General features: G+C 40.5%; 1 protein-coding gene across 1 annotated transcript; it reads left to right on the top strand.

Annotated features, from left to right (window-relative positions):
* Positions 1-12,979: 12,979 nt before the first annotated feature.
* PIK3R1 (phosphoinositide-3-kinase regulatory subunit 1) lies at positions 12,980-62,761 on the top strand (the record flags this gene model as incomplete). Its single annotated transcript, XM_084278894.1, has 15 exons — positions 12,980-13,313; positions 39,891-39,983; positions 41,511-41,585; positions 44,521-44,652; positions 45,533-45,734; positions 45,926-46,005; positions 56,120-56,222; positions 56,896-56,994; positions 57,119-57,299; positions 57,771-57,896; positions 58,908-59,050; positions 59,324-59,500; positions 59,615-59,683; positions 61,988-62,158; positions 62,572-62,761. 15 exons carry the CDS (start codon positions 12,980-12,982, stop codon positions 62,759-62,761), a joined length of 2,175 nt encoding a protein of 724 aa, XP_084135020.1.
* Positions 62,762-72,089: the final 9,328 nt, after the last annotated feature.

Below are 72,089 nucleotides of genomic sequence, written 5' to 3'. Positions count from 1 at the left end.
GTTTACACTGAAATATACTAGCTCACATGCATTTGCCAAACCCTATTTTTCATTTAATTAAAAAGGTGTCCTAGTGGCATATACCAAATGAAATTACCAAATTTCCAAGTGAAAATAAAAGCAATTGAAAGTTCACAGAGTCACAGACTCAAAGAATAATTCAGGCTGAAAAGGACCTCTGATGGCCATTAAGTCCAGCCTCACCAGCTTGTTCCATGCAGAACTGGCTTCAAAGTTCGATCATGCAAACAAAAAAGGGTTCCAAACACGAACTGCTTGTATAATTGCTCAGTTTACACAGAAATTAATATAATAATTTCCTAGCATTTTTACAATAAGATGCAATTTCCATCATTGCCTTTATAAACGAAACAATCACCCAATTCAGATGACAAGCACAGTTAAGAATTAATTACATGTGCACCTGTTTAAGTGTGCACACAGAGGAGACATATCACAGAATCACAGACTGGTTTGGGTTGGAAGGCACCTCAAAGATCACCTGGTTCCAACCCTGCCATGGACAGGAACACCCTCCACCAGACCAGGGTGCCCAAAGCCCCATCCAACCTGGCCTTGAACACTGCCATGGAGGGGGCAGCCACAGCTTCTCTGGGAAACCTGTGCCAGGGCCTCACCAGCCTCACAGGGAAGAACTTCTTCCTTACATCTAATCTGAATCTACCCTCTTTTAGTTTAAAGCCATCACCTCTCATCCTATCACTCCATGCCCTTGTAAACAGTGCCTCTCAAGCTTTTCTGTTAGGCCCCCTTCAGGTACTGGGAGGTCACTTCCTGGAGCTTTCTCCTTTTCAGTCTGAACAAGCCCAACTCTCTCAGCCTGTCCTCCCAGGAAAGGTACTCCTGCTCTCTGTTCATCTTTGTGGCCCTCCTCTGGACTCACGCCAGGAGCTCCATGTCCTCCTTATGTTGGGAGCTCCAGAGCTGGATGCAGTATTCCAGGTGGGGTCTCACAATGTGGTCTTCAGGTTTGACCCACCACATAGAACACTTTACACTGATTACAACAATCTTTGCTTTCTGTAACTCACTGAATTTGAGCCTACCATCCTGCCCTATAGCTGCAAGGTGGAACCAGCACTGTTAGTTCCAGTTGCTGTTCCTACCAAGGAAGAGAAGTAGGTAGAAACAATAAAGGCAATTTGCATTTCCCCTTGAAAAAGTGAGAGGCGAATGTTCTCAGCTTTCTCAGCTGAGATTTAAGGAAGTCTGACTTTCTAAGGTGCTGCTCACAGACCCTGCATTATAATTTTGGACTTGCTAGAATGACAGCCATCATGTTTGCAACAAACAGGTAGAAGCCTTGTTGATGTGCCATTAGTAAGCAACAGAATACACTGACACAATTAATCATGTTGCAAATTTGTCTCAACGTTTATAAAAATGATAGCACTGGCCCATCAGACTAAACCGCAAAGATTCATTCATATTTTGCTGCAATAAAAAAGAACTAGTTTTCTAGCCCAGGCAGCAAAAGAAAACTAAATAAATTTTTCTTCTGGCCCTGAACTCCTACTAGCTTCACAGGATGAGCCCTAATTTTGTATTAGCTTCCTAGTACTGTAATTGTTAGAGATGTCACTCAAGATGTTTTTTATGTAGGAGCAACAGCACATGTTCCTGCCTGGCAGAATTTAGATTATTCATGCCCATATTGCAGTGAATTTCGCAGGCTCTACAAAAACACATCTAAATTGGCAAGATTTCCAAGGCTTGGTCTTGCATCTTATGCACTTTGCAAGTGAAAGGAAGCAAATCTATCAAGTACCCATACTGAGACTTACTGCGATGAGTGACTCCTATGAATAATTGACTGAAGGTCCAGGATATCTCAGACAATTGGTAATGAGATGTGACCTCTTCCATCTCAATGTTACTGGAAGAAACTAGACAACTGTTACTTTATACAAACCGATATGAAATGGCTACATTGTCTCAACCTCAAGTAAACTGCATCTTCTTCTCTGAAGATATCACTACCACAGGATGCAAATTTCCCTTCGATCAGATGTCAATACCAAAACCTACAGAAGGCATCTCTAGGGAAACAGTCTCAATAGAAAACACATCTACAGATGACCCCAGAAAATTAGACACATTATTACTCATGGGGGTCTTATCACTCCTGGTGGTCTAATGTGATGGTGCTGGTAGATGCTGGGTGCACAATTGATCACAAGAGAAAAATTTCTGTCCATGGTGAACCACTTCTCTACACAGAATACGTGAGTCTTGCATGGCTGTCAAGCCTAGACTTTTCTATCACTTAGCATACAAGCACTGAAAGAGCAGAGGAGGAATTACTCATAGATTTCATAAAAAGCAGAATCTATGTTTATGTAATTTTATATGGTTGAAAGATAAACACAGATGTTGTATTTGCAGATATGATATTTATAACATTATTTTATCAATTATGCTTGCTTCAGACATGCAAAAGCATTGTCTTTTTATTTGTCTTAATAGTTTATAGATCAAAAACAATTCTTAGAGATTTTAAAAGGATTCTTGACAAAATGTAAATTTTCATACATTTAGCTAGTCAAAATTGTGAGACTAGAGAAGAAACTTACATAAAAAGTCAATTTTCAGGTGACTAGAAATAGGTTGGGTTTTTTAAACAAAAAAGACTTTTCGTGAACACAAAGTGTTTTCTGGATGAGATTTGCACACAGAAATCTTGTTTTCCACTAGTTTCGCATTTTAGAAATGTGCTCCAAAGCAAACTGGAGAAACTCCTTGCTAACAGGTCATACTGCAGACATAAGGACCTCTGCTTTTACAGTGACAGTCATCTGGTTCTCAGATACTGGGTAGGAGCAGGGGAGCAATTTTGGTGCCACTTTGCTTCTCGTAGAAAATGCTAATTAAGGGAAAATATGGTTTCTGAGAGTTTGCGTCTTCATATATACATGCACTTACAGAACCATAAAAGGCATCCAAGGCAGGACAACCAGTATCTCTGCCAGACAGCTGTTTTGACCAGGCTTCCTAAAAACCTCCAGTGATGGAGATTCCACCACCTCCTCAGTCTCCTTGTATATTGAAGAATGGAAAAAAGCCTCAGGTAGCCACTATAGCATAAAACATACCATATACTAGAAATGTATAGTAATAAAGGGAGATTTGTCTGATGAGCTGAGATACCAAGATTTATTGATAATGTCAGGTCTTTGGACGGGTGGATGCCTTTCTATCCTTTCTACAGAACTAAATTCAAATCTAATAACAATGTGATGCCCAGCATGACTGGTACATTGCTAATCAGCTTCCTTCCAGTTTTTACGTGAAGGTTGTCAGCCTTTCTTCTCTGATTCTTAATATGACAGCAAGCTTTGAATCTTTCTTTCCTAGATTTCTGTATCTTATTTTTAGCTCATTATTTTCCTTTACACACTAAAATGCTTTTAAGCAGTGAAGGAGCTTGATTTTCACGCTACTGTTTTGTCTTCCGAAAGATACTTAAACCCATATTTTTTGGCCACAATATTTTCTTTGTCCTAGATATGACAGGAAAACATCACCATCAGAGTCTTTGATGCTTGGTCTTCTTGTGATCCATTTTATTTGTTTTGTATTTATTTCATGTCTACAATAACTATGGACAGTTTTTCCTGTTGCTTTCCTGACTCCCCACTATGGCCACTCCTTTGGGAGTTTTACATGAGTTATTTAGCAATGTCTACTAGTAGAAAAGCATAGCTAAACTGTATGAATTATTTTTTACCTTTGGGAGTAAGAAATAATCTAAGCATTGATTCTCTTTCAACTTCAGGCTTCAAATCAGCTGACTGAAACCCCACTGCTGCAGGATGGTACAACATTATGCCATGAATCACAGGACTCTGTTCTGAACTTAATAAATTACATATGCCGTTAGCATTCATGACACCTAAGGTATATTCCAATAAACCCCCCCTGCACAGCTTCCTCAAGCTTTGCCCAAGAGATCAGATTCAGCACTGATAAAATCCACTAATCTAGGTACCTTATTTTACAAAGGGATTTGCCTTGACATCTTAGAAGACAAGAGAAGGAAATCTTGCTTAAAACGTGCCAGTAAAGAAGAAAAATGGACTTTGTCAGTTGTAGTGGAAGGGCTCTGATGCTCTGGTAACTCTCTTTCCCCACAGATCCTCTGCTGAGTATGTTTTTTCCTCTCAGTTTCCATACTGTAAAATTTCCTTTCTAAGATGAAGCTGAACTTTTTTTGCCAGAGGAAAGGGAACTTCCAGGGTAGATTCTCTCCAGTGCTGCCTGACCTTTACCACAGAAAGCTTACCCGGAGGTCAGATGAAAAGGCTCAAATCACCTGACTGCTACTAGGACTGAACAAAAGACCTGCTCCCCTGTTTTTATTGCATTCCCCTCAGCAGCTTCTGGCAGAAATTCTCAAGAGATCTCCTGACAGATGGAGACTACAGTTGTCTTCCTTAGCAAGAACAAGTGTGTATGGCTTGTACCTTGATAATTCTGCCCTCTATCCATATTTCACCCTTACATCTTTTCTTCTTTCCACTTTTACCTTGACAATCCCTCCTGTTTGCATCCTTCTAAATAAATCTAGACCTAATCAAACATGTCTACATGCGTTACACCCACTGTAAGCTTTATGTGTAAAAGCTTTATGCAGTCCTTAAGACCTGAAAAGCAGCTGATTGAAGAAGGAACACAGGATTCCAACTTGTACCTCCACCTCCTCCTTATCAAGCTTTACACAAAAGTACTGCTTCACAATGTTCCTAAAGTACTGCTTCACAATGTTCCTAAAGCAAACCTTGTCACACAGCCTTCACCTACCAAGATTGGACATAGGAAATGATGGATGGCGACACTGGCATAATGCTGGGGTCTTGAGGGAAATGGAGGTGAGAGAGCTGGAGTGACCTTGAAATGTCACAGCAAACCTGACAATAAAGCCATCAAGGGGTGCAATAAAGCAATCTGCTGCTGTTGCCTGCTTTCCCTCTTTAGGGTCCCCCTTTCTCCTTGACCAACAGGGAAACCAGCAAGTGAGATGTTCAAGGTGAACTCAAAAGTTCAGGGAAGAAAACTGGTAAAGAATGCAGTGACTGAGATGCTCAGTTACTACAGAGTGGAGGCAGAAAGGAGGTCCTGGACCCTGCCCTGAAAATTTTTCCCGTCTGTGAAGAACACCATGCCAGCAGGGAGGGAGCACAGACATTGACTCTTATGCTGTATTACACCTGTGGGACAAGTCTAGCCTCATCAGTTGGGAACCATTACTCAGTAGGTTTTTAGTTCCCTTAAATACCCATTGTCAGGCCAGTGCCCAGGACTGGCATTCCAACCAGCCAGTCTGTCTAATCCCCTTCAAAATCCATGCTGTTTTTGCCCTCAGCAACAGCAAATGCCAGAGACAGCAGTCTGGACAGAAGAAATGGAACATTCTTTCTTAACTCTCCTTCTGCCTCCATTTTCAATCCCACAAAAAAAAAAAAAAAAAGGTATGAGACGAGAGCTGGCATTTCCCTCAACAATTTTACTATTTAATATTTAAATTACAGCAATGCTTTGCTTACGTACAAACACCAGTCTCTGTTCCAAAAGGAGTGTTCGTTTAAAAGCAACTTTGTGTGTTCAGATCTGCAGATAGGTTAATGAGGGGTTTTTTTAGCATTTTCTGAGGACTGGATCCTGTAACTCGAAGCTGCAGCCTCGCAGTGCTCTGTCACACCCCTGTGGGGTCAAGTCCATGTTGTCATCCCAAGAAGCCACAGGAGCTCATCTGTGGTCGTGAAGTGAAGAGTCCTAATTAATCAATGCAGAAACGGTTAACAGGTGTCAGGAAACATCCTTCTAGCATCTGTTGGAAGCTTGCAAAGTTAGGACCTCAATGAGGAAATAAAAAATTAAAATCTTCTCCAAAGCCTCAGAGGCCATGGAAAGGCATCTTTTAAAGAAATTAAGGTTGATAAGAGATTTCCACTTTCTCCCCATAATCAGTACAACCAAATTTCTTGGTTTCAAACATTTTTCAGGAAGAATATGCCAAAAAGTCTAACGACTCCAACACCATGCTCTGAGCTACTGCACTTGGCAAAAACTAATTAAAACTCGTAGTACGTCTGTTTTGCTTTTTCCCTCAGTTGTCCATGATCAAGCTCATGTTCTGTTTCAGAACGCCAAAATGCCAAATTAAAGCAAGGTGGACTCTTCCCTTTCCCCCAGACAACATGTACTCTTCTTTGGATCAAAACACTTCAGGCTGCTTTTCTTTGCCAGTCCTAGTTTCACACACAGGCAGTTACAAGGCCAGGTCTTTACGCCCAGTCCACACGAACAACTTGTCCTTGCTTTGGATGTTCTGTGTATCTCTCATTTCGCTGTTTTTAATCAGGTCAAGCCCCCGCACTTGAATTCACAACAAGGCTCTCAATGAACCTTCGGCTTGCTCCTTGCGCAGCTGCCCTCACAGCCATTCCCTGCCAGCCCAGTTGCGTTGTACCTTTGCTCAAACCACTTTCTCCTCTTTCACAGCGACACCTACAAGGACTGAGTCACGGTAACATATGTACGCATATTTAGTATCTAAAGATAAACAGAGACCTGTTCAAACACAGCAGACATACCTCAGAAGCAGGACTCTTGCTGCAACCTCATGGTGTTGTGTCACACCCTCATGTTGTCAGATTCACTGGAGATTGTGCGCTCCTTGGGGCAGGGAATATGTCATTTTACTCTGCACTGCACGGAGACTAGCAAACTCCGGCACCCTGCAACATTAATTAATGGTATCAACTTCAGATCTCTGCTCCTGCTGACAGCTACCACCTCCACCTGTTCGGCTGCGCCTGCTGCAAGGCAGCTCTGGCTAAGCTGGTGCTCAGGGGCGTTGGGTACGGCGCAGGGCTGGACGGGGCCGACCAAGGAGGACCGTGAAGACGGTGAGGGCCGCGGTTCGTGGCACCCCGCCGCAGGCAAGGCCCCGCCCGGCTGCTCCCGAGAGAGCAAGCCCGGGTCTGGTACCCCCTGCAGCCCGGCGAGGCACGGCGGGCTGTCACCGCCTGGCCGCACGGCGCTATCCTGCTCCGGACTCACCCGGACACCCACGACCCGAGTACCGGGGGGGGCGGCTGTTTTGTTCTGGGCACATTCCACCGACGTAACATATTACGTCAATTTGGGGGCTAGGGAAGGGAAAAAAGGAGAAAAATCCCCAAAGAGGAACTAGGCAGGAGCACGTGTTCCTCTCACCGCCGCTCCCCGGCCTTGCCTGGCCTGGCGCGGCCGCAGGGGCGGCCCGGGGGGCGGCCGGGCTTCGCCGGCACCGCCGAGCTTGGCGCCTGAGGGCGGCGACCCGGACCCCATGAGCCGCGCGCGGGAGCTGCGGGCAACCGGACACCTCCGTCGCCTGCCAACCCCGCGGACCGGCGTGTAGTGAGTCGCCGGCCGGGGCGGGGGGCGGGAGGACGGCAGCGGGCACCGCCCCGCGGCCGCCGTCAGTCAGCGGGCAGGGCGGGGCGGAGGCAGCGGCGGCGGCGCCGGTTGGCGGACGCGCCGGGGGGCGGGGCGGGGGCAGTGCCGGCGGCGGGCCCGGCGCTGATGAGGTTCTGGGGCGGCGAGCGCGACCGGGGGAAACGGGTCCGGTCGAGCTGCCGAGCGGACGTGAGGAGGAGAGAGGCGGTAGCTGTCCGGCGACTGGAGGGAGACGGTGGCGGCGCTGCCGCTGCTGAGGTAAAGTGATCGCCGCTGCGGCCGCCCCATCTGGCTGCTGCCCCGCGGGCAACCGCTTAGGCAGGGGAGCAGGGCGGTGCGGCGCGGCCGCTCGGGACTCGGCACCGGCGGCTCCTGCGGGGTGACAGGCCGAGCGGGAGCGCCGCCTCCCCGTGCAACTTTTTCTCCCATCCGGGGCAGGCTATGGCGCCGCGAAGCCCTCCGGCGTGGCAGGCCCGGGCTGGCCGCCCGCTGCGGCCGGCGCCGAGCCCCGGGGGCGGTGGAGCTTCTCCCCGCTGCGGCCGGGGTCGCCCCGACTCGGCGCTTCCTGGTTGGGCAGGACGGACGGCGCGTCGTGCTGGCGGCGAGGCCCGGCGACAGCGGGGCTGGCCGGGAGTCCCGTCCCCGCCGCGCGGCGTGGGGAGCCAGGCTGGTGCCCACGCCCGGCTGGCGTCCCCGGGGCGGCGGGAGGGGTGTCCGTAGGAAGCGTCGAGGCGGCCGTCGCCGGGGGGTGGAGGGGGCGCGGGCGGTGAGGCGTCGAGCCTCCCTGTCCCCGGGTCTCCGTCGAGGGCGGTCCTGGCGGCTCCGCGACAGTCTTCGGGCAGCGCTGGGAAGCGTCGTCTCTGGGCAGCGCTGCCCCGGCGGTGGGGGAGCTGTGCGCCCCCTCGAGCGGGACCGGGACGCAGGGACCGAGGTTTGGCCGCCGCAGAGCGGCTGCTTGGCGTCCGGGACCACCGTCCGGGTGCATGTCCGGGCATAGGACCTGGGGAGGGGTTAACCTGCCGGCCTCTTGGCAGGATGGGAGCTCTGCTGGTACTGCTTTCCTGGAGGTTTTTTATTATTACTATTTTCGTAATGGTATTTCCTAAGTGGTCTCAGTGCCCCCCTGTGCCTTCTTCCGTACGTTCGCAGCCTCTGTAAAGTCTTTCAGATGTTTCAGAATGGGGCACGCTTTACAGGGTACACGGTGAGGTCGATGTACTTCTTCCCTGCATGCCTATTTGAACTTGTTCGGCAGTAGGATCTCCGCAGGCTCCAGGTCACTCTTTTCAAAAACTGGAAGCGGGATAAAGCTACTCTGTATGCGTGCACCTGCTTCTTTGCCTTATGTCACGGATCTCGCTTTCTTGCAGAAAACAAGAGTAGTGGTGCGGTGCTCCGCGTGGTCATCTCCAGGTAGCGAGCAGCAGCAAGCAGCAGGTCCCTACTCCTCGTGCAGAGATAACCGCACCTCTAGTTACAGGTGTGTGGACACCTAGTGGGGAGAAGAGCCCGTCTGCAGGCGCCTTCCCCGCTTACACCTCAACTCCCCTTATTTCGATGCCCCCCCGCCCGAGCACGCTAGGCTGCTCTTCCGTTGGTGGGGCTCATAATTGGAATGGAAGGGAACTTTGTGTTAGGTGCTGCTTCCTTCCCTATGGGTTTTTGGAATAAGTATGAGGGGGAGGTGGCAGCACGAGGAGATGTGGTTATTAAGCATGTAAATAGCAAAGATTTTGTTCACCCTTATGTCTTGTATAGGGGTGCTGTATCAGCAGCACACTGGGACGTTTCTGTTTGGGCTGGTAGTAACGTAGATTTGCAGAGTAGAAGTTTTTGGTTTTGGTTACCAAAAGAATGCTAGCTAGTGTGGGAGGAAATGTTTGGGTACCAGGGGAGTCAGACATCGTTTTTAATACTCAGAGAAGTGGCAGTGGATGGGCAGCTTTTGTGTCCCATTCCTTTTCCACTTAGATTTTACAAGAATCACTTGCATCTTTGTGTTGAATTTCATTTTTTTTTTGTAGCTGTTGAAATGCCCAACATAAGCCGTTCTTCTGAGAGACCAGAGTTCTGCTTGAACTCAAGAATCTTTCATTGGGATCAAGCTCTTAGACAGTAAATAAAAAACAAATGAGTGTTTGATTGTCTTACAATACTTCTTCCTCCTTTTCCATTCCACCGGCCAAATGGAAATCCAGTAATACATCATCTCAAATATAACAATGTTTCTTGCCTGTTTGGTTTAGTGTTGTGTTTTGTTTCCCCCTGTACTACTTGAGATGGTCTCCAAGCTATTTATTTTAAGACTAACCGGCTTAAGTCAGTTTGAGTCAAAATGTTTGAGTGTAGAAGCTATGTAACTTCACTTGGAGTTAAGAGAATTTGTTTGTACTGGAACTTAGAGCAGTAAGTAAAAAACTGTTGAAGAGGGCTTTTCAGAGAAGCTGCAGTCTTATTGGGCCCCTGTGGCAAACTGGTGTCTCTCCTTGCATTAGGTTGCCTGCAAGGTTCTTGGAGCCTGAGCTTAACTCCATCGATAAACCCTTTCAGATACTGAGAATAGAAAAGGCATAAATCCAGGAAATTCAGCAAGGCTCGCCCATGGGAGTGTCTCCAGGTACACCAACCGTAGATCAGGCAGGAGATAGGATACTGGGGGCCGTGTTTGGCGAACAGTGCTGAGGAGTGAGTATGAACCGGTTAGTACCGCAGCTCTGAGCCCCAGGCAAACTGGATTTAGGGAAACCTTGCTACTTTGAGCTGTATTGTTCTAAGTGTGTAGAATGCAAGTTAATAGGACCTTTTGTCCTATCAATTCAGGTTTTCGCTTTTAAAGTGTGCTTAAGCAGTCAGCAATGTCTATGTTATTCCATTGTTTGCAGTTCTGTATTGTCAGACCAAGCATAAGAGACACCAGTACTCATTTTAAATATCTGGCCATAAAGTTGCTGTGATACATTTGACAATAAAAGATCAGAGGAGTAGGTCAAGTCAGTTAAATTATGCAGTGTTTGGGAGACTTAATTCGTTGAATGCCAAAATGCCTGTAGGCAATAGGAGTGAAATGAGTAGTTGTAGCAGAGCACTTGTTGGACCCTTCTTTAAAATAAAAAAAAAAAAGCAAAACCAAACCCAAGAATATTTAATGTAATCGAAGTGGTAATTTTCTAGCAGGTTTTGCTGTACATAGTTGATTTTGATTAGAAACTTTAGACTAGCTCCAACATTTAGATCTAAGGTGTAAGTGAATTTTTTCCCTTGTTATATGAAATGGGAGGAACCCAGGCTTTTGAAAAGGCTTCTGTACAATTTAATTGATAGTTGAGCTTTAGATTATTTTTTCTCTAGTTCTTATCCATATGCTTTCTTCTGGTGGAAGAGGCAAAATGAAATGATCAGTGAAACTCCTTACATTAATTGCAAAGTCTGTGATGTTTGGTAGTATGAGCTAAGGAGCATAGTTTGGTTTTTCAGAAGTGGCTGCAGAAATGTCTCATTAAAATTTTGGTGGGAGCTGGATGCCTAATCCATGTAGATAGGTGTGCAGGTTAATAAAATAAATGTGTGTAAGCTTTTTGAAATGAGAAGTGTAATTCAGGCTCAGATAATTCTTTCCTGCAGCAGAAGTTGGTTGCAAGGGATGATAAGGAAGTTCTTCGAGAACTTTTGAAGATTTTCTTCTGTGTTCTGTTACAAGAAGTGTTGCGCAATAAGCGGCACGGAATTATATTTAGACCCGATTGGACTGAAGAGGAGCTGTGTGCAAGTTTGGGATCAGGGTCATTCACTGGCAAAGGAAGCTGATATATATTCTTATAAATGCTTTTTAACTTGTCAATTAGTTGTGTTTCAGGGACTTGATGGCTGAGACAGTAAAGAAAGTGGCGTGGAAAAGAGCTGTCAGAGGTTCTCTGTTCCATCCCTGTATACTGGTGTCCCTTTACAATGTAAAAGGGAGGGTTTCTAAAAAAAAAAAAAAAAAGCTGTTTTCTGTACACTGAGTACACAGTATTTTACCTAGATTATTACATAGCTCCCCTACCACTCCACACTCCCCAACCTCCCCCTCCCCATCTTTCCTTCAGGTGTAGTTTAGGAGTCTCAGTGCAACTTTGAGTAGTTAGCACTTTCTGGTTCTCAGTGTAGCGTTTCAAATGATGATCTGGCTTGTCTTTTGAGTAGATGAAAATGAGTAACAGTTGAAGCAACGTTTAGAAGACTTTCACTGTTCTATATGTCTTTGAGCTACTGTTGTTTATATTGATTTTTTTAGTCATATTTTTCTTTTTACTTAATGGTCGGGCAACCTTGAATCAAGTGCTCAGGCCTGTATTCTCTTGCCTTTAGTGTAATTTAAGCATACACCCTGATACTTTTCTCCTGCTAGTGCTGCTTAGGTGGTCTGGGTGTGCCTGTTTCAGTTGCTGATTGTTTTTACTAATATTATACCGTAAACACATCAAAAATCATTTTGGAAGATGGCAGAATGAGGAAGCCATTCTTCTTAAGAAAACAGAAATTGGATGCTGGTCAAGTAAAAGCATTTCAGATACTTTGGTACTCCAGTCCCCTCTCTCCAGCAGGATTTTGGAATTATAGGCTTTGGGCTGGTGACTGTTGTCCATCCTCACCCTTTGCATAGACAGCAGGAGATTGAATATCCCAGTGGTGAGTGTCATAGGTGCTAATTACAGTAGGCTCCTCCCCTTCTTGTGGGGAAGGGCTGTGGCTGTGTGTCTTCAGGGAGATAACATGTAAAATCTTGCTGCCAGGATAGATACGGCACTACGGGGATAGCTCCAGGGCTTAGCCATCTCTGACACTTCAGTAGCCATAAGCCACAGAGAAGGAAGCATGCCTCATACTGCAGGGGTACAAATTTGGTTCAAGTAATTAGATGCACATTCTTTATAAAAATGTAAGCATTATCTGGCAGATTTTTTTTTTGTGAGGTATTTAATACTGTTTCGGGCTCTTTTCTGCACCCTTCTGCCAGGGTTGTAGAAACTGTAAGACGTATATGGAATCACAAGTTCACAATTGCCAAGAGAATTTGAAATTATTTCACCAGTTTTCTCCTCTCTTTCCAGGAGGAGCATGTGTGCAGAGTTCAGTGGCAGAATATTTAAGGTACGTGGGCAATCTGTGGCAAGTATAACTGAAGAACGTGTACTTCTTGCCTACAAGAATCAGCTGAGCTTGAGTATGGAGACCCAGAAGTGCCAGCAAGCCCAGAAAAAGAACTAATTGGAAGAATATTGCTGGACGTAGAAGGAACCCATACTTCTGCAACAATCACTGACTCAGAATAAATGCATCAGTAAAAACGTCAGCAGTGAAGTGACAGACCCTGGTGCTTTTTGATTCTCTGGTGGATTGTATTACTTAGACATTGCTATTGACATTTTCATTATCCCATTTAATGCATCTTGAATCTCTCTGTACATAAAGCTATAACTGGACAATAGCATTTTGATACTGTTTAATAACACTTTTGAATGTTAAATTGTTTGCCAAGATGAGTGCTGAAGGATATCAATACAGAGCTTTATATGACTACAAAAAAGAGCGAGAAGAAGACATTGACTTGCACTTAGATGATATATTAACTGTGAATAAAGGTACCTTACTAGCACTTGGATTCAGTGAAGGGGAAGAAGCAAAGCCTGAGGAGATTGGTTGGTTAAATGGCTTTAATGAAACCACAGGGGAGAGGGGGGATTTCCCAGGAACTTACGTTGAGTACATTGGAAGAAAAAAGATATCCCCCCCAACTCCGAAGCCTCGTCCTCCTCGACCCCTTCCTGTAGCACCAAGTTCTGCAAAAGTTGAAGCAGAGAGTGAGCAACAAGGTCAGTACAGAAGGCGCGTGTTTCCCCTGTTTTTCTGATATTTACGTTTCATAGACTTGTCTGATTTCATTTATGTGTGTAACACCTGCTGGTCAGCTTTTTTAGCACATGGCTCCGTTCAGTCAATTGAGAAGTGTTTCTGGTTCATCATATTTAGCTCACACGCTTTGTAACATAATGTGCTTTGTCTCAGGCACCAAAGAGACCAATAACTTAGTGAGACACATCTCACAGGTTGGAAAGTATGCTTATAATTCACAACTGTGAAGACTTAAATGGAGAATAAGCAGGGTAGCATTTATTTTAGGTATCTTAAGAAGCTGGTAGAAGTGTTTCCCTCTGTGGTTCATCAAACTCACTGTTGGGAAACTTCTTGGTGAATCTGACAGAACGATTTCCAAATAAACACTGTGTTCCTATCATTAATCTCCTGCTAGCAGCAAAAAATAAGTACTTTGTCATGCAGGTTTACCTGTGACATTAAAAGTAAAAGCAGGTATTTAGAAGAGAGCAGTGGAATGATGATAAAGAGAAATCAAAATTTAATGTTTTTTTGGGGTAGACCATGCAGTAGAACAAACAGAACTCGTATGTTTAAGCAAAGTAAATGTCTTCCTTTGTTTGTAAGTTGCTTTCTAACCCACATTTGCAACAGCATGTTGGGCAGAACTCAGAATTTGATCAGAACTGTTAAGGGAAGAAAGCACCTTCTCTTTCTTTAATTGGAAAAATGTTGAGGTAAAAAAACCCAGTAACTTCCATATCTAGCATTCAGATATTTAGGCTATTTGAAAAATTTTAAGATAGATTTTTGCAGTGCTCTTTCACTTACCAAAAGTCCCGAATGGCTTATATTGTTTCAGCTTCTCAATTTTTTTTTTAGCTGTAGGAAATAAAAGTTTCAGCATGTGATCCTGATTCTGACAGTGACACCATAGGCCTGTATAGTATCATTGCCTCTGCCTCCATAGAAATATTTGCAGCATCATGCAAAGTGCAAGCATCAGTTCATCAGCTTCCATCATACTGTGGCTGTTAGGAGTTTATATCCACTTGTGTTAATAATCATCAAAGATAAGAACAGAAATACGAAAAACCATATGGGGCACCCAAGTGGAAACTTAGCAGAATCATTTCTAGGTTGATGGGGTCTTAATAAAGAGTGAATCTGAACTGGTTTGTATATCAGTGTCCTTAAGCTCTCTAGAATTGCATGTAAGTGTGTAATGCCTAGATATATACCTCACTGTTAGAGTGAAAGTAGGGGCAGATAGGAATGTAGTGGCACTTTAGTTTATGCTATCCCTATTAAGTCCTTGAATTCTCAGCTTCTAGTCATTAAGAGCATCAATTTTTCTCATTAAGTTGATTCTGAAAATAGGGTATTGGCTTTTGAAAGAAACCACTGTTACTTCTTATATCATTCCATGTATTGGTTATTAATAAGTGTTGAACAGGTAACATATGGACTTTTTCCATAATCACCTGCAGAGATGGTTATCTCCATCATATGTAACTGCAGAATAAACATCGTTCTTTGGTTTGACACCTCAAAGCTGACAGATCATTGTGAGAGATGGAGGGTGGAAAGAAAATTTCATTCTTTACATGTGAATACTGTGGTGAAGTAACTGGCATCCCAGGCTATAGTGTATTTATTGCTTTAAACTTAAAGTAGCACTTTGTAACTTGCTTGGTCACTGTACTGGTGCTTGCTTGATGCTGCTGTTCACAGTTCTGTATTGCATGTGGGCTACAGCACGGTGCTGGGAAGTCCTGGTGTTAATCTTGCAGTTTCCAAGCTTGGCCTTGGACTGCGTTTGTGACAGACATTTACAGGAGTTTTGGCTTCTGGGAGTCACTCTGGGAAATTCTGCTGCTGATTTGAGGAGGGCTCTGCTTAAATGTAGGTTTTCCCATCTTCCTTGCGATGAGACAGTGCCCCAAGCCTCTGTGACTAGATCTATCATAAACTGAAGTTTATTGCCCCTAGAGACCATACTATTTACATACAATATGGCTATTTTTAATAGCTTGGGACTGTGGGGATGTGAAACAAGGAAATGTGCTAATTTAACTGGGAATCTTAATCTCAAAGGTCTGCACATAGTATCCTGCCATACTCTCCAGAATGTTTAAGAATCATCTTGCAATCCAGCCTTGTGTTTTTATGATTAAAAAAAAAAATAAGGCAGGCTTCCTTAACTGCTTTTGAGTTAGAGGTTTTAAGCTTCATGTAATAGGCTGGGCACCTTTAGTAATGAGAATTAGACAGCACCTTCAGCAGAATTATAGGAAACATCGAAATTTGGACTCCAGAGAGTTCAAGACTTAGATTTAATTACGTTTAAGATAACATATGCTTACTTTAAAAGAAACTGAGAAAAGTAGTAAGTGATCATTTTATTGTAAAGAACTAAGGCAGAGAATGCTTTAAATCTTAGGAAACAAGTTTGAGAAATGTCGCAGTGAAAGAGTATTATAAAAATAAAACCCACCAATGTTTAAATTTTTAAGCAGAATGATACCTATGGTGAAACCAGGGGTGCAGGCAGTTCAGGTAAAAAATAATGCAGTTCAGGTGACTTCACTATTTTTGTGTATGGGATTTGGTGCAGGGAGCAGCACAGTTAATACTGTCCTGCAGCCGGTGTAATGGGCAGTGGGCCAGAAGATTCTTCCCAGGATGATACTTTTCTCCACACCCCTAAAGAGCGTTTGAAATAAATTAATCCATAGCATGAAACTTGCTTGACCAAATACAGTCAAGTTTACAGATGATTTGAAACTGCTGTGGATCAAAATGACAAACTAATTGGGAACTGGAAGCAGGCTTCTAAAATGAACCTCAGTTATTTGTAATCCATATTCTTTTTCCGTTCTGTAGAGTGAATCCAGTATGTACCCCCGTTGTGTATGTGTTGAATAAGAGTATCAGAAACTTAATTGGTGCTTTTAAAGAATATAAGTATAATCATAGGAGCTCTTTTAATTTTACCACATATATATATATTTTAATTTTTAAAAAAGAAAATACATTTCAATAATTTTGATATTCTTTAATACTTAATTATGTACTCTGAAGGTGGTTTTTTTCAGGCCTGATACAGGTCAGACCTATGGCAAGGCAGATTTAATGCCTGTTGCTTGTGTGAGGCTCTCACTATCCCAACCTGCCTTTTCTCCAGGTTTCCTCTCCTGTCAGACAAGGATGAGTGGCTGGTGCTGGGAGGTATCAAGGCACTTGGAACAGTAGACACCCAGCATAGGGTTTTACATGAAGCAGTAAAGATTCAACTTTTTTTTTTTTTCTTGAAATGCTTTCTTTTTATACTTGGGTCTACATAGGGCTCATTTCTTTCACTTAGCCCTGTCTTACCCATGTCTTTGAAAATTAAAAATACCTAAGCTCTACTGAGTGTAGCTGAGTTTTCTGAACTTGAATTCACATGGTACAGCTGCCTACATTTACAGTTGGTTCGTACAGTATTATTTCTCCATTTTTGTGAAGGCTGATTTTAAGTAGACTTTGGAGCATGACACTTTGATTGATGGACAGAAATACTTTAAAATTTAACTAGGAATGCAAAATTACCACTTCAAAATGAAGATCAGATTTCAGAAGGGCAGACCATTTTATATGAATATTTAGTCTGTTTTGTTGTTTTAGTGCTTCCTGCAGCTTCCTCTGTAACTTAAAAGGGTTGTGTTTGTTGACACTTTGTACCATTTCAGCTGGTCTACAGCCTAAAAATAATCCTAAACTCTTCCTTCTTGTGATGAAACTATAACACAGACCTCGTTTTTTTTTTATTTTTTTTTTTTCTTTTTAAAACCCCACCTTTCTTTATGCTCTTCTAGAACAGATACAGATCAGCAAATTACACAAAGATAGTGGCATGGAACATTTGGAAACTCTTTCCTTTCAGAAACCAGGTTATGCAATGTCTGACAAAGATCCGAACTGACAGAGAGCATAAAACCGTTCGTGCATACTTGAATTGAATATGCTGTAGGATTTACTTCTCTAATTTTGCTGTAAAGCTGATAGAGCCATTGCATTACTGAGAATTATTTACATTTGTAAATTAGGGGGCATAAGGGTGAGTGGAATGCACTCCATTGGGAAGAAAACAATCATCATCTCTCCTGATTTAGGCATATAGAAAAAGGAAATTACGGGGTGAAGTGATGAGTCACTATCTCATTTGGTAAATGTCTTTACTGTTTGAGCTGGAACCCTTGGTTCATTCTAAAAAGCTCCGTTTGAGGAAAAACCTTTGTCCTGCTGCAGTTGTCAGAACTGTCCTGCAGTCATGAACTTCACAAGTCGGTTGCTTGAGAAATGGTGCAGGTTTCTGCCAGAAAGCCTCCCCAGCTACTTGTGGTCATGTTTCTCAGTGTACAATTCAAATTTCCAGCTGCCGGATGAGTTAAGGCATCTGAAAACAAAGTTCTTGCCACCTGCTTTATCACTAAAGAAAACAAAGATTTTGCAAGCTGCGTTGAAGTGTGGCAGAGCGTTGTTGTTTGGTTTGGGTTGGGTTTTTTCACAATGATAAAATCAGGATGATAGTAACTAAAAAAAGTCTGTAAGCACCATAAGAGAGCACAGGGACACAGGCTTGCCAAGTAGTAGTACAAATCGCACATCAACAGCCGACCTGGGCAAGTTCATGGTTGATGCGTGGCCCCACCTGCTGGTAGAGAAGGAAGGTAGCAAGGCAGAGAAAGGAGCTTTAAAGCCAGCATCTTCCATGTCGCGTTGTGACCATCACGGGAAAAGAGTGAGAGACTGGGAAAAATATGTTACTTAGGGCACACAACCCCCCCTTTTGATCCACAAAGATGACTCCAGATGCAGAAAGGCATGTCTCTTTTTCTTGAGCTGTGTCAGCCAGTGTAAGGTAAATACTACCTTTTGTTACGCATTTTGCTCTCAGAAACTGAAAGAATAAGAGACAATGATTTTGATGCTGTAAGAAATAATTGTCAAGTTTGTGTTGCACTGATTTTAGTATGCCTGTCTATAGTTACAGCAGTGACATTATGTTCAGTGGCACTGCTTGCCTTTCTTTGGCATTCTGCGATACTGATGCACTCTGTTAATAAGTCCTGCTGGTGTGAATGCTGCTGGGGCAGATTTAAACCAAGGCAAAGGTGAAGTAACCAGCTCCTCTCCCTTGGAATCACTTTGATCTGTTGCTGTAGCTATGATCCAGGAACATCTGAAAAAAAGCACTGTTAGTGAATAGTTTTTCCTTAGGCTTGCATATGATAAGATCAGTTTGTGGGGTTCAGCAACATATGGTACTATTTGCCAAGAATGGATCATTCTGCACCCGGAGCAAATAACCATGCCCACTTAAATAGTTCTGCGATGCCATATACACATCCAGATTTTCTTGTGTGAAAGAACACAGGTGTTGTAACTGCAGCTGGCTGTGCACTCTTTCACATCTGCGTCTTGCTCCAAAGCTGCTTTCCATGATGAACATCCGTGAAATCAATCTGAAGGCTAGAATACAAAGAACTGCTTTATTTTCATAGCTAAGAATGACAAGGGGAATTACAGGATTTAAAAGAAATATTTATTTTAACTGGAGAAGGATTTTAAGCCCTGAGAATATTTTGCTTTAAAAAAACCAAAAAATCCCGTCTCTCCCCCCCCAAAAAAAAAGAAAAAAACAACCCTGTGGGTAATACTTGCTAACTTCTGAAAATGCTTTCAGCAAAATATATGTCTAAAATATAATCCTATTTTGTGGTTCCACTAATGGAAGAATTTTTTTTCCATTTTTGTTATATATTGCATTTTTTGTTCTTTGTTATAAAAAAGTCTGCATCCTTGGAGCTTAGCTGAGGTCTTTTGGTAAAAGTGTTAGCAAGTGTAACATTTTATACTAATTTGACTACTTTCTGTTCAGTCTATTATGAATACTGTATGCAGCAGTCCATAACAATAGCGCCCAAATACTATTCTTTTTTTATATATATATTGAACCACTTTATAAAAGAGTTTACGTGTTAGAAAGCATTTAAAAATAATATTTAAGCTGATGCCTTTTGAGGTAATAAGGATCTATAATCAAAACCCTCAGGACAGAATTTCAGAAAACACATTACTGCCCTAAGTGAGGGAAAGATGCAATTGCATATGGCTTCTACACTTAAAAAATACTTTTTAAGACTAACTTGTACTTCAAAAATACTATGTAAGCTGTGGCATGAATGATGAAAAAGGTCTTCAACAGTTCAGTTAGCTGTCAGACAATTTGCTTGTATAATCCACTGGATCTGTTTGTATATGCTTGGCATCATTTGCTGCGTTAGAGCATTTCCCAGAGGTTAATGTCTGAGATAATTTCTTCACTAGAGATTGTGGATGTTGAGGGCAAGATGTGAGATCTACCCTTGGCAGGTCTGGACATGCCAGTCTGCACCCATGCTGGCAGATCACTCAGTGGTGTCTGGGATGGGAAGATACACTGCAGAAGGCAGATTTGCTGCAGGACAAGTAGTTATTTCTGGTCCACTCAACTTCCCGAAGCTCTTGAGCAGCTATTGCATTTTTCAGTAAACAGGCAAACAGGCAAGGTGTAGACCACACTGATTTTTTTTCCCCTCTTCTTTGTGGTTTCTTTGTGATTTTGTTTTGGGTTTGAGTTTCTATATATTGGAAAACCAGACAAAATTTTCCTATAAATTTTGATGCTTCCTTTTAAAAAAATGCACGCTTAAAAATGTAATGATATTGGACAAAAGCTAAAGTCCTCCACTTCAGCACATCAGATTGGTATAATTCAATGGGTCTTTTCCTTGTTCTTTGTCCCCTGTGCGACTGAATTTGTTGGATGCAGCATGTGTGTGCACTCCTGTGCTGTAGCCTCCTGCTCACCATCTGGGAAGGGAGAAGAGCACAACCTGAGATCTGTAGTCTGGTGAGGGAATGCACCTCCCAGGAGGCATGACTACATCAGTTTTGCATGTACTGTTTACAGCTACAACAATGGAATTTATTTGTTGGGGTTAGGAGAGAAAACTGTAGTGCTGTCATTGATATCTCCCTAGATCTTTTTATCCCACTGGGACAAGATTGGTAGGTAGCAGGTAAGCATGAAAGATTATTCTTGGTGAATAAATTTTTAAATGGTATCAGACACTACAGACCCATGTTTGAAAGCATGTTACAGCTTCTGCAGCAGTGTGTCACAAAGGAGAGACTTTTAGTTTGTGATGTTACTTTCAATTCCTCAGCCCCTTCCTAAGCTGTTTTTGGTTGGAAGTAGACCAAGGCACTTAAATTAGGAATTAATGAAAGAAACCACTAATTGTGCACAATGGTAGATAAGGCTCAAGAGCTGTGTCTGGTTTCATTATCTTTCTGTCCAGGAACATTCCAGAAATGAGCAGTTAAAGGCAACAATTTGCAGTCCTTTTCCTATATACACGTGGCATTCAACCCTGTGACCACACATTCCAGCCCTCTATTGCTAAGTTTTCATGTGCTGTGCTGGGATGGAGATGTGAAAGTGTCTGTTGTGTTTATGAACTTTGCCTTGAATTGTCTCCTCAGCAAGACACAGCTGCTTGTCACAGATGAGGAGCAACAGAGACAATGGCAGAGCCCTCCATCATTTCATAGTTGACTGGTGCACACTTTAAGGGGCGTCTGCCCTGCTGTGGTCTGCAAAGGGCTGTGAGGCTCCAGGGCACCATGGGGTGCAGCGTGGCATGTTCTGCTTCAGTGACCTCCCCATCTCCACTGATACATGGATCTTCTGTGAGGGGTCAGCACCCTTTGAGAGTTCCTCTGGAAGAGGATGCTCTTGGCTAACCGGGCTTTGTGCTTCTTACTGTAGTGCAGTCTTAAATTCTTCATTTGGTGTGTATTGCACCGTTTGCAATACAGTCATTGCCTTGGGAGAAACGTCAGAAAATGTCATCCCTTGACATTTTGAAGAAAGTTATTTTGGGTACTTTGGAGTTGAGTCTGTACAGTATAGTGTAGAAGATATTTTTCCCAGTCCAAATGTACTCCATTGTTCTGAGGCCAGAATAGTGTAGCTAGTAGTTAGCCTACATAAGCAATTTTTTTAGGGAGAGAAAGATTTAGGGAGGCCTTTTGTTCCAATGTAAGTTCTGAGAATAAAGAGGGTTTTTTTAGTGGTCCTTGCAATCTGGCCTGCCAATAAAGAAAGTGTTAAGGAACACATATTCCAAACAGCAAGTAGCAGAAACTTCATCTCAAATATCTGGAAATAAAAGACCTCTGTTCACTCAGTGAGGGGTCCTCAAGGGCACAGTGGAATGAATGTTTGAATTCTCTTTGCTCTGCTGTATTTAGAATTTATTACTGTTGGTTGAATGATTAGCATGCATTCCCCACTGCTTTCATGTTTTTCAGACTTTCTCTGGGTCAAACGTAGTGCTGACAACTCCAAGACCCTTCTGGTAGTCTGTGAAATCTGCAGCCCTGTACATGGAACAAGAAATTTTCACAGTCACGTTATTATCAGGACACTTTTTGGGGGTTATACTAAATCAGTGATTTAACAATGTTTACTCCAGAGCTAGTAGCACAAAGTCTCACTTCTTTTGAGCTTCTTTCTTGCTTTGGGGAGAATTTTGATGGTCTACTAGAGGAACATTTGGTGCTTGACTGTTTGTAATACCAATCATTGCATTGAACTAGTCTTGTAGTCTCTTCAATCTTTGTTATTAAACCTTGCACTGAAAGGACAGTGGGCTGTGGGTGCATTCCCCAGTGATTGAAGATGCAGGACTTTTGAGCTGCATGTACAGTTTAGCAGAAAAGGGGAAGAGAGTTACCAACTGTTACACTTTGTCTCCAGATGTTTCCTCTAAGACAAATATCTAGGGTTTTATTATGTCACAGTAAGAACACAGCAATAAGATGAGAACGATTGAGTTGGTGTTTTGTTTTGGTTTTTTTGCATTTCATTGTCTGATCTAAATAGACAATCAAATGCTGTGGTAAGTTGTCTGGTAGTTCAGATGGAACATGCCCGTGCTTGTTAATGTGAACTGCTCTTTTCTAAACAGACTATTAAAATGCTTCATTCAGAATCCCTTTGGATGCAAAGTAAAAGCATGATTATTTTAAAACACTGATGTTCTTGAAAATATACATGATTGGGGTTTGGTTGATTTTTTAAAAGACTTGTTCATGCAAGAAGTAGCAGCCTCCTATTCTACTTTCCCTTATATTGGTGGCAAACCCCATTTTGACGTCAAAGGAATGGGATCAGACCTATAGTCAAAGTTTGGCAGCACTGGGACTGCCTATGATGTGGATGTGCATGAAATACTGCATGATGAACACTGATGTAAAGGACAGTGTCTGACACTTCTTCCATTGATTTTGAAGACACAGAAAAGAAACGCTGTTAGGATCATCTCTTCTGAAGTCGAGGGCTAATGCAGGGCATGCGGTTTCACTTAGTATTCCTGTATTGAGCTCATAACTTCTAGACACATTTAAAGCATGTCCCTAATTAGTCTAAACTCTTCCCCTTAGTATATACGTAAAGGCTTTTTAACCATTTGTATGTCCATTGTATAGTAAAATTGCAAGTTTAGTAGTAAAAATGGCTTCATCTGGGTGGGGGGGGGGGGGGGGGGGAGGCACACTACAACATTTAACTGTAGTTCGTGATGACAGTATAGAGATTACTTACTTTCACCAAGTTCTTGTCTTCCATTGTATTCAGTCCTCTTCACTAACACGTATGAAAAATTAGTTCCATGCTTCTAGATATACTGGCAAGACTGGGGTTTTTTTGTTTTGGTTTGTTGGTTTGGGTTTTTTTTAGGGCTGCCTGTTTGAGTAACTAGTGTGGCAGTGACAAGAGTTTCTTAAAGTGGAGGAAATGAGATGGTGACAGTTTTTAATTGTACATTCCGTTATTGTAACAAATTATTACACATACTGTAAATACAGAGTTTAATTACCTTGATGCGTGTGCATATATACAATGAATTACACAGGGTAGTAGGAGACCATTATTAAGATTGCAAAACTACGTGTCTAAAACTTGTGTTTGTACATGTAATTACACCTTGTTGTAGTGTATGCCATCTGATAGAGTATTTTAATTACATAGTTGCCTGACCCCTTTTCCTGCTCATCCTTGCTTTGTTCATTGTCAAGGTCTTCCCTGAATGAGAATTAGTTCATTCTAGTTGTTTATTTTATGGTCTTAAGCCACCTTTCCAGCCTCAAGGCTCCTCTCTGGAAACAGGTTTCTTTTTTGCCTCTTCTGCTCTTTCCAGTGACATGGCCAATAGCAGCTTGATAGAGCTTTACCTTCACAAATATTAAGTCATCTTTAGGACACTGTTGTGAGCAGAGATGCTATCATGATTCCTGTGAGGCATGAGGTAGAACAAAAAGACAATTTTAAAAATTACTGGCTTAAGACCGTTGAAGGTTACTTTTTAATGGGAACATCACATGGAGAAAAACACTTCAAAAAGTTGAATCTGGTGACAGAACTCTTAACGTAGATAGCTTAACTCTAACACTTAAATGTTCATTGAGATAACTGAAACCCGGAACCAGAACTGCATTAAGTTTGACAGTGTAAGGCTTTACCTGTCACGAGGAGCGAGAACAATCTGCTCGCTCTGCAGCTGGCTTCAGTTACTGAGGACTGGGTGTCTGAGATGGTTTCTTGCAGAACAGATCTTCCTGGCATACCTCTGCCTGCATCATCCAGCTTCACCAGCTGAAATCCAAATATAAGCGGCAAAAGCAAAAGAATTTTTAGAATGTTCAGTGCACAGATTCAGCAGGTACTGTAACATACCCTTGCGAGTTCTCAGTACTTTGTTGTAGATGTAAAATATGTCTTACAATACCAATATGCACTTCAGGAACATTGCATGTTTTAAATAACCTTGCTTTATGTTATTATGGTGCATCTCTAGGAGTTTTGCTTTCTTTTCACTGTATTGTAGTTGTGATTCACAATGCAGGCATTCTTGTCAATTATTAGTAAATTACAATCCTTTAAAGTTGATTTTAGTTTTCTAATATCAATCAGTAACTTGCTTACTTTTGCTTCAAAGATGCTTTTTTTTTTTTTACCATCTTTATTGTGCCATGTTGGAAACGGCAACATTATTTAGTCAAGAGGTGTGGCAGTACACCTTCATCTCAGTATGACAGACAATGTTTTTTTTTCCTGGATGACTGTTACTAGCATCAGAGATTAGATTTCTCTTTTGGGAAATAGTAGTTTAGAAAGCGGAAATCAAGGCAGCTCCAGTGTGGATGATAGATGAGTAATGTGGGAGGTATGAAAAATACTCTTGACACCTGGAATAGTTACTCATTAACTTTACAGACACACTAGAAACATGGGAAGAGTTTTCTGACATGGAGGAATCTCTGCTGTCTCACACCAGACCTTTACACCAAGGTTGAGAATCTGAAGGATATGCTTACTTCATATGAAGTTGTCTACACAACCTTTGTGTTTTGGGGTTTTTAATATTCCATGTATTCTAGACACTGATATGGAAATTACAGGATCATTGCATTTCTAAGAACAAGCAAGACACCAGACTCTGAAGAACCATGGCATTTGATCTTTGAAAACTGAGAGTGCATGAATGCATGCTCCTATGAAAACCCCAAATTGTAAGAATCGTTTGTAGTGGGCTAGAGAGGCATTTGACAGATTACGTGCAAGTACATACATGTGTGTTTCATTATTTGATTGCCTTAAGAGACTGGTGTTTAAGTTGGCAGATCTGCTTATTAAAAGCAAAGCACTTTGGCTGGCAAAATTACAGAATGCCAGAAGGAGAAAGAGACCAAATGCTGAGAGAGAGAACGTGTAATTTGCAAAAGCTTGGGGAAGCTATAGAGCCAGCAGGAAAAAGTAGACTTAAATGTGCTTCCAATTTGTTCTGTTGGGCTCAAGCTGATAGCCATGCAGCAGTAAAAGCATGAAGTTCCCTTACTTCAGTATGAATTTCATGGTTTGGAAAATGCAGAGTTTTCTGTCAAGTTAAGTATGATTTGGTCACCTGTTTGCAGCCTGTCAGAAATTCTTATATTGTGCTTGTTTTCCTGATTGAAATTTTAAAAAAAGAAAAAGCTTGCTTTGAAGCTGTACAAAGCACCATCAGGCCATGGCACGCATGGATGCTCCCTAAGAGGCTCTGAAACTTTGTTCTTGGTCTGGATTAGCTTGTTGCAAGGCTACATACAGTATTGACTCCCAGTGCATGTTAAATTTCTGTATGTAATTTGCTGAGACGTAATTTGTAGCTATTTGGGGGCAAAAAAACCCACTCAACAAACAAAAAAACCCAAGCCAGTCTTTATACATAGTAGTTTAGAACTAAACAATCCTGAAAGGTTTTGGAAGCAGCTGCCAAACAATTTGAGTGTGTCTAAGGAGTTCTATACCTGTGGCCTCACGCTTCCTCACTTTGCAATGCCAGGCAGCACAGATTAGAACATTCTCTTGATCCTTTACATTATTTATTCCTAGCTGAATGCCATTAGAATTACCAGCTGCCTTCCTCTTGTCTCCTAAGATTTCTCAGTTTGAGAGCAAGGTTTGAAATGTGGGAAGCTGACTGGTGCAAAGTTGACTGATGCAGTGAAACACAAGAGAAGCAGAAGGGCTGTGTCCCCTGAGAGATCAAGAAATAGGCCTTAAAAAAACCCAAACAAAACCGAACAAACAAACAAAAAAGAGCAATCAAAAACCTGTTTCTCTTAAAACAAGAGCAAGATTTACATGATTGCTCGTGATCTCTCTAAAAGAGGGTATTAGTGGTACATTTTTCCATGAAGTATTAGAACTGTTTGGGAGGTGGCAAGTTCCTGTTCAGCAGTTCTGAGTACTGCAAGAATCAGGAACCTGGTGGTAGCATAACAGAAGCTTACATGAGTTACAGCAGCTGTCTGCTGCATCAGCCACTTTTGAGGAGTTTTATCTTGTAAAAACCCCAGTAAAGTGCTCTGAAGATGCCACGACTGAGCTAATTAGGATACAGGCTTTTCCAGCTTCACGCACAAGTTTGGAAGGCTAAATGAGAAGCAGAGTTAGGTAGAAAGATGCTTGTTCTGATGTAGCAGGCAGTTCATGCGAACTATGCTTAAAAACAGGGAGTCTTAAGCCTGTTTAGAAAAAATCAGGTCAGTTTAATGCATTCCTCTTCCTTCTGTTCTCGACAGGGAACTGGTTTTCTGGAAAGATTCTCCATCTGGGAGTCAAGTGAGACATCCTTTCCCTTCTTGGCATGGCCCACATTAAAATAAATAAATAAAATGTTTTAAGAAAGTAAAATGAAACAAGTAAGAGGTGTTCTCTTCTGCTAGGGTCAAATAAAGGTAACTAGTTCTTTCTTTTGGCAAAATGATCAAGGGATTCCTCTGCAGCACAATAGCAAAACCAGACATATAAGACTTCCTTTTTTTTATTTTTTTCCTTTTTTCAAATTCCCCCCACTCCTGGTAGATTAGCAGGAAAACAATGAGGATATACCCGGACTTTTAACAGAATAGCTGCCAATTCATAGTCCTTACTGGCCAGTGTGGAAGAAGGCTTACTCCTTCCAGGCAGCAGCCTTTCAGCCTCACAAACCTCCACTCATTTCTTAGTGTGTCATAGCTTTAAGATCTTTTCACATGTCTGATCATATTTTGTGCAAGTCAGGGACATATTTTCACTCCTTTATTGCATCCTATAATCAACATTCTGAAAAAACTGAGTTATTGTAGCTTTAAGCTCTCTTTGTACACATCTGGAAATAGACATAAATAGATAATACCCATTACATTTTCAGATGGAGGTGGGTTAGTTAGACTAACTAGCTTTCTTGGCAGGAACAGGGTGGTAGAGAAACTGGGGCTTTTTGTGTGTGTATGACCTGCAGAAGCACCATACAGTTGTAGCACAGGGCTGCTTGTTTCTCTAATTATGTTAATACTAATTGTAAATAGTTGCAGCCATTTTAGAGCCTAATATTAAGCAGACTAGTGTTCCTTGGTGTACTCATTTGTACAACCAGTATTCCTCTTAAGTTCAGAGGCAGTCACTTGAGGATTGTTTTGCTCTCTGTGAATTTTCTACAGGGAATTCAAAGAACATCCACAGCATGTTCTCCTGTGCTAGAATAGGCCAGTGTAGGGCAGCTTCCCAGTGGTAGAGGCAAGGAAGTGAAGCAGCAGGTCAGAGTGCTTCTTGCTTACTTGTTGAGTCTTTGTACACGACATCAAATGAGCTGTTCCCGGCTTCTTCCCTGGAAGAGCAGTTTTCATTTGATCCACATGAATTAACAATCAGGGAACATGTTGTCAGTTCTTAACCAGATGAGTATCTTTTTGTAGTTTGCACAACCCCTCTGCAGTTTAAGCTTTCCAAGACCACTTACAGAAATACTTTTTTCAGTTACTTCAGCCTCTTCTGCTCAGCCTCACTGCTTCACAATACACTACTTGAAATCGAGGGGTGTATTTTTCATTGTTTTAGATCTCAAGAAACTCTTTACTACTGTAGGGTTACATGGAGGTTGCAAAAAGATTTCTCTGAGTTGAAGTGCTTAGAATTGTGCTTGGGATTTCTTGAGGAGAGGCTTTGCCTCTTGCTTCTAGTCTCTTTCCAAATGAATATTCCCAATGTAGACTGAAGTCCTCTGCCATACCTCATTACCCTTACTTCATTTAATCTTTGGCTTGCAGATGGTGATGTAAAACCAGCCGTTTTTTCATGCTACCTTTTAATTAGCACCATGTTTGTTATTATTTTCAATTCTTATTTTACACTTCCTCTAAAAAGATTTTGCAGTGTATGAATTTCTGCAACAGAGTGTGATAGTACCGAAGTAAAGGTTTCTCTCCAGCTGCAGTTAACCAGACTGTTGAGATTGCTTAGTAAAGGTCTGTGAAAATCATTCACTACTTTACGTCTTAAGGTCTGAATTAAAGTTGCTTCAACAGTGGAGTGAGAACAAACGGAGGTTTATGGAAGAGAGGTCTTCAGATTCATGCATTAAGTACATGTGCTTCATATTCCATGATGATACAGTATCTCAATAGTGTGAAATACATTGGAATGAGGAATCAACCCTGACACTGCTATGCAGAGAAATCTTGACAGGTGTATGATACGGGTCAAAAAATCATATTCATAGGGACTTAAGAGTTTTCTTCTTCTGAAATTAAAGACGATGGTGAGATTAAGTCTGTATAGATCCAATTCAGGAATTTCCTAGCAATGTTTTTGTTTCTGTATCTATGTCATATCAGCCCATGGTTTAGTGGCTGTGAAGATTAACCTAGTTTTACTTTCGTGTAAGATTCCCTTTCAGCAGTGCTGTATTTTTGTGTAGTTAGAACTAAAGCCCTAAGCTTTTGGGCTTTTTGTTGGTTTTAGTTTTGGGTGTTGGGGGTTTTTTGTATTAGAGGAGGAAAAAGTCTTGCTTTGAAATACTTTAGTTTCTGGAACAAATAAAGCCCTTCTGATGCTGTATTGCTATTGCCATTGTTGAATTTTTTTTTCTGTGTGACTGCTATACAGTGATTATTTTTAACTTTCTGTGTACTTAAAAATGTTTCCCCAAAAGATGAAGGAGCTGTTTTGGCTTTTATCTGTCAGCAGCTTTTGCTAGTACTTTTTATGTAAATCTTCCAGATCTAAACAACTTGACTTCTCAAGCACAGTAATCACACTTTTTCTTGCAGTACTGAAGAGCTTATTCTTTTCCTGTAGATTGCTTGCCTATGGATAGTTTGAGGAGGATTTGTTCTTGTTTCTTCCCCCCATTAATTTCTCCACAGCAAAAAGGTAGCAAAATGAAGTATTCTTTCAAAGCAAAACAACATATTGTCCTGAATTTTCATGTATTATAATTATTGAATAAAAGCAGAATGTTTTAAAATATGCTTCTCAAGCAGATAGATTATCACAAACTAGTCATGGCCTTGCATAAGAAACAGTATCATGGTACAAAGAAAAAGGAAACAGCAGGATGGAACAGGGATCCTGTACAGATAGGACAGATCATTCTGGAGGAAGTTCCAGTATCCCAAGCATCTCACAGTGCATGTCCCTCCAGCAGTCCTACCCTGGTTGCAAAGAGCAGACAGGTGCTGCAGGAGCACCCTTACTAGTCATCACCATAGTTATGTGGAAAGGGAATTGAGGTTGGTTGGTGCCAAACTGATCAGAAGAAACTACATGTCACTGCTTTTTAGGTAAAGTAGTTCCAGCACGGGAACTAACTCTACCTGTGAAGTGTTACCTGACGAATGTCATTCAAATCAGCTCACCATGAGCCCACACTGGCTGGCCTCAACCAAAATCTTGAGATGCACTTCATCATTCCTTCCCTTAAAAGACAGGCAGCTGTCTCTCTCTTGTGACAGAGGTTTCCAGAACAACTGAGTATGTACTTCCTTCCCCAGTTGCTCTTGCTTGAGAACAAGTTATGAAGCAAAGTAGTCTTGCATGGGAAGCTGAGTCGAGATAGTAGAAAATTCAGGCTTGAAGAGAAGAGTAAATGGGAGAATAGGAACCTGCTGCACAACCATATGTTGTTGTCCAGCACAATCTGGATGATGCTCCAGGTAGTAGATACCCCAGCTTTTCATCTGGGTTCTGCTCCTTGGAAGCTCTAGACTTGTTGTCCTGAAATTTAACAGGAAAAATGTGATGTCGTTATGTGGAAAGAGGCAAAAGGAAGAACTGAAATTGCTCATGCAGCTTTAGTTCTTTCCTGTCTTAAGTTTTGAGTGCTTGACCTTGTGATCTTGATGCTCTTTTAATGTAGTTTTATGTATGTACTATAGCAGGCATCAGACAGAGGGGCCTTTGCTGCAAATTTCTTGTACAGTGACTGCAGTAAAACACTATGTAAACGTATTAACTTACGTATAGCCTCTTTAAAACAAATCATGCTTTTACTAGTTTCACTGTTCCTTTTAAAACAAAAGTCTAGAGTGCAGAAGTTAATAGAATATCACAGCCTGGGAAAGATGGGATACAGTTTGTGGGAAGGCATCAATTCTAGGAGACTTCTTAATCATAAGACCAGTAAGGGAGGTTTTATTTGTAGAGAACTACCACGAGTTTGTTCCGATTTGGTAAGGTCTTCGAGGTACTATTACTGCAATCTGGATGTTTGATGACAACAATAACCCTGAAGGGAACCTGAGAAGTAGGTCACAAGATGCAGCCAGTGGAACATGCTGCTTTGTCCTTAGACCTGCACTATCCACACACTACCTTTGAATATTCAGTGTCATATATTTTCCTTCTTGATACCATGTATGGTTTGATGTCAAACCACTGCTGGAAGCTGGAATGATGTTCAGTTGTTCTGTTTAGGGACATTAACCTGCTCTTACATTTAAAGCGATGCTCCTTGGGACTGTGAGAACACTGCTATCAGCTGTGCTCCTGCACATCACACAGGACTTGGGGTCATCCCTGAGAATGAGGGGTGCGAGGGAACTACACATCAGTCTGCTACCCCTGACAAAAGCATGAGAAACCACTTGCTGGGCTCCAGGCCATGGGAAGGAGGTGAGATGCACCTCTCCCCAAGACCAGCCATAACAAAGCCTCCATAGGAGCCTTCTTGGGAGTTAGCTCCAGCGGTGACTGTCCTGTGCCCTCCTCAGCTTATTCAGTGCCCTTCTCTACTTAGGAGCAGAAAGGCATATTTTAATACATTCTTGCTTATTTATCATTCTACTATTTCTGCTTATCTCCATCTCTTTGAAAGAAAAGTTGAATAAGCAGGTGTTTTTTCCCTTGGTCTTTTTGGCGAGATTTCTTTTGAAAAACATTTTGTGTGTTATGTATAGCATTGTAATGCAGGGGGCTGTATGCCAGAATATTCCAATTAGTTAATGTATTTTTCATATTCCTCGCAATTTTTCCTCAGAACGGGGCTGCTCGTTTTTCTGTTAATTCTAATAGTAAATAGTTGCATCCATTTCGAATCGTAAATTCAGTTCTAGTTTGAAAAGGAGTTTTTCGAAAGTTCACCCATAGAGGGAAGCATAATACTGTCTTTACAATAGTCCTAAACTGGCTTTAACTACTGGCTGCTTTTAAAAACTTAACTGTGCTTCAGTTGAAGCCAGCAAAGAACATCTGTTGTCTTATTTATAGCTCCTGTTTCTAAGAAGTATATTCTGTAGCAGATGATAAAAGTACCTGACAGCTCATAATTCATATGGTTACAGAGGTTTAATCTGATAGAATATTATGAACAGAATTCCTTCCTAGTACAGGCAGTATCACTTCCCTTTCAACAGATGATAGAAACAGGGCTTTATGAAACATTAAATTAATAAGTGTGAAACATGATTAGCAGCCACTATTAGAAGGATTAAACCATTATAAAGGAATATAGTACTTTACACTATGTTGATTGGTGGGTTTATTTTTCCACTTTCTTGTGCAGCTGAACTTTCCCCGAGCCAGACACTGCCTTCTTTCTTTTTTCTTTCTTTCTTTGAGGAATTATTTGTTGATTAAGACAGCAGTTCTGTGAAAAGTGTTCTTTTTTTGTGTCGGGGAAAGGTAAAGAGAGCTCAGATTTTTGGGGGGGCAATCAATGCATTGTATAGTACAACTTTCTGTATTAAATCAAAGGCTTATTCTGTCTAGTTCTGTCATCGATTGTTTGTAGATGATTTTCTTGCATTAATCTGTATTTGCCTGGACTTCCCTTTCCGTTCCCATAGTTGCCCCTTATTCTCTGTAAACCTGAGAGTTGCTGATGCAATATAAATTGAGATGAAGAGGAATTAGTTTTCCTGCCCCCCCAAATGTCCTGCATAATCACCATGCACACGATATTTTATCAGTCAGATCATTGCTAGTATATATGTGCTGATAACCCTGGAAAATATCTCGGCAAAGGATTTGACTTGTCTCAGTTACAGCATTGATTTATACAGGTGACTGCGTCTTTCTTGACATGTTAAATGCAGCCAGGGTAAAATGAACTAATGTTCAGTTTTTATTCCAATCCTCCTAGACTCAGTGGGTTGGACTATAAATGGACTGATTATAATATACATATATTTGTCCTCCTGGAAAAATGACTGCTGGACCATACTCTTTTAAATGCCACATACATTATAACAAGTTGTGTACATTTTTCTACAGAAGTCAATTTGAAATGCCCTTTTGAAGCTTATAGGCAATGTTGCTAGTACCTACCTCTCACAGATGATTCTGGAGTTGCTGACTTTGCCTTTTGGGCAGTACACTGGGACTGACTGCACTTCAGAAGGTCCCGCTGGTTAAGAACTCTTGCAGTCATCATCCTTTGGAATAAGGTCCTTGGAAAAGTTCTTGTTACTCTGTATTACTGATGTAGGATCACAGCAGAAATACGGATGCTTTAAAAAGCTGTTTGAAGTCCGGAACCATATTATTCATGTTTATTCATGGGGGTTAAATGTTGTCATTGAGATGCCCTACCGTTCTGCTTTATTCAGGTGTTTTTCCGTTGAAGATGAAGGAAAAAGAGAAGTGCAGTTGAGGTGATAAACCATTATTTCAGCACAGATCTGTATTTCCTTCTGTGTCTAAAATCTTCAGCATACCATTAGCAGAGAACATCTGAAGTCGTCACCTCATCCCCTAGTTTATACCCAACACCTACTGAACGATGGAAGAAGTAGACTTGCTGGCCACACAGTATTGAAGGAGTTTTAGTGTTTCCGTCCAGCTTCATGGTTGTACTTCAGTCACGTAAGGTCACCAGCAAACATCATTTCCCTGTTCCTTTTCATAGCCCTGGGGTCATTCATATTGCAATAAATCTTGACTCACAGGCATTTTTCTGCCTCCATAAAAATGGGCTTCTTGTAAGCCTGACGGCTGATAGTGTTGGTGGGCCAGACCATTTCTTTTTCTAGTGCTGGGATAGTCTACACCTCTTAATTTCTCCTGGATCTAGTCTCCTTTGGCTGCCAAGGCTTCTGTGGTATTCTGAGTCCTGTTTGACGACATCTGATAAAAATAAATGACAAGTAATAGTAGACAGACTTATTAAGCCACTTGTAATGATGTGTCAAATTCACTGATGCTTAAATCACTTTAATATTTTTCCATGAATAGCGTTGCCTTTTAAAATCTTTCTAGTGAAACCAGTACTGGAGAAGGTGGTTGAACAGCTTCTGCCGTTTTCAGTGATGTTTTCAGATTCTAGGAGAATTTAACTACGGCCAACAAAATAATCTCAGGTTAGGTAGGCCCTAAGGAGTGATATTTTTCTCTTCCAACAGTTGCAACTTAGTACCTATTGCAGTCTTCAATTTATCTGAAGAATAAACTTCTTCATCCTAGCTCTGGTCTGTCTTTCCTCCTGGTTCAGTGAAAACCATTTGCTAATAGAAGATGGACAGTGTTGAACGCTCTATTTTCCTGTTCTTTTGGTAAATGCAATTACGCTCTGAAATTACAAATGCCAAGGCTAGGTTACAGTCCTCAAACCTCAGAGTGAATTTCTCTTTAATACTTATTCGTAATACCAGGGTCAGCTTTTTCTGGGTTGGTCTGGCATTGAACCCAAAGCACAGATCTCAATGGAGAGTTCTTCATAGGGTTTAGGTTTTTTTAATCTTTCATAGCGCTCTGCTGAGAGGTTCTGCAGGTCCTCACTGCTTCTTAAGACTATAAAGAAATGGACCATAAAATGGCCTCTCACTTAAAGTTTGAGGGTTTGTGTCTGTAAAAGTCATTTCACTCTCTTAACAGGTTGTGTGGCTTTTCTCCCCAGCTGAGGAAAGCAGGTGCTGACAGGGCCGCAATGGCTGGGGCTCTGCATCTGGACCAGCTGCCACCACCAGGCCGTGGGAGGCATCAGGCCGTGCTGTCACCCGTGCGGTCGTACCTCCTGGTCCTTTGCAGCGTTACAGGATCTGAACTGGTGTTCAGATCATTGCTGCAGGCGTGGCTCTGGGTGTACTCTCAGTGCAGCCTCCTGGGATCTTCTGTGGGGATCGTGAGCTCTCAGCACACAGGAGTCCACGGCACTGCCGTGGTTCATACCGCTGCCTGAAAGGCTGGGCAGGAATGCCAAACTGCCCTCCTTTGCAATGCATCTTTGCTTGCATTTGACAAGTGATTAAATTCAGACATTATGGGTCCTGATTGAAATTCAGATTCTGTTTCAAGGAAGATGGGTAATAATAGTGAAACTTTTTTGAATTCTGTAATGGAGTACATAACTACTGAATAGCAGCATTTCAATCAAGAAAGCAAGCTCGCACATTTCCCAGAATTTTTCAGTAGCAGGGTGGGTGTTGGATTTTGTAGAAAACCCTATCTTGTCCACTACTTGTCATGCATTATGCCACCTGTGGTGCCAGTGGCAGAACTTGTTTCAAGTGCTCAATCAACCATTGTTTCTTCATAGTTTGATGACTAATCTTGCTGGAAGCATTATCACAACATACTTACCAATGATCCTTACTTTTTCTTTTCTTATTCTGCATTAATTAATATGCTTATATTTATTACAGGTAATTTCAGTGCTGCCCAAACCATTCATACTTGGACATACTGCATGACTTTCAAACAAGGATATGTGTAAATCTATGAATGCATAATTCACAATGTTATTAAATACAGTTGCATGCATAAACAGCATTTATGCTTGCACATAAGCTAGTTCTGATTATCTTAAAGACCTGACCTCTCAAAAATTACTTCTATGTAGAGCAGTGTTGTCATCAAATGCAATATGTATGCACAAACTTAAATGCCATTTCTGAAAAAGGAACAACATGTATGGAGTAATTTTGACTCAAAGCTAAATTCAAGTAATGTTAGTATATAGATCCTGTAAAATATTTAGAAATTAAACTACTTTCCATGGTGTGCACTGGTACATTTTAAGTCATATTCTTCTCTTTTTTTTTTTTTTTTATATTAATTTTCATTCTCCTTCTAGCAGTAATGAAAGACTTGGCTCAGAAGCGTTTGAAGTCAAATTCTAGCTTTAAATTTCCACTTGTCCTTGCCAGGTACTAACTCTGAAGTATCTCTTTTTATGGAGAACCTTTCCAAAAGGTGCAGCTGTGTGCTGGTTTCATCTTGCACTTTGTAGCAGTGTTGGCAACCCTTGAACGTAAGGTATGCTCTCATCTCCCACACGTTGCCATTGCCTTAGAGCTGTTCAGGCCTGTCTGTATCAGGGAGAGGGAAGAGTTTGCAGATTGGAGTGAACCCTGGCTTGTGGTTCATCTCATTGGTTCTCACTCTCTGGCAAGGTAAAAATAGAGCTAGTGGAAAATCCAGGTTTTATCATGTGTCATCAGAAGCTTCCTTACTATCTGGAGACCCACTACCAGACTTGTGACTAGAAAGAAGACACGAAAACTGTATGACAGCTTTTCAGAACCTTAATATTTTGGAGACTGTGGAATTTCAAAAAAATTACAGGAATTTGTGGGGAAAATGATTGCTTTAAGTGAAAAAATGATACTGGATTGTAGCAAAGGGATCTACAAAGTTGCTCAGATTCTTAAGAGTGGATTTGGTTCTCCAAACCTCTGTTCTGTGCTGCAGCATGCTTCAAAGCAAAGGAAACTTTTGAAATCAGGTACTAAATGAAAGTTGCATGTGGGCTTTTGTTTTTTTCCCTTTTACTAAAACTCTGGCATCTGAAAAGTTTTCCTTTCCCTCTGTAGATCTTAAAGTGGATGCTGAGTTTTCTTGTAGAACACCTAATCTAGAATCTGCATTTATTCAAGGGTATCTTGTATTCTGGCTCTGGGAGTCAATTTGTTTTCTTCCAAAAGTAGGTGTAGTTTTCTTCACTTTAGCCACTGTCATTTCCTCTCAGCACTTTGAAGCTGAAAAGCACTGTTCCCAAATTCCTCTGTCTTCTGTGTAAACGTTACAAACTGGATTCAGTTCTATAAGTACTGTTAAGTTGGTTTGGGTTTTTTTTTTTTTTTCGGACAGATGGATGTTTCGAAGCTTTTTCACTTTTAAATGCCCATAAATTTATATTCTGTGCAAAAGCTGGGGATTAAAAGTCAGTATGATGCTATAAATTAATTATCTTGGAGATGGCAGAGTGAGTAGGAAACCCCAGAACTGTTGCCATATCCTACATGCTGATGAATGCTGCTGAGCACTGTAAACTCTGTGACTAAGATGTATTCTTCAGTCAGTGCTGAGTTGAAGGTTACTGCAGGTTTTGTGCCTGCCGTTGTGTGTTGTTTTGTATTTTTGTTGTAGAGCTAATACTCACCCATGAGTGCATAATACTAAAAAAAAGGTGAATATCTTGAGGTTTTGGTCAAATATACAAGTATTTCACAGTTTATATGGAACAGATTGTCATGATTTGAAAGGTTCTCTTCATATCTAAAAATTTCAATACTGTCTGCAGTAGATAGAAGTTTCCAGTTTAGGGGAAAAGGAATAGAGTATAAGGAGGAAAATATATCAGAAATCCTCTCAACTCCTGAAATTTTAATATTTTTCCAGTGGCATATTTTAGGGTAGCAGAGGAGGGTTGGAAATCTTTCCTTTTAACCAGCGTGATATTTACTTTACATATATGTGTTCTATAGACATATTATGGATTTTGCGTAAAGATAAATATGTACTTCTTAAAAGCCTTTCTTGGATATTATTGATCCAAGAATACTGTACAGCAAAGATACTCAGTAACAGACTACAACAGTTTATGAGATAAGATCCTGCTCAAAGTATATAGGAAAAGTGTGGAGAATGAGGTGGCTTGCAGAAAGAGGCGTTTTTTTTGTTTAGGTAATCTTGATAAGGTCTATATTCACCCCATTCTTTATGTCCCATGGATACAAGCTGTTTTCTGCAGTGTCTTTCTTCACCCCGCAAAGGCTTCTTCCCATGAACTGAAGTCTTCCTCTGACACTTAGTTCTCTCTTTTGCTTTGCCTGAACCCCATCCCTAGATGTAAATCTAGTGAGAAATTGAATTATTTTTCTAAATACACCTTGGTTTTAGGTACTTAGAGTGTATCTCTTGCCATTATTTCAAGGCACACTTTGGTTAATCCAAGAAAGCATCATTCTCTTTGCTGCTCAGTAGCCTGGATGGACCATCCCTGAACTGCTGAGCTGTCAACTGAAATGTCTCAAATGTCTGCCAGGTTTGACTTCTGTCCTCTGTCTCTATTTGGCCTTCTTCGCCTCTCTGTTTTTTTCCTCAGTTTCAGTTTAGACTCTTTTGCTGAATGCTGCCTCCAGCTGGAATTGTGAGGTGAAAATTTTGTTCAGAGATGATGCAATTTCATTGCTGCAGTGCAAGAGGGAGAAAAGTACTTAATTTAACTAGCTACCTAAGGGAGTGGAAAGTTACTCTCATAAGTGAAAATCATGTAAACTGTGTTCTTAGAACCTGTTCTTCCTCTGCTGCTACATAAAAGGATGCATTTTAAGCCCTCTGCATTTTGTGAGCCTGTTAGCATCTCAGAGTTCGAGTATTTCTATAACATATCCTTTGATATCACACTGATCAGACCTTTCATTTATTCTTTCAATGGATTTGCCCTCATCATGGCATAACTTCATAGTTTAGGGTCAAAAGGAACTGTTTGAACTGAGTATTACAAATCAAATGGTATGTATTTCAGCATGCCTCGGGAGAGGCTGCTTGGAGCGCAGCATCCTCCATCTGAGCTCAACTTGTGTTTGATAAAGCAGATATGATGTTAAGCTGACAAAACTTCAGAGTTTACTATGTCCACTTACTGGCATTTTTCAGCTAACTATGGAATGAAGTAGAGTGGTTTTCAACAGAGGAAAAAAAAGGTATGCTTTTTCTCCTCTAAAAAGCTATGCTGACAATCCTTAGTTACAGTGGTGTCTTTTATTGCTTTATCCTATGAGTCTAGTATCAGGTTTTCCTTTATTTTGCCCAGAAGTGGTAATCTGTAACTAGTTTGTAGTCATCTTCTTTCAGAGTGCAGATTGGGCATTGGAAGTCTTTTGATCCCCAGGAATTGCTCTGATTTTCCATAAGTCATTAAGAAGTAATATCAGCAGGCCAGAGATCTGCTTAGGCAACTCTTTTGGGATTCCCAAATGCTCATTTTCTGGGCCTCCTAAGTTAAAATGTTATGACTAACAGATGTTTTTCTAATGTCCTTCTCAGTTATGAATGGACTGGAAAGTATTCCATCATTATCATATGAGCATTCTGCTTCTTTTTGCAAGCGACAACTCTCAGTGTCCCAGTATTCTCCACTTCTGTTACTAGTTCGTAAACAGTTATTATCTTTAATTTCTCCTCAGTTTTCTGCACTGCCGAACTTCTTCTGTACCGTCCATGCTAAAGTTATATAATTGTTGCTCCCAAAATAGGGTGAATTCTCATCAAAAATTACGTTCTCTCTGTTTCTCCGTTGTGGTCTATTTAATTTTTTTACTATTTCAAAGCTTTTTATTAAAAATTCTCTATTTATATTTTAATGTTGCAGGTTATTTTCTCTTTCTCCTACTACTTAGTTATCCCCATAATTCTGTTCAGTTTCAGTCTTCTTGAAATAAGGTATGTGCATGTACATGCGTGTATGTATACCTATGCAAGCAAGCACATATGTGCATATGCGTTTCAGAATTGCTGCCTATTTGTCTGTGTTGAGTTTAATCAGGCAGAGATCATCACCATCACTTAGGCAACTGGCAACTTTTACTTGAGTGATTAAGTTTTGTTTATCAATCATAATCCATCAAACTATGCCAGATGTTTCTGGCAGTAGTTTAATAATATCTCTATGTAAACATTCTTGCTTTCCAAGAGTTAAACAGGACCACTCTAAAACTTTTGAATTACTCTTTTGGCAAAAATAGTGCGTTTAGAGATAGATCATGCCTCACATCACAGAGCCAGAACATTCTTTTATACAGTATGTTCTCTCGATGAAGAAACTGGATTGCCTGAAAACTGACTCTGTATAAAATCAGGTTTGTTTGAATCTGCAAAATGTCTCTCTCTGCTTATACCACTATCTATTCTCAACCAGTTGTTGTAGAAAAGAAAATCCTTCTTTCAAGAAAACTACACACTTAATAGCTTGAAAATTGAAAGTAAACAGAAGTTATTGAACTTCAGTTCAAGTGTGAAATACTTGTTTCTACTGCTCCTTCAGGCCTTTGTAAGTCTGTTTTACCCAGGGGATCAGCAATTCCCAGATGGTGATGTGCTGAGCTACCTCATCTGGTGCACACTGGATGCAAAATATTTTTTTTTCTTGTCTTCCTTGCATTGTATTTCTGCCCATCCATAGACTGCAAACTTTTATTGTGTTTTATTTTCCTAGGCATCGTGGAAAGTGATTCTAGGACTGACAGAGGTCCCTAAAAGAAAATGCTATAAAAATTCAACTATCATAATTTTTGTTCAGCTTTCTGAGTACTTACGGCGTGTCCTCGTTTAGGCCTGACAAGTGAGGTGTTTGTTCCATACTTAAAAATGAACTGGTCACATTATATGTAATGACTTTCATAAACAGAAACTGCATTCAGCTGGAGCCTGGCTTATCTTCCTTCTTTTTCTTTTACAGCTTTTTCACTCCCAGACCTTATGGAGCAGTTTGCACCTCCTGATATTGCTCCACCAATTCTTATCAAGATAGTGGAGGCAATTGAAAAGAAAGGTAAGCTGAAGATGCATTGGCTTCTGCTCAGTAGAGGCTACTTGGACTGTAGGAGCAAAACCAAAGCACACCTCAAATGACATTTAATAACTCAACTAATATAAGTATTATTGAGAGATAAGGAAGGACAGTTTGGTACTGATTTGTGTTTTCTAACCAATAAGCACCCTAAGTTGGTTGAAATGACATTGTAAGACTGAGTTGGATACATAGCTGAATAAGTTACATTTAGCACCAAAGCAGGAGAAAATAAAATATGAAAATTTAAAAGAACTGTTTTCAAGCTTGATGAGCCACTTCTTTATTGGTGCTGTCTGCTGAGCCAGCCAGGGTTATTTTTATGATATTTTGCTCTCCCACTTTCCCATGTTGATGTCTTTACATCCTTTTGAGGTTTTCCCCTTTCTTCTATGTCCTGCCTCTTTTGCCCTATTTCTGTCCTCCTGGCTTTTCCTCTGTCCCCTTCATAGTCTCGATGAGGTAAGGAGTAGCTCACTGGGTCCTCTTTGTTCACTTGCCCTACAGCCAGGGAGTGAGAGGAAGAGTGGTACCTTCATCAGTCAGGCTGCTGTATTTGAGGATGTAGGTTCTCCCATACTGTCCTGAGACTTTAAGACAGCATAAGCCTGAGTAGGAACTTGCTAATACCAATGAGAAGGGCCAGTGTTTAGCAACAGTTTGCATAAGGAACCACTGCTTCCAGGAGACGCCGCTGATATTATTAACTGTTGGTGCACTGCATCCCTGGGTAATGTCTCTTTCCTTATTCCCTATCTTCTCTGAAATAGGGAGTTGTAAACAGTATCTTTTACATGAAAACGCTCTAAGAATGTCTTTTATTCAGACCTTCAAACATTTTTGTCACATCAGTGATGTAGCACTCACCCAGCATACACTGTGAGGTTATGGGTTCTGGATAGTTGAAGGTGACCTAAGGGGTTACCAGCCCTGTAGAAGGGGTTCTCTGTCTCTGTTGACTGCATACCGTACCAAAGGTTGGGCACACTTGTAACTTAAAAGTCTCAGTTAAATCATTACAGCTAGTTAGGTTGTGTCAGAGCTTTTGTCATGTCCCTGTTCCATTCCTGTGGGGTGGCCAGACTCAGATTGCTCACTTATCTTCCTGGAACACCCGGCATTTTCAGGTGGCATAGAGAGGGTAAAGGAAGATCTGGCTCTCTTGTTGCTCCAGCAAGCTGTTTTCTTCCCTGGGATGTGTGAATCCATTTCCTAGTGCTGGCTGCCTACAGCCAGCCCATGGAGACTGTACAGAATAGGTGTTAAGACTGCTGTCAGGTCTGATCTTCCCTGGCCAGCTGCTTCCACAGACCCAGGAGTTTGCAGGTACAAAGACATGTCTTACAGCCGTAAGAAGCAATCGCATTCCACAGTGTGGTAGGTGGGTGGTGGTGGGAGAACGTTGCTAATTTGTACTGTAAGTACTTATTTGAAGGAAACAGAACTATGCTTGTGTCATGTCAGCAGTCACTGGAATATCAATGTATCCCATCGATTTTTGTTTTGAAGGTCTGGAGTGCTCAACTTTGTATGGAACACAAGGCTCAAGTAGCTCAGCAGAATTAAGACAAATTCTTGAGTGTGGTAAGTAGAGTTTTCTTCCTTAAAGCACTAGACTGATTTTGTGGTCAAGAGTGTTCCTCTTTTCTTTGTTCCTCTCACCAGCTTACGTATGTATGCTAGTTCCGAACAATATGACATAAAAAAGACAAAATTTAAAATACTTCTAACTTTTGCGCTTAATGTGAAAGGTGTTTTTCACTGTTAGAGTTTGTCTTTTTCTCTTGGCTCCAGAGCACGTTTTTTCCCCAAGAATAATTATTTTTAATGTATCTTGGTCACTTGCTTGTTCTGGGGTCACTTGCTTTTTCAAGGACCTACAAGCTATCTGTGCGCACCAAAACAAGATGTTTTGTTCAGAAGCAACATAAAGATACACTATTCTTGTAAGGCTGCAGGTTCTTATTTTGTAAACAAATGGCTGTTAGTTTCGATACAGTTCCATGCGTCTCCAGTAGGTGGAGGGGGGATAGTTGCACATTCCCTGCCTGCTACAGAGGTGATGCCTGAAAGACAGAATTAAGTTAATGTTGCTGCAGGAGGCTGGATTCTCAGGTTTCAGACAGTAAAATGCAGCTACACCACTAACATCACATAGCTGTTCGAGTTTCCTGAAATATATTTCCATCTCTTTTTGGTACTTGTTATTTCTACTTCAGGCCCAATTATACTGGCATGGCATCACTCAGTTGCACTGTGAGAGATCAGGAGCTACTGTAAGAAGAGTGCTTGGCCACGCCTTGGCATGATGGAGCACAGTGCGGGGTGTGAGCTTCCACTTGCACAAAAGAGCACAAAAATAAATGGGTTAGAAAGTGAAACTGGTTACACACCATGTTGCCAAAGCGACAAAGGAAAGCAAACTCAAACTGTGAATTTAGGTCTCTTCATTTTTTAGCAATTGCAAGTGTTACAAAAGTGAACAAGAGATGATACTATGAGTTGTCTGTTCCTTCAAATCGAAAGAGCATCCTGTCCTCTGCTGATTTTGATGGGAGTGAAGAAGTATACAAGTGCAGCAAGCAGGGAGAGGAGATAAGCATATGATGCTAGCAGCCTAAGGGATATTTATAGTATTGTAATTATATTTTTTAGTTCAGCTAAATCCAGATTTTCTATAGCACCAATATAACTGTATCTCTTGATTTATCTGAACCTCTTTTTAAGTATCTGAACAGAGGTGTACCTTTATGAAAGTTCATCTATCTCCTGAGATCAAGAACTTGTGGTTTTTATATATTCTGATTTAAAATGTAGTTAGGTTTGAGAAAAGAAAAACAGTACTAGATTTTAGTAACAGTGTATCTTTCCAAGTTCTCTTTAAGATAGGATCAGAAATTTTTCAGGACAGAGCAGATGCCCTGGGTGTCCAGATACATGGATACAGACAGATCTCTTCTGCTCCGCCTACTGTCTTTGAATTCATTAGGTGCTAATTTAGAAAACAATGTTGGCTTTGGTCTCAAAGTTGTGAACCGCAGTAGTGTGCTGTTCTGCTTATGGTTAAAATGCACTCCATATTAATTGGATAACTGCCTGTTAGCTTCAACACAGTGCTATCTCACTCCAAAATCAAAGCTGAGTTACATCTGGCCAGTTCAGCAGATGGAAGAGTTCAAGTCTGTTTATGATATTACACCCAAAGAGTTGCAGGGTACCACAAGTTCATTCTTAGTCATGTATTCATTGTAATAATTGGGGATATACTTCAGAGAATGGATCAACACTGAAAGAACCAGGATTTAACTTGATCTATGAAACAAAAAGCATCCTACAAACAAAAAAACCAATGAAAACTATTTCTCCTGAATTTGTGGTTGGATTTTCTGACACATAAGTGATGTTGCACAATTCATGCCCATACTGTAAGATTTTTATCATCTGATAAAATTTATACCGTCTTTTTTCTGATGTAAATTCTTTGGTGTCTGATAAGAATTGAGCTCATACTGCAAGCTGTCCTTTTTGGGAAAACAGAAAGGACCTGGAGGAGCGCTAAGGTTCTCACTATCCCACCTGACTGCCTTCTTTCACAGTACATGTAGACACACCACATGTCTGATTTCTCTATCTGTTAAATTGGGGTTAAACTGGCTGAAGTAGGTTCAGGAATCATTTTAGAGGGGGTCTGGCTAGCCTAGGATGTTGGTCAGCATTCATACATCTAAATTTTTGTAAACATGGATATTTGTAAACATTGATGACCTCACTGCATCAGTGTTTCGTGTTTTACGATGACCCCTAATCTCTCATTTACTAAGTAAGCATTTCTGCACCTTCCTATTCTTAGGAAAAATATTCCTATTTTTACCGTTCCAATGATAACAAGTAGTCCTTTATGTGATACCCCCAAACCTTATCCCAAGTCATAACTATCCTGGATGGATATCAGATTTTACAAGACAAATCCTAACAGCTACATAAAACAGCAAGCACTCAGTTCTGCACATGTATGTTTGTTTTGACTTGCTCACATAAATATTTACAGTCTCGGAGACCCAGGTTGTTAACCAAACTTAGAGACATACTAGAAGTAGCTACCAGTTGAGAAGCTGCATTTGCCCAAACCCCTGATTAATATTTACCTCTTACACAAAATATTTACAGGTAAAACAGAGACCTGTTAAAAATATTCTGATGTTCCATAACACTGCCAACATGCAGCAAGTCACTACCGTTATTCTGAGTTCAGGCTTGACTCTGTATGACAGAAAACCACTCACAGACATGCAAGCCATTTGTTTTTCACATGCCAAAGGCTTAGGCAAGGTGTGGAGCACTGTATGTTCTTCATCTCCAAGAAAATTTCTTGCTGTCTTTCATTCTTTCTTACAAGTTGTTCCCCCTTAAACCAGATAAAAGTCAGGAGGTTTCGATTCACATGAAGCCCTGATATCATGAGCCTGTATATGTTTTCCAGTTTCTAACATATAAAAAGTATGTTGCTTTTTCCTCTCAGATGCCTCTTCATTGGATTTAGAGACATTTGATGTCCACACTTTATCAGATGCCCTCAAGAGGTATCTCCTGGACCTGCCAAATCCCATCATTCCAGCAGCTGTTTATAGTGACATGATTTCTGTAGCTCAAGGTATGATTATCACATTATTTCAAATATCAAACAAAAAAGCGTTTTATTAGGATTCTGTGCATCCAGTGGTCCAGCTGTCACCCACAGAACAGACTCCACACAACCTAGCAGCATCTCAGAAAACATACGTACCTCCACCACTTTTAATGAAAGCTGTTTCAATTCAGGTCTAGACATGTATTATTTATTTACCTATTTTGGTAAACATGATGGGAAATATAAGGGATAAAACAGTTTTCTTCATTTTAATAAGTAGAATGACTATAGAAAAACTGAGGGGGGATATCAAGGACTTATCTGTATGCAGAAAGCTAATTTTTAACTTTTTATCAGTGCTGACAAAGTAAATGTATTAGAGGTCATGGTGTTCTGTGGTACATTGGAAGTTGCAGATTATGAAGTGAGAAATCCATGCATGCAAGATTCAGCATCTACAGTGGTCATTTCAAAAAAATACAGCTTATATGCTCTTAGCACATGGGCCAAGTATTCTGTTATATATCTCAGGACAGGATATTGTTACTGGTAACCTTCAAACTTAGAACAGCACCTGTGAGACTTATCTAGTGCATCTCAGAATTACCCAATCATGTGTGACGCTAAACACAAGACAGACTTCTGCCAGTACACTCTGAACACATTGTGGTTTTCACCAAAATGCATATCTGTTTCCATTTGACTTTTAAATAGTCGTTCTTTACTCTTCCCTGAGCATTTTGCTTTTTTCAAGATGAGAGAAGTCTTACAGGACTAATGATGGACAGAATTTTTATTTTTTTCCCGTAAAACCGATGCTTCCAAAGGAGTCATATGTAGTTTCATTTTACTTATTGAATGTTCCCATGCTGATATCAAGAGCCTTTTATCTCTTTGCTTGCAGAAGTGCAGAGCTCTGAGGAGTATGCTCAGTTGCTGAAGAAACTCATCAGATCTCCAAATATACCGCCTCAGTATTGGCTCACACTCCAGTATTTGCTCAAACATTTCCTCAGAGTTTGTCAAGCCTCCAGCAAAAATCTCTTGAATGCGAGGTCTCTGGCTGAAATTTTCAGCCCTCTGCTTTTCAAATTCCAGATAGCAAGGTACGTGGGTCATCTTTATTATATTTTGTGCTATAATTGTGGGTTAGTTATATACAAAAGTAAGTGTAATGAACTAAATTTCTGACCTTACTTCTAATGTGGAGGGCACTACTGTAAAGTTATCCAATGTTTTTTTAATTGTAAAGTTTTACATTTTTCCTTGTTCTTACTGCCTAATCCATCTCTTCCAGCTCTGATAATACTGAATACCACATAAAAATCCTAGAGGTTTTAATCACAAGTGAATGGAATGAGAGACAGCCTGTACCAGGTAAAAAAATGTTTTTCATTTTAAAAAAAATATACCATTGTTTTCTTAACTATTCAACTTCAGGACAGTAAATTCTTGTTTTTCCTTTTTAATCAAGCTTAATGAAAAATTGCAGAGTTACAGAATACATAGAAGTTGTTCATATATGCTATACTGGTATGAAAGATTTGTTTTACAAGAAATTGTATTCTTTATTAAAATTATTTTAGTACCCATACTTCGTACAACCTTGGGACTTTAATTTCTCTCCCAATAAACAGTAAATAGGAATTTGTGAATTTTTAAGACCAGTAAACCAATGGAATGCACGTCATACAGAGGTGGCGTTGCAAATTCTGGAGATTGTATTTAAGTCTCAGTCTACTCTCAGGCAGTGCTTAGAATTACAATTGGATGAAAGTAAGGTTTCCCCCTTATAAGCATTTTTTTAACCCAGAGACTCCAAAAATTGATTCAAAACCAATACACCAAAAGTATTAAAACTCTATTCAGGAGAGTTACATTATACTTGTAGTGATTCTGTCAGCATCTGATTTTCTCACTAAACAGTAAACCCCATCTCTTAACGTATGCAAAAATCCCCATTTTTAAATTGCATATTTGGTAGGAGCAAGGCAGGAGTAGCTATGTGCAGAGGAAATTACTAACACAGGGGAACTTCAGATGTTAGCTTAAAGTAATTCCTTTTACAGTTTATTAACAGGGTATCTGAACAAAGGATAGGGTGATGGTGAACAGAACATTGGGCAGCTTTAGTTCTCCCACTTCTCTATTTAAAGTATAAATTAAGAGTTCATGGCAATAGGATTTGTAGGGCTGCGTAAGACTTGAGCTGGAACACAGCAGCAGAAAAATGCCTTATTTCTCATATTTCAGGTAGGCATATTGTATCATCAACTAATGAAGATTCATTTAAAATGCTAAGATTTTTTATTTCTGCTGCTTTGATTGGAAGGCTTTACCAACTTTGCCGGCTCTATTAGTTAGGGACCTTTCCCTAACATTTAAGTGTACATCTGTTTTCAGTTGGTTTATACCTGTTTGGTTTTGTTCAATTTTCTCAAAAAAACTTAGGCAGGCATTTCCAGAAACACTGTGTATTTTTTTTTTTCCTAATGGTTCACCAAAACAATGAGAGTCCAAAATTCTAAACACTATTTGTCCCTTTTTACTAGGAATTAGCAAATAACTACTAATTGTTAAAAAAAATATTTTTCTGCCACCTGTTATAAACCTCAAAAACACATTATTGAATCCTCTAAGATTCTGAGGTGTTTGCTAACAGCATTTTTTAAGATGATATGTTTGCAAATGCTTTCGAGTATGTAAATTTGTATGGCTAGAGGCATTCTTTAGGAGGTTACAAAGGTAGGGTCAACAGTGAGAGTTTCTTCAGTTGCACATAAGATTGCTTGGTTGTACATCATCCTGAGTTACTCTGTATGAGGGAAGTATAAAAGTGAAATGTGGTGATGTTAGAAGTGCTAATGAGGACAAGAAGTTTAGTCATCTTGAGAGTATCATTAGAGCATTTGAAGAAATGTGGCTGCATCCACCAGATCTATAGTGTTAGACACTACATTACTTGCACTACATTAATAATTATAATCTAAAATCTGCTTGTTTTTAATATTGCTTCTGTATTGATTAATATTGTGTAATGCAATAGTTTATTTTCATGATCCTCCTGGGATTTTTCATATGATCTCTTACAAAAATAGAATTCCTCCCTTGGCATTTCAAAGTCCATCCTGGACAGTGGAATGTTTTCTAGTAGAACATCTGCGCATTTATTAATATGCTGAAAAAAACCCCCCAGACCTCAGATACAAATTTTCAAGCTGTGTAGTCTATGGTTAGCTAGCCTCTGATTTTAGGACTGTAAAGCGCTTGAGTAATTTTCAAAAGTTGATTTTTAGTAGAATATTATGTACATTTACAGACTTAGAACACCAAAATCACTTAGTAACCTGATCATCTGAAGTGCTCTGTTTTTATACTGCTCATAGAAGACTTGATGATGTATTTTTCAGAATTAACCATCTTCAAGATTATTGTTTGCAATGGCTTGCGTTTCCATAAAAATTGTATGCAGACATTGTAATAAAAGAAAAATTCATAGAAAAGATAATGTATTTGTCATTTAAGTGTTCTGAGAATGACAATCTACAATAGAATTGCAAAAAGGCAGGAGAGGTTTTAAGCAGAAAGAGTCTTACTTGTTGAAAATAACACAAGAAGTCCTAACAAGGAAGCCCATGCTGCCAGTTTACTTCACTTTTTCACAGGCTGGAATGATAGCTTCCTCCTTTCTCTTTTCTTTCTGTTATTCTTAAGCTTGTGTGGAAACATTGTGTCTAAAACAAGCTGTACATAAAGTTGTAATGGTATCTCAAGCAGTACGTAGATACATTAAATGTAGTGTTGGAGGTAATGGATTTAGATAGGGAGGAGATCTTTGCACAACTATGGGGTTTTTTTTCTTATCGCATCACCCACTAATTAGCCTTCTTGCCTCAAAGCAATAGAAAGTATGCAATTGGACATTATATCTTAATATATCTTAAATTAGGCATCTTTAATTGGACATCTTATAGCTAGAGTGATATTTTGCACACTGCAAAGCAAAACCAGGGTATTATTTGATTATTTTTTTTACCACATAACCATTCTGGACTGTTTTGGTTTTGTGGGGTTTTTTCTCTGTCACAGTATTCAACAGCAAACTATGTGTTTCATTTTGTGAATTAGAATAGTGTTTAGCCCCCCCCCCCCAAAAGCTAAAATACTGAAGTTAAAGTAACCTGTTGTGCCTATGTGTGTAGTAGATGGAAGACAAAGTGATGTTGCTGGAGAAGTAAGACTGGAGAAATAGTTGTTGTTTTGAATAATTTGTAACCAGATCCATTTTCTGATGCCTATCTTGTTCTTTAAGTTTATCAGTAGGAGAGGCAAAAGATGGTGTTAGTGGGTAGGTGATTTAGCACCCCATTTTAGCACTCCAACTTGGAAGGACAGCAACACATTCTTTAATAAAAAAGAGTAATGCTGATTTTACAGTCAGAAACAAAGTTCATATCTCAAAATATGCTATTCAAACCAGTAATATTAGAAAATACCTTCATTGTAGCAGATCATAGCTGCTTATGTCTCATGGGAACTCACACATCATACAGAGGTGTGGAGGCACATGTGCCTTTACGTGTAAATATTAAAAAAAGCCAGTATTTGTAGGTCTAGAAGACTGGATGTTTTTCAGGGATCATAAAGGCTCTTGGCTTTCCCACCAGGAGGAGGCCTGCTGTGGATGCAGGCCCCAAAACTGTTCATGGGGCCCAGTGGGTGGTCAGAGCAGGTGGTTGGAGCTTGTAGCTGGGAAGACAGGTTTTTACAGAGGAAGGTAGGGTGGCAGGAGAGTTTGGGGCAGGGGGCGGGGTGTGCATTTTCAGGGGAAACTGAGGGGGAAGGGTTTCATCTTGTGGTCAGTAGGTGTTCAGGAGTGGGTGTGTGAGATTCAGAGGAGTGTGTCTCATTGCAGGAGGGTGAACAGTAAGTGGGACATGGCGGGAGACCGAGGGGCTGTGGGGAACTGGCGGCATTGCAAGCAGACGGGCTGGTGAGGGTGAAGAGGAAGAGCTACTGCAGCAGCAGGAAGGAGCTGCCATCCTGTACGGATGAGCTGATGCCTCTCGAGGCCTGTGCACTAACTGGAGCATAGCTGCTTCATCTAGACTTTCTATCCCAGTTTATTTCTGTTTCCCAAGCTTGTAAATAGCATCATAAATAATGGCTCGAGCCATGAAATACTGCAGTTTTAAGCGTGAAGAGGTGGGGTTTTACTACTCATGGTGTCGTAGCTAAAAGTGAATGAGGTAATGAAACGGCCCCGCATGTAACTGCTTACTTGCTGGGGATGAGGTGATAGCCCTGGCAGTATCACCAAGCTGCAGACACTTCACTTGGAGCTGCACAGAATACTAGTAAGCCTGGCGGCCTAACAGCCAGAGCAGGGCAGCATGAAAGGGAATTGGACTCCGAGCTCCTCGGCACGGCTGCGGCGGTCAGCTTCATCCCGCAGCCGTGTCCTTGGTTTCTTGCGGACAGAAATGTGTAGGAACGCCGTCCCCTATCAGGACTTTTCCTGCGCCGCGAAGGCCAGCGGGGAAGGCGGCCGGGAAGGCAGCCGGTGCCCCGGGGAGGGATGCGGCGCGGCCCTGCCTCGCCCAGCAGAGGGCTCCCCTTCTAAGCTAATAGGAGCTCTCCTTCCCGCCAGCCTGATGTAGCGGGGAGCGAGCGGCTTTGTTCATCAGCGTGCCGAGGGACGGTGCGTGCTGGGGTTAGATTCTTACACCAGTCTCTTCTCTGTGTTTCTGAATAGCTAATCGGAGGTGTTCGCTAAAACGGAAGCAACGTGTATGATGTTACAGGAATGTTTTACAGATGGATATGTGCGTGTGTGTGTGCATGCAGTTATGTGTAGGACACGCGGAAGCCTGTCGGACCTAATCAGTTCTCAGCCTGCTTCATACATAATCTTTTAGAAAAAACTATTGCTTTCCTCTATAGAAGAACATTGTGAGTATTACTGCAGAAAAACAGCAGGGTGCTGACTTTCTGCAAATAGAAATCTGTAAATTCATTGGGCACTACTCAAGGTTTTGAAATTTAAATTTAAGAGTTAAGATAGGGCAATTGTGTGAAAATGCAGGTGTACCCATGCCAGTGTCTTTTTTTGGACAAGACACTAGATTCCCTTCTGCAGGATGATTATTTTTTGTACAACGCTCTGGAATAAAAAAAAATTACTTTGGAGCAAAGCTGTAATTTTATCTCTGTGCTTTATAAAATGCTAAACAAAAAAACAGATTTTAATTTTTTCCTTTCAGAATATGTTTCTATATTGTGGCCCTATAAAACAAGTGTTGTCAACCTCTTCTGTAATTCTAACAGTAAAGAGGAGACATATCAGTTACTGTCTGAAGTTGGATTAGTTCAGAAACACATTACCATCTCAATTTGAAGTAGGCTGTACCCTTATTACTATGCTGCTTTAAATTATGCAGAGAAATGACACTTGTTCAAGTAGGCAAAGGCTAAAACTAGAAAAGCAAGGGGCTGTTATAGGTGAAGCTAATCAATCATCTGTAAAAAAATCAAAAATGTACTGCAGATATTTGTGACTTCATTATGAGGTACAAGTGGGTTTGGTGTTCTGTAGCATAGGAGGATTTTGGTAGGTGGAGTGTTTGGGAGGTGAAAACTTTTCAGGGCCATTCGACTCCCATGAGGAGCACAAGCTGATCTCAAGGAACACAGCTACTAGAAGTTCTCACTCTTTCCAACAAGTGGGAGGAAAATACTAATCCACTTCTTTCTCTGAATCAAATCTTGTGGTCTGCTTCTCCTTTCACTTTGAATTTATTTCCTTGTAGAAGTATAGCTGGCAAGGAAGTTAACCCGGCAGGCAAAGGAGAGCAGGCTCTATAGTTGCTGCTCTCTTCTTTTAGCATGTCTGATCTCCAACAAGCACTAAGGCAGCAAAAATAAACTTGACCAAAACTGGTCCCTTTCTGTATGGTCCCTTTTCCCATCTGCCTGCCCACCCAAGAAATAAACAATCCTGTACTGGAAAACACCATGGATACGGACAGGCGTTTTTCCTACAGTTTCCAATTTATAGGAAATTGATGAAATACCTTGCAGTGTCATGCTGGGGCGGGGGGGGGTCGTCAAGCAGCACCTATATCTCTGATCCAGCGTGAGTGTGTAGGAGGTGATGCTGTGCTTGCAAGTAGGCTATCTGGCTTGCACAGGGCTGCTCTGAGAGATGTTGCTCTTTTCAAGGAAGATTTTGATTCTGTTTTGGGTTTTTTTTGTGCAGTAAGTTAGTTAGCCACTTCCTGCATTTGGCTGCTCATGATATTTTCTCAACTTTTAATGCTGCACTCAGCAGCAAGTGACAGAGACTATTTTAAGGAGTCTTACAATGGTCTTCTCATTTACTTAGCTAAAATGAGAAAGTTAGTCCTGCATTGGCCACTTGTTAGCTGATGACAACTTTTACTTTGAATCTGGCTCCCCCTCCCCCACCTGAAATCCCTGGCTCAGCAAATATTTGAACCTGCCCAAGTTAATCATGAAACTGAGATCTTTATCTGCCAGAGACGTGCAAGCTACTGAGGGTGGTGGTTTCTTTTTCTTTTCTTTTTTTTTTTTTTTTTTTTTTTTACAGTACTAAAGTCAGGTTCACTTTTTAATGATGAACCAGAGTAAGTGGATACCTTCTGCAGACCACAGAGCTTTAAGCAGTTAAGAAGAGAGAGAAAGCTTGGATTTTTTCACTGCATGTTCCAGCTTTTCTAGGGATTTTTATGGAACATTGGTTGGAAATCAGAGCAATCTCTTTTTTCAGAATTTTTTCTTTTCTTCTTTGCTTCAGAGAAGCTCCCTATTCAGAGGAGTTTTTTGGGGTTTTTTAAAGCAAGATTTTTATAAGAGGAAACCAATTATTTTTTCAAGTTATTGGATTCTATTTACAGGCTGTGATACAAGGGCAAGCATTGTGATGCATAATTTACAAAGTAAGTGATTTTGAATTTCTGTATGTGTTTTCTTCATCACTTGGAAGTATGTTACTGTAACTGATTACTGAGTAGATTACTGAGTGGTCTGAAGTGAATGAAAGTTGAGTACTTCGGTTATAGGAGGAGTGGAGAATTGCCTATCTGCCTCCTGTCTTTTCTTGCCTGCAAGCTAGACTAGTCTAAGATGAGCACTAACCTGATTGTACAAGTGTGGGTAGTCCAGAATTTGGCCACTAGTAAAACCCCAGAGAAGTATTTTTTCCTGAAAGCCTTTATTCAACAGAATAAATAATAACCTCTTACTGATCCGACATGAGACCTAAATGCAGCGATGTTGTCTTTACAGGATGTCTTTATAACCTGATTTAAATAATTACCTTGGCAACTCAACTGTTTGGGTAGCAAGTGGGCTAAACCTCCAAGTTTAGTGTTTGGACTTGTGTCTGGGATGATTTTAAGTATCCTATTTCATTTTGGAAATGGAAGGAATCTTTGGAGCATGTTTACCTGAACAGGGAGGGGGTAGTCAACTTCAGAATGAATTTAAGCTTATTAATGTATAAAGCATACTAGCACACATATTTTTGTATCTGTTGGTACTCCAGAGAGGTTCTTGTATGTGAATGCTTGTCTAAATGAGGTAAGCTGCTGAAGGGCACAGGGTGGGAGTAGACACATTTGAAATATTTAGGAAGGATGTAAATTTTGTTAATTTTTTTTTGAGTACTTGTAAGATAGAGCACATTACAGATGCACCAGGATTTCTTATGATGTAGTCACAGATAGTTGCTACAGCTACTCTTTTCTGTGGTTGTTTTTGGTATCTGGATTTCTGCCCCTGTAGATTATAGCAAGAATAAAACACTCAAATTGCTTTACATAGCATTCAGCTCTGGAATTAATAGTGTGTTCTGTGCATGTTTCTTTCAAGAGGTCTGAGAGAGTTACTGTCAGCGGTGGGGGCAGGGGGTGCGGGGTGGGGGAGAGCGGGGAGAAGTGGAGGATTGGGGGAGTTTAAGAAAGAATATTTTTAAATGGTAGGAGGATACTGATGACTTAAAGTCAAGTGAGGAAGGAGACACTGACAAGGGAGTCTTGCTTTTAAAAACAATTAACTTGATAAATATCTCAATGAGAACAGGGTAGAGAAACAATGTGAAAAGGCAGACTAAATCTTCTTGTATCCTGACAGATTGGCTTTTTTATGTTCAGCAAAGTAATTTTTCAAGGTCTTGCTCAGTTTTGACTTTATTTAGTGGTTTAGGAACGTCTGCGGAGTATAAATGTATAACATGTGGGGTTTAGATTTCAGGGGAAGACACCTCTGCAGTAAGCACGTTTTAAATTAATAATACCAAGTATATCAGACCTGTGTGTCTATTAAAATATCAGAAATCTGCACAGTTTAAAAACATGATCTGTATTTCATTATGTGGAGATACGTAGGTCTGTGTGTGCATCTATGTGTAAAATGGGTGTGTAACAGACACGCAGAGTCATGCTCTTTTCCCTTCTGCATCTGTAGTACGTACCGTAGGTCCAGAAGGCTTTTAAAACTTTTCTGAATCGTAAACTTCAGGCATCCGAGCGGTCGAGTGCAACTGAGATGTGAGTGACCGACTTCTAAAGGGAGCTGCCCTGTGTGTGAGAGTGCGTGCTGTGTGCGCCTGTGTGTAAGAGCTACGTGCTGCAGCATATCAGCCTTTTGTCATCCTGCCAGGATTGGACTGTACCATGCTGCAAAGTCAGGAAGAGGAGCTGGGAGTGCGGGCGAGGAGAGCCCGCTCGCTCTTTTTGTTTGTAATACCAGGTTTATATTGCAGTTTTGCTAAATGTAGGTTCTTTCTGAAACTGAAATTGTTTTAAGATTAATGTAGAACAAAATGATGAAACAGGAGTGGTCTGGTGACATTATTTTGACATGATTGGCTGAGGATTATGATGTAATAGGTTACAGTGCAGCCCCTTATAGGTTTTAAAATGAATTCCAAGACACCATTACAAAGAAAGCCTGACTCTTTTCTTGTATCTGAGCTTACTCAGTGAAACTCATACAAATGTACAATACTGTCTGGAATATGGAAGAACTGGATATAGAATATCCTAAGACAGATATAAATTGTGGCACAGACTTGATGTTTTACATAGAAATGGATCCACCAGGTAAAACTGCAGTCTTATTACGGAAGAGTTAATTCATTTTGGTCTTTACAGTAGCTGCTGAAAAATTTATAGTGGATATGTAGGCTTTCTTTACTTTGTCATTGATACGAATAGTTTTTCCTTTTTCTCATAAATTATAATTAAATTGTGGTTTAGTGCATGGTTATAGTAATTAGAATCATAACCTGTAGAAATACATGTCTGCTTACTTAATTGAATTTTTACTGTTTTGACCTGTTTCTGATTTTATTCTGTCAGATGTAATTCTAGTTCTGCTATTCTATCATAAAAAAAAAATTGTATTTCTTTAATTATTATTTTTGCTATCTCTGGTCCACACTGTGGAGATGCTGTAATAGCTGTAATAGCACTTTTATTTCCTGAAACAGTCATTATAAATCCCTGCTTGGATTGCTTGAGGAAGAACAGATTTTAAAATCTAGCAATATTAATTGAGTACCTGATATTGCATTATTTTTTCACATCATATAAATATTATGCTGTCTTGATATTCATTGTGACTTTATAAGCATCATCTTTTGTAGCAAGTTATAATATACGGGACAGGGACATTCATAATGAGTGTTCTACTTACTGGAGAACTAAAAGAGCTGGGTTGGTTTTTAATCCTGATTCCGTTGTAGTCCCCCTTGCTACTAAGTCAGGAGTGCTGCAGTATCTTCTCTGGCACTCACTGGTGTACGTATGCAGCTTTGACATTGAGAAAAGGGGGATGTGGTTTTTAATCAGTCCTGGCATTTGGAACACAATTTATTCTGTAGAACACTAAGATTAACACAAGGGATATTTGGGTCACAGATGGGTTTCTTAAAGTGGTTTTTTGGCAGATCATTGCACAGAATGCTGAGGATCACAAAAAGCCAATTCTTCTTAAAATACACAGTATTGGTGTGGGTTTGCATCTTCTGTTACTCAGCTTCTAGGTGAGGAAGCAGCAACATTCCTCTAAGATCATTACACAGTAGTGTTGGGGGGGAGGGAGATATTTTACATGTTTTATTATATATATTCACTTTAAGGCAGTGGAAGAAGGTAAAAGCAAACTTCTGATTTTTTTTTTCTTCACAGGGGAGGAAATGAGTATTGTTATATTTTGCTTAAAATGTATTATTGCAAAAGTAAAGTACTTTTTTGAAACAGTATATCTTTCTTGTTGAATTACTACTTTTTCAGTAAAATATCCTTATTTCTCTAATACCTTTTGACGACCGTTCGTGATGGAAATCTCTATTTTGTAACTATTTTCTTTTTTTCCCCTCATTCATGTAATAATGTGTCATTTCAAGGAATATATAGTCACGTTTTCAGCGAGTTACAATAAACTTTTTTCCCCCTTTCATCTGCAGCACTGCCTCCTAAGCCACCGAAACCTAATACTGTAACTAACAACGGCATGAATAACAACATGTCACTGCAAGATGCTGAATGGTACTGGGGAGATATCTCAAGGTAAGTCAGCTCAAGATGGGTATTTCTTACGTTTGGCTTTATGTTCTTGTGATGCTGTTCTGTGTGTATGTGTTATGCTTAAGTGTAGAAAAATTAGCATTCTAAGAGCCATTTTTAGGGTATTTTCCAACACAAACATATTGGTTTAATTCCAAACGTGGAATAAAAAGTTATTGGCAGTCAGTTAGAACGTAGTATGTGAAATGATTGTTGTTACTTTGAGACAACTGCAAGAAATGCTAGCATGAAAAGACAACACAACAAAATAAGCATTTTCTTCCTGCCTTTCATCCAGACCTTCAACTGTAGGCACAATAGTTAACAAGCCAGACTAACAAGTGCCATATATTAGCAACATTTGTAACTGCACTATATATAGGTACACTAGACCAGCACTGGCTGCTCCAATTGTGCAGGCTTGTATGAACAAGCAGAAAGACCTTTGCATTAATATAATTTTGTCCAGCAGCGTGAGGACATAGGATATACCATTTTTGTATCCCAGTTGTTCTTCAGCAATGTTAAATAAGTTATTAAATAACTGTATTTATTAATATGGAGATCAAGAAGGCTTATAAAAGCTACTTATTGTGAAACAGAAGAATTTAGAGCACAGTGAGAGGATACATGAAGAAGTAGCCGAAATGATGGGTTACTTTTGCTTTCATTTTAGAGAAGAAGTCAATGAGAAGCTTCGAGACACTGCTGATGGTACCTTTTTGGTACGAGATGCTTCAACCAAAATGCATGGGGACTACACACTGACGCTAAGGTAAGAGCAGTTGCACTAGGTCTGTATTACTTGGCAGTAAAATGCAATACAGCATTTAAAACACAGTGGTCTTTAGGAAGTGGTACTTGAAGTATGCTTAACTTTTCAACAACTTTATTTGCAGGAAAGGAGGAAATAACAAATTAATCAAAATATTTCATCGAGATGGAAAATACGGCTTTTCTGACCCATTAACTTTCAACTCTGTGGTCGAGCTAATAAACCACTACCGGAATGAATCTCTAGCCCAGTATAATCCTAAACTGGATGTAAAATTGCTGTATCCAGTCTCTAAGTACCAGCAGGTAATTTGGTCTGTTTTTTGTGTTTCACTTAAATACAGAAAAAGTACTGCAGACCGGGGAGCCATTTGTCATGAAGCACTTCAGCTCTGTTAATATCTGAAAAAACAAAGTGGGTTTAAAAATACATATTTTTGTTTAAAACAAACTCCACAGTTTATGTATAAATAATTAAAACCTTAAGTACTGCAGATATATGATTAAGAAATAAACTTACATTAATAAACATCCCACTCATTAATGATTAAATATAGTTTTCAGTATAAAGCTGAACTTGCAATGCAAAGTTGCATTTTGTCTTTAAATTCTCATTTGCATATTATGCATATAGTCTATTATATCTCCATATTGATGAAAGAGCTGTCACATTTGTCATGTGACTATCTAGGCATTTTTTAAGCAGTTTTATCCTGAAAAACAGTGCAATGGAATAATTTCTTTATGGAATATCTTTCCTTCGCGTCATTTTTCCAGGATCAAGTTGTGAAAGAGGACAGCATTGAAGCAGTGGGAAAGAAACTACATGAATATAATACCCAGTTCCAAGAAAAAAGCCGAGAGTATGACAGACTCTATGAAGACTATACAAGAACATCTCAGGTGAGCGAGTTTTGAAACCAAAGGGAGAGTGGAAGACTTCAGTAGATTCAGAAGAAAATTACTGTAAATTCATCCAGCCGTCTTCCTCCATCCCCTTCTGCTACCACTACCACTGCCCAGAAAGAGGAAAAATACCTGATGTGCTTGCTCAGTATAGTAGAATTGCTTACTCATGTTTGAAGAGTCACCACCTGTAACCTAACCCACCCTTGGCCCAAGTCTGACACCTGCATCCAAAGCAATCACAGAACTATCTTGATTTACCAACACTTCTGCATACTGACTTCATCAAACCAAGTTACAGTCTTCAAGACACATTTGCAGGAAAGCATTATGTTTTATGACTAGTGTTTGAAGGGTCTGGTTTCATCTGTACAGGGTAGAGAGGTGATAAGTGAAGATACAGTGCAGGAATGAAAAGCTGCCTCTATCCTTCTTTCAACTTAATTACTAGCTAAGTCTTGAAGTGCCAGTGAATTAGTACTGTTGAACAGACCCAGAATCAACACTGCTTCTTAAAATACACCTAAAAATAATTGAAGACAGGTGCAGGCAGCTTGAACTAATGACTTAAAAGACTTAGCTAGCGACTAGCTATGTCGGGGCAGGAGGACAGACTAGATGACCTCTTGAGGCCAGTACCTCACACTTGCATTCCAAAAAGCTAGATGTGCCTCTAAGGTCACTAGTTGATACGAAGTGCAAATAATGCATTGCCATTCGGCATTAGTCATCACGAATGAAACATAGTTATAGAAATCAAAGATTGTAGCTAGCTCTTTGTCTAGCAGGGCTTTCTTCCTGGAAAACTTTATCATGTAACACCTCATCATGGTAGCCTTTTACACAGGCCTGTTCTCTCTGTGTTACAAGGCTCTGCAGACAGAACGGGTTCTGGTAAAGGGATATTGAAGTCTTCTGTTACAATATACTGAAGTGTTTATGTGATACAAGTCAATAAATCATCCCCTCTGTGATAACAACTGTAATAACAATTTATTTCTTTTTCAGGAAATTCAAATGAAAAGAACTGCTATCGAAGCATTTAATGAAACAATAAAAATATTTGAAGAGCAGTGCCAAACACAAGAAAGATACAGTAAGGAATACATTGAAAAATTTAAAAGAGAAGGGAATGAGAAAGAGATACAAAGGTGGGTATTTCTATTTGCATTTCAAATTGTGTGATTTTTTCTTAAGAAAGAAACAATGCCAAGTATAGATCTTCTGAAAACTAAAGCAAGATGACAAGTTAAAGTTGTTCACTTGTAAGCAAAGCAAGCTTCGCATGCAGTAGAATCGAACTGACAAAATGTGTAGCTACATCAATTATCTGTCCTCTTAAGTGTGTGCACTGCTAAATAGCAGATTATAAAGTTATGAATAAGACATCATCTGAGTGTAACCTACCACATTATTCCATGCAGAATTATGCACAACTACGAAAAACTGAAATCTCGAATAAGTGAAATTGTGGACAGCAGACGTAGATTGGAAGAGGATTTAAAGAAGCAAGCAGCTGAATATAGAGAGATAGACAAGCGTATGAACAGCATTAAGCCAGACCTCATACAGCTGAGGAAGACAAGAGATCAGTACTTGATGTGAGTATCAGCGTGACTTAACAAATTTGTTTAATGTTTTTCTAAAGTTTTGTTTGTTTGTTTTGTGGTATCCAACTTCTGTGACTAATAATTTTATTTGCAATTATTATCCAGGTGGCTGACTCAAAAAGGTGTTCGGCAAAAGAAGCTAAATGAATGGCTTGGAAATGAAAATACAGAAGAGTGAGTATTAAAAGATTTAAATCTTTCTGGCATTTCAAATCATCTCACACAGAAGTGAGATAAAGCATATTTAATTGCTGGTTCAATACACAGAGGTAATCCAGGTCTCCAGTAACAACACACACTGTTAACACATGGCAGCCTACATCATGCAAGTATCAGAAACGACTGTCACACACCCTTTTCTCCATTATTCAGGGAAGTGCCTCACCAAGTTAGAGTAGCAAAATGCTGGAATTTAACCCGTGTCTTTGTTCTTACCAGCAAAACGTAGATCTTACAGAAATGCCACATGGATGGATAAGTTGTTCAGGTCCCAGGCATGGGCAGGCTTTTTCCAAATTTCGGGTGTTTGTACTATGGTAGTATGTAATATAGTGGTACGCACATCAGTATATCCTGCTGCTGTTGAAGATGGTAAAATGCTGAAGAGTAGTCCTTCTCTGTTTTTGTGGTCTGGTTAATGTTTCTGGGAAATGGCGGGATAGTATTCTGTCATTTCAGCAGTTCAGCTTACTAAATTCTGACAGGGGCTTGGCTATTGAGCATGTTTCACTTCATTCCTGGGAAAATAAGCAAAAAAGCACCTGAGTGCTGTGAATGTAGGCCAAATTTAGACAAGAGCAAGCCACAAAATAATATCAGAAGTGTAGTAACAGTGAAGAATGAACAAACAGAAAAGCAAAATTGTCTAAATAATACTCATATCAACATTTCGTGACTATGTAGTTTCCTGTGTGTGCCTTTTACACTGCCTGGGCTTAACACAGAACAAAAGCAGCAGATTGACAACAACTGTTCCGTGGACTTAGATTCTAGCCTTGCCCACATCTATTTTAATTTGTCTTGGTTCATTGAGTTTCCTACCGTTACCCTGGAAATTGTGCATCTCTGCTGTGGCTGCACTGGTAGAAGCAGGGGATAAAAATGGCATACACATTTTAAAGCTGTATTGTTCACTCAGTGTTAACACAGCTCAAAGTAGACAGGATGGAGAGAGAGTATGTAGGCATCTGTTTCCAGTAGTACTCCGATCAGTTAAACAGTAGACAAAGAACAGTGCCAGGCCATAGTTTTAACAAAGCATCCAAATAGCAAGTGAAACTGTTTTAAAGAAAATCTTGCTTTTCTCTCACTCTGTGACTCTTGGCCACTCTTAGGTCTGATAAGAGCTCGGGTTTCTGATGAAAAATTAAACTTTCAGAATGTTACTTGAGGAAAAAAGTTGTAATGAAAAAAAAAAAGGTAATATAATGAGCTGCAGGAAAAACAGGAATTGCTTTCTGTAGGTGCAAAGTTGAAAATAGAGCCACTGCTGAATGCATTTGAATAACATGCAGGACTACAATGGAATAAGGGTCCTAGAGACAGTGTCGTCTGAAAGAAAAGATCACTTCCTTCTGAAAAATTGAATTCTGCATGAGATTGCTAGTTCTGCAAAGTAATCTGAGAATCTTCAGAAAGACAGAACTGTGGATGAGTGATGTCATGTCTTAGACCAAGGAAAAATGATTAAAAACCTATTACAGAAAGAATAAATACATTAGTCAAACACGGAGTGTCTGCAAGCTGAGCAGGAGAGATGGGGACCACCAGTGCAGGTGATGGGGGAAGCAGGGAGTTCTGCAACTCAGATTATCAAAGTGATGTCCACACCGCTGAACCACCTTCTTTCACGGTGGACTTCAGCTCAGAGGGTCTCTCCAAGTCTGCATCAGCTTTATTGTTGGTGACTGACTGGTAGAGAACACCCTGTATTTCATGCTCCTCATAACCTGGTTATAAAGAGATAGCAGCACTCCTACTCTTCCACCCTTTCCACAAAGCCATCACCCCTATAAATAATTAATCTGTCTACCTGTACAACAGCTCATAGCTTTCCCAAGCAGCAGCTGTCGTTGATACATTGCATGATTTTTCATTGCTGACCAAGTGTTCTGATCTTCGGAAATGAAGCTGACTCAGAAGGCATTGATTTCATTGGCCTTACTATTTACCAAAACACTGAGCAACGGTAGAAGTACTGAAGCACTCACAGCAGATTCTGAAAGATAAGACAGCACCCTTTTCTATCCATCTTCAGATTTACATGAGCGTTTTTAAAAGAAGCAAAAACAGAACTTCTATTTTTATTTAGAAGTTTAAACAGTGCAGTTTTACATAGTCTACATCCCAAGTTTTATCAAGGAGGCATCCTATTAACCACTGACTGACTTTTTTCAGGTAATATGAGAGGGAACTACTTCATTAATGTATTTTGCTTTGCTGTGTGTTTCACAAACACATTTTGTCCTATTTCAACAGCCAATACTCTATGGTTGAAGATGATGAGGACTTGCCCCATCATGATGAGAGAACGTGGAATGTGGGAAATATCAATAGAAGCCAAGCTGAGAATCTGCTGCGGGGAAAGCGAGATGGAACATTCCTTGTTCGAGAGAGCAGCAAACAAGGCTGCTATGCCTGCTCTGTGGTGTACGTACCCTGATTTGTGAATGATGTAACCAACTTTCGAGGCATCTCCTTTGAGCTAGGCACAGACAGATGCTTGCATGTGCCTGGAGCCTTTTGGGTCCTGAGGCCATCCTTCCTGCTCTTGCATTTCCTACACAGCTCAAACCTGTGCTGGTCCCACAGATGAGTCTCATGCAACAGAAGAGAAATCAAAACATGGATGCAATCCTTTATGTGTAGCCACTAAGTTCTGCCTATCTCCTGCCTCCCTAAGCTAGGAATTTGGGTTAAACCTGGGCTTTTGTCATTATCCCACCAGAAGACAGTGGTTCTGTGTAGTGACTAGCACCTTCAGATTTACTGCCTATACCTCATTTTCTAGCTTAACTTCACTGAACTGACAAACTAAAAACTGTTCTTTTTTTCCTCTTTAGGGTGGATGGAGAAGTAAAGCACTGTGTGATAAACAAAACACCTACTGGGTACGGATTTGCAGAGCCATATAACTTGTACAACTCGCTCAAAGAACTGGTGCTACATTATCAACACACATCACTCGTGCAGCACAATGACTCTCTCAACGTCACACTAGCCTACCCAGTATATGCACAGCAGAGGCGATGAAGATTTTCATACTCTGGGTTGTTTGTTTTTTTTCTAAAGAAAAGATATGACAACATTGAGGCCTCTGGAGAGAGAAGGTTCCTTTCAGTCTTACTCAAGAATTTGAGCTGCAGTATCAAAGCTGTCTGTCTTCAGATGGGACTAGAGCTTTTCTTCAGAACTGCAGTGGGAGACATCACAGTATTAAGCTGTGAACCTATATGTCTAATCTGAAATGCTTTTTTTTCTAATTAAGAAAAGAAAAACACAAGAGAGAGAAATCCTAACCTGATCTCCATGCAGGGACATAGAGGCCTTTAACCATGGTGCTTGTTTACGACCACTTCTGAAGCTTTACCAGCTAGAACATTGGGTTCTCCGGACACAAGATGTAAGAGGTCTTTGCCATTTGGTTATTGGAATTTCATGGTCACGACCAGGCTTGGATTTGGTGTTGCTGCACTCAGTGGATTCAGACACACAGCATCGTGGATTTTTTGGTTTCTGGTGAATGATATGTAGCAGAATGGCACTTTCATTTCTAGGGGACACTTTAAAAGGACTTCAGTTACAGTACGTTGTTCAGAGTAATTGTAATAGCAAAGTGCCAGGAAGTGTTTTGTTTAGATGTTTAAAAGTCCTGTTTTAAGAATATATTTAAGACTGATGAAAACAGGACTTTTAATGCTATACAGTATATAATAATGTACATAGTATGGGATGACTAACTATCACTGATAGAAACTATCAATACCAAACTGCTTCTCTTTTTCCTTTTCTGTTTGCTGAAAGCTGAATTCTTAGACTGTCTTATCCAATACTGTATTTTCTTTAGGCTGTAGTATTCTCTCCAGCATATCTACAGGTTAAGCTTGTTTTCCTTCCTTGTTTCTTTGTCTTCTTTTTTCTTTTTTTTGCCTGCAGATATTTTTTCTGATGATTTTTTTTTTTGTTACTAATTTTCTTGTTTGGTTAGTTGTTGTGGGTTTTTTTTTAATGTATAGGAGGCCAGCAAGATTTGGCTTCAGAATTAAAACTATGAAATATTTCACAATTTTCTTTGTATAGAACATTGAGCTTCTGGCTCAAAGTTTAAAAAGTTCGTAATTTTTTTTTGACTAAATACTTTGTTGGGCAGTGCCTGATAAGCTTCAAAGCTGCTTTATTCAGTAAAAAAATGTATGAATAGACAAAATATCACTGAGTCCAACAATATTGTTTCAGAGATAACTTCAGAATACGGTACCATGCTATGTTTGCTTCTTGAAGCATTTCAAACTTATATCATGATTGTCTTTGTATTCAGAAGACAAAAAATTGTGTATCCTTCTCTGATAGTGATTGCAGAAAAAATGGGGAACTTGTCTACTGGAGTAGATGGCTTGGATTTCAGAATGACTTAACTCTTCACAGTAAATAAATGACTTCTTGACCTACTGTGGCAGAAATTTCGTCAGCATGTAAAGGTATTTTCATTTCATATGAAGGAAGTTTCTCTAATCTGTTGTTTAGGTTCTTTTTTTGTATTAGTATTGTGAAAAAAAAATCTCCCACCTTTACTGAGAATGTTTGGATACAATGTAGAGCTAATTAAGACTGGAAAAATATCTGTTTTGAAAATTATTAGGCTATCATGTTTGGATTTTATTTTTGTAAGAGTGTAGGCTGAGGCAGTATTGAAAAAGCTTCTATAACTTCATGCACCACAGACTTACAAAATTATGGTTTAGTTAAAATCCTACTAGACCAAATTTACTAGGCATTCTGGGACAAATCACTTGGGTGGTTTGCAATGGTTATTTATTATCCTGACCACTGAGGAAATTCACACTTTGCAAACCGATAACATAATGAAGTTCTGAGAAATCTTGAAGAAGTTTTCACTGAGTGAACATGAGAATTTATTCTTCCTCCAAGATGCTATGGCAAGACCCATTACTATTAAAGGGAGTTGCACACACAATCAAAAGAGTAACACCCATGGAGTTCTCTCATAAGAGCTCTGTTTTAGAAATACATGCATTTTAATTGAAAGTACGCAGTGCTTATTACGTTGTTGGAAATAGTGAGAAGAAATTAGCCAGTCTCCAGTAGTTCTTATATTAACTTTTAATCTTTGCATTATTCCTTCATTCCTGAGGCTGTAAGGCTTTTGAATTTATTTTGATTTTATTTTCTTTTTTTGGTGAATTGTCTTTGCTTTCCTATAGATGTATTTTCTTACTAGAATTTATATCAGGAAACAAGATTCAACCAACATTAGTGTTTCAGGATAGTCACCACTTATAAAATTATAGAATAGAATTTTAGTCTTCATCCCTTCCCTTCCTCATTCCACACTTTTTTCAGGCCTGTAGGACCATGTAAATTTTGTTTATGGATAACTGGTTTGTACTATGAAAAGCACCAACAATTACTCTAGCACACCAGTTATACTACTGGCCTTGAAGTTACAAATTAGTTCAGTATACAACAATTTAACACTTGTAGCAATCCAAGATATTATTTGGACATATATTAATTTTTGAATGTTAAGTATTTTAAGAGTAAAATTGTATTTTTTTTTCTCTATAAGCAAAATATATGTAATCTGAATTGATGTTTCACATAGCATCTGTCAAGAAATTTTATCTTAGTTAAGGCATTTGGATCTAATTTTCCTCATATTAAGAAAACCTCTGCTATGTCAGTGGGCCATATCCTTAGCATGCCCAGCCCAGTATGGGATATAATTTGTTCTTGTTGTGCTGTACAACTTCTCTTCATGGTTGCAGCAGAGAAAAGAAATTGTGTGCAAATTTGGCACTTGCTTTTCTTGCACAAGCAACAATGAGAAATAAGCACTATGTTGCGAGATAGTGCTTACAACTTCCTATGGGGATGTTCTGCCTACAGAGGGTCTGTGCAATTTGCAAGGGTTCACTTACACCCTCAAATTGGCATGAGTGGGTTTTCTTTGGTACTTACATGTTGTGTGGCCTCTGCATTTCCCTCCCTCCTTAATGCACAGAGCTACGTCCTGCCAAAGGCCCTGTTCACTGCAGTTTGTCCTTAATGTACCATATTGTTCACTCCAGTTTTGATTTGAACAGACAAATACACACAGAAAAAAAAAAAAAAAGCACGTGGATATAACTGAAGTAAGGCAGTGCTTTTCTGTATTTCTATTGACACATAGTTGTTCCATCTACTATGATTCAAGGGAGGGCTTGTGGGTTTTTTTTTCTCGTTAGGTGAGTTTTTTGTTTTATTTTAAATCTCTGAGTTACGCTGCACTGCAGCAGCACTTTAACAAGGCCTTTTTAAAGATATGAGACTTAACAGAGAACCAAAACCCACAAGCAAAGTTTCTGGTTTCCTTAACTTGAAAGTTGAATTTACAATTTTGGGGATATATATATGTGCATATGTGTGCACAGTTGCTATGTTTCTGTACAAATAGATCCCAGCATAGGTGCATTTTTACCAAGCATAATTTTTCTGAATTCTGTAAGTGATATCATTAACTTTATTTAAAGACACACACACCCATGCACACTAGACCTTTGTGGGTGCAGCATGTTTCCAAATACAGTTAGAAAACTGAGTTTCTGTGTTGCTGGATATTTTTCATTTTTTAAAAAAAAATAAAAATAAAAAAAAAGCTTGTCTGTATGGTTCGGTTATCTAAGAAATCTTGTCAAGCAATCTGTAAAACCAAATCTTCAAATTTTCTATTGGTGTCAACTGTTCTGTAGTGAAGAAATGGCTTTGTCTTGTAATTGGCAATGAATTAATAATGCTTGGGAAAACATTCAGATGCTTCTAATGGGGAAAACTTGTGCCGATTTTCACACAGTGCTTTTGCTATGCATGTATTAAGTTGGGAAAGTGAATCCTGATTTTTCCTTTTCAGGGTCACTTTAGAAATGGGCAGCTCAAAGCACAATGCCTCCCATGGGACAAGTTTCCAAAATGCATTTTGTGTAGGAGTCATGTTGTATTTACTGCAGTTAAGACTAAACTGGACTGTGGAAGTTGGTGAAGTTACATTGCACTTGTCCTAATGAGACTGCATTAGCTGCCCAAGATGCTGCTATTTTTTTTTAATTCTTGTTTTTAAAAATAAAGTTCTGTTCTGTTAAATGTCTTTAAAACATTAAGATTACTTCGTTTTAAAATGGTCTTTGAGGAGGTAGAGGGTAAAGTGGGTTGTAAACTGCCTTTACAAGGCAAGAATGGAAACATGCCTCCTTGAAATTTTGTTCAAGCTATAGAGTTGATGGAGCTGTGTCTTGTTTTTAAGTTGCTTTAAAAATTGTAATAAGTCTTCAAGCAGAATAAAGGTTGTTTTGAAACTGCATTTCTGTTGTTGAGGTTTTAGTAAGGACTGAGATGTCTGTCTACCAGCATCCTTGGCTGACTCTTCCTTTCTGTACTAATAATAAGACCCAAATGCTTACAGTATTAGAGGGAACCAGGGGGCAAAAAATTTTGGCTTACTCACAGCCATCCTATGTATTGAACTGACCGGAGCAGTTGAGTAGCTCCACAACAGCCCCATGTCAAACAGTGCCAAAACAGCAGTTCTGCTCACCTCATACTCTTACAAAAGCAGTACGATATTTGGGATCTGTCTGCTGCCTTTGACACTGCAGATTACATCCCTTTTGGAAAGCAGCATAGGTGAGAGGGACCAGGGGGATCCTGGTGGACAGCAGGATGACCATGAGCCAGCAATGTGCCCTCTCAGCCAAGGCCAACGGCATCCTGGGGTGTATTAGAAGGGATATGGTATTAGGTCAAGAGAGGTTCTCCTCCCCCTCTGCCCTGGTGAGATTGCACCTGGAATATTGTGTTCAGTTCTGGCCCCTCAGTTCAAGGACAGGGCAATACTTGAAAGAGTCCAGCACCAGGCCACCAAGATGATTAAGGGAGCAGAACTCCTTATGAGGAAAGGCTGAAGGAGCTGGGTCTTTAGCTTGGAGGAGACTGAGGGGTGACTTTATTAATGTCTATAAATATGTAAAGGGCGAGTGTCAGGAGGAAGCAGCCGGCCTCTCCTCAGTGATAGCCAATGATAGGACACAGGGGGCAGTGGGTGCAAGCTGGAGCATAGGAGGTTCCATGTAAATGTAAGGAAGAACTTTTTCACTGTGAGGGTGCCAGAGCACTGGAACAGACTGGCCAAAGAGGTTGTGGAGTCTCCCTCGCTGAAGATGTTCTAAACCTGCCTGGACGTGTTCCTGTGTGACCTCTAGGTGATCCTGCTCTGGCAGGGGCGGGTGGCATTGATGATCTTTGAAGGTCTCTTCCAATCCCCAATGTTCTGTGATTTTGTAATTCTGTGAAATCCATGTCAAGTTTGTCACTGACATCCATGAAGCCAGCCCATCAGCCTTTGTACCCAGAAATCATTTTCCAGCTTTGTGGCTGCATCTAATTGTGAAAAGCCCACATGAGTATGAAGAAAAGGGAGGAAATAAGGGAGAGATTGGGCAAGACCATTTCTAAGCAGTTTTTCCCCCCTCGTTATTGGTATGTGGTATCTGCCATTTTTGAACCCATCCCTATTTTGTGCCAGGAGAGGTCCTGCAGGGAAGTCAGCTGCTCTGGAAGTAGAAAGATACCTATTCCCAATGCGTGCAAGGTCCATTCCTAAATCTGCACACGTTTTGCTCACAGCAGCCACACAATACTTGGGTAGCACAGGTTTGAAATAATAACTATTAATCACATTGCCATTGGCCCTTAGAGGTTCTTATAAGAAACACAGATTAAAGCCTATTGTATTTTTAGCCTACTTAATAGCAAGTGGGGCCAAATCTCCCATAAACTTACCTGTTGCAGTTTTTCTCATATAGTAAGCTGATCCTTTTAAACAGACACTGGGTTTATCTTGTTCCTCCTCACTGAACCGATGTTGAGCAACACAAACTCTTCTGCAGCCATGTAGCTCCACATTTAAAAATCAGGTTAGCAGCTAGGTCATAAATCACGCATTGTCCATCATCAGCTATTGAAAGAAATTGCGACTGGCGGATCATAAAGTGTAGAAATCTACAGACCAGCAGATTTCTTGCCTGTATCATATATTGAATAGAAATCACCCTTGGCAGACTGGAAAAATAGTTTGCAAAAATGTCATTCTATTTTTGCTATCTGCAGACAAACACACCCCCACTTTCCCTCTCTGCTTTTTGCTAAGGCCTGATGGTCATTTTTCATAGGGAATATGAAAAACTGCTTAAATCTATCTTTGTGCAGCTACAAGTGGGCGTGATATTTTTAAAGGCTTGGGAATGCTCGTCGTGTTCTGGTTTTTTTTGTCCCCAAGCCTCTTGACTCGTGCAAAGTCATCTGCGAGTAACTTCATACAAATCCCTTTGTCAGAGCTGCAAAGCCATAAAGGGAAGAGAAGATTTTAAAAACTTCTCACTGTTGCCTTCTCCAGGCTTTCCCTGAAGGGACAGGTGGTGTTTCCTCCCCTCAGACGTCAGCCTCCTGCATGCATCTCGCACGGCTCCACAGGCTTCACTGCTGCCCAGGGGCAGCTTCCTTACCCCAACCCAGCTGTCCCGCTGTATTCAGCCAGTGCTGATGAGCTGGACAGTACGCAAGGCTGGCTTTGGCGGGCAGAGGTCCCTGTAAAGGAAGCAGACCAAGCAGGGGGAAAGCAGAGCTGGAGTGAGTGCCCATGGATGGCTCTGTATGAACAAGCACAGCCACTCCAGGCAGGAGGAGCAGAGCACAACATGGCAGGGAGTGAGGACAGCCCTGAGGCATAGCCCCGGTGAGGCGCCGGGCTGCCTCTGGCTGCCTGTAATGGCCTCCTGTAGAGGCGGCCCTCCCTTACGTCACAGGGAAGAGCCCCTCTTGTTTACACAGGGACCTTTTGTGATTATCATGTTTAGGGTACACCTAATGTTTACCCCAGGGCCCTCATACCCCACAGGGGACCTCATTTAGAGGGTGGAAACTGAGGAAACATCAAAAGGTGAGATGCTTCCAGTGTCCCTGGCTGAAAAGATGGATAAAATTAAGCAGCTCTGCTTTCCTTGCAGGACAGCACGCAGGGGAGCAGGATCAGACATGCTTCCCAACAGACGTGGGCTGTACAAAAGTCCTTTCCTATCACCTCTGAAACAACAAAAAGCATGAGCTGTGTGAGTGCTGCTGAGGACATAGTGCTGCTCTCTCTCTTTTTTTTTAAATCCCTTTGAGGATCTAAGTCCTCAAATACATAGACTACCAAAAATAGAAACTCTGTAGAGACCTTCTGGGTAAACAGGTATTAATTGATCAGTCACTGTTCAAACTTTGGATAACCTTTGCAGGAACCAGCACTTTAACCTCTGGACAGCAATCAGATAACCAGAAACGTACTGACAATTCTTTGAAAAAGCAGGTTTTTATCCATGGCATTGCAAGGACACCTCTTGCTGCATCGTTCTTTCTTGTATGAAGAAATTACCTTGGCATACTAAAAAAAGGAGTAGTTTAGGCCACTGATTTAAAAATGTGGGAATATTTCCAGGAGAAAAAATTAACAGCAAGCAAAAGGTTCTAAAACTTGCCATCTTCAGGTCTTTGAACAAACAACATGGATAAAACTGGATACGAATATAGTTATCTTGGAGGAACATTTCACTGTCATGTATCTGGTATTCCTAACTCATTAGAAGACTGTAGCCTGACAAGAAAGATAATTCATTTATACCTGAGAGCATTTCCTTCTCTATAAATGCTTACTTCCTACATGGTTTACTTCATTTCTCCACAGATCTTGTGCTTGGTCTAAAACGAACATTCTGTGAAGGTTGCTGGATTAATCCTTTTTTTCTTTTTTTTTTTTCAGATGTTGCAACCACCCAAAGTCCTTCAGCAGGTTTGTCCACGGGGTGTTAGGTGAAACAGATACACCAAGAGTCAACATTTGGTGACCTCCCTGCAGGGAATAACACAGAGGGTCCATCACACCAGCCTGTATAGTACCTTCCACAGTGCTTCATGCTGATGCATACTTTCATGTGCCCTCAGACCTCTCACTGCACACAGGGGGGTGAGGCACCAGGTTTACCTATGTAAACGGTGGGTATAGCAACTCTTAGCAGCTTGAGGCTGAATGGGAGTACAGACCTGAAAGAACATGACTTGGAAATAGGAGATGAATAAAGATCCAGCAGCTGCCAGAGCTGGAAGCAGCCATGCCATGCTGGGAGGCAGAGGTAAAGGCAATGGCCTTGCACCCTCTGGGCAAGGACACACCCTCTGGGCAAGGACGCAGCCTGCACTGTGCTAGGGCTGGGGCCTCAGGTGCCTTCCGCTTGCTACATGGAGGTGAAATCCAAGCAGGATTGTTATCCTGTGGGTAAAGACTGCCACTTAAAAACAGCGTCTCTTTGCAGGCTCATGCAATTTGCAGCGCTTCCCTGTTTTCAGGAAAACAGTGAGGTTGAACATTTTGAGGTGAGATTTATTTAATTTTAAGCACCTAAAAGAAAGGCTTGTTATCAAAGCTATCTGGATAAACTCTCTTCACAGAGAGCCAGGCAATTCCCCAGGGTGATTCACCCCACCTACCTCGAGCGCTATTCTTAGGGTGCAGTGAATCATGCTCTGGAGTTGCTCCACTGACTAGAGGGGAGCCCAGGCAGACGATTTATGTTAGATGTGCAGCTTTAGGATGCCTAAGGTTAGATGAACTCAGTCTCTTCCCTGCTGACAGTTCTAATCTTTCCAGAACTTGCTGCAATGTCTGTTGCTCTTAGCCATAACGATGTAGGACCATTAGTTTGGGGCACGAAGTTCAGTTGGTTTATAGATTTTTGGTTCTTTCATAATAATTTGAAAGGTAGCAGAAATGTTCAAAAGATGCTGGGCCATATTCTCTGTAACACAGAGGAATGTGGATAAGCAGCAATGTCAGGGCACTGGCAGCTTCTCTGCCTGCTCTGGAAGAAAACCTCTGGAGCTGTCTCAGGACGGGCTGATTGGTGCCTCCCTGTCTATGTGAAAGCCATAGACCTGTCTTTTTGGGAATAATTTGGTCTCATGCCAACCATGCGGTCAGCTGAAAAGACGTGGATGAAGAAGATGCTGCTGTTTTTTCCAAGTGAGATCAGTTTTTTAGTCACCACATCTGTATTTCCTCTCTTATCCAAGGGAAACTCATGGAATTTTACTTTTTTTTTCTTACAGATCATCCTTAGCCAAGAACACATTTTATTGTGACAATGAAAGTAAGGTAGGTAGGAAGGACATCAGTCAAATTATCTACCAGTCAGACTAAGCTCTACCTCAGGGCAGGAGAGCTGTGTGAAGTTCTCCATGCATCTACTACATGGAAAACGGAAGAAGCTGGCAGGCT

The sequence above is a fragment of the Gallinula chloropus genome (genome assembly GCF_964237585.1).
Source record: "Gallinula chloropus genome assembly, chromosome: Z".
NCBI lineage: Eukaryota > Metazoa > Chordata > Aves > Gruiformes > Rallidae > Gallinula > Gallinula chloropus.
This window is presented reverse-complemented; position numbering and strand designations above follow the sequence as displayed.